At 42.1% G+C, this 72,089-nt stretch overlaps 2 protein-coding genes across 2 annotated transcripts; both read right to left on the bottom strand.

The window, feature by feature from the left end:
- Positions 1 to 32,127: 32,127 nt before the first annotated feature.
- Positions 32,128 to 62,100, bottom strand: MOGAT1 (monoacylglycerol O-acyltransferase 1). Its single transcript, XM_052635889.1, has 6 exons — positions 62,007 to 62,100; positions 48,872 to 49,050; positions 48,094 to 48,298; positions 41,187 to 41,361; positions 40,438 to 40,637; positions 32,128 to 32,282 (listed from the first exon to the last, which is right to left on the bottom strand). The coding sequence occupies exons 1-6, from the start codon at positions 62,098 to 62,100 to the stop codon at positions 32,128 to 32,130; spliced, it is 1,008 nt and encodes a 335-aa protein (XP_052491849.1).
- A 1,821-nt stretch (positions 62,101 to 63,921) lies between these two features.
- Positions 63,922 to 65,580, bottom strand: LOC128043429 (glycerol kinase-like). The gene has a single exon (XM_052635774.1). The coding sequence runs from the start codon at positions 65,578 to 65,580 to the stop codon at positions 63,922 to 63,924; it is 1,659 nt and encodes a 552-aa protein (XP_052491734.1).
- Positions 65,581 to 72,089: the final 6,509 nt, after the last annotated feature.

Raw genomic sequence — 72,089 nt, 5'->3', positions numbered from 1 at the left:
CCTTTTCAATTTCTATTCAGAAAGACCCACTGATTTTGCATTTGTAGCAAGCCAATAAATCCAACTTTCTTTCAGATAGCAGTATGGCCATCTGTGTTTCTTTCTTTCTATGCCATCCAATATTAGGTTACGTGCGTGCTAAAGTCACTTCTGTCATGTCCAACTCTCTATGACGCCATGGACTATAGCCCAGCGGGCTCCTCTGTCTATGGGATTCGCCAGGCAAGAATACTGGAGTGTGTTGCCATGCCCTCCTCCAGGGATTCTTCCCGACCCAAGAACTGAACCCTCATCTCATGTCTCCTGCATTGACAGGTAGGTCCTTTACCACCAGTGCCACCAGAGGAGCCCACAATATTAGGATACCTAATAGGAAATCAAAGACCGATTATTGTAAACATTGTCGGGTCTTATACCGGGGACTGAAAATCCATAGACCTTCACGGGCCAGGTCAGTAACACAGACCACAGGAGAGGCTGGAGCAGTGCCAAGAGGATGGTGGGAACTCTGCAAACTGGTGAGGTTGTACCTCTTCTTCTAAAGCAGACATTGATTCTCAGCTCCAGGAACTGTGGATTCCTGGAAATGCTAGTCCACTGTTGAACCGTTTTCTGATTTTTAAAGAATATTTCTTTCTTTGGCCATGTCAGATCTTAGTTGCATCATGTGAGATCTTCACTGCAGCATGCAGGATCTTTCATTCCAGTGCATAGGCTTCTCTCTCTAGGGAAGTCCCCATCTTCTGATTCTTTTAGAAAAGTTATAAATCTATATTTTAATGTGAACATCCTGATGTTCAAAAGAGCTAAATAAAACAGAGCTACAGGCTAAGTAAGGCCTGTGGATTGCTAGCCTGTGACTTCGGGTTTAGAATACTTTAGACATTGCGTTGGGTAGTGGTGCTAACAAAGGAGCATGCAATCTAGAAATGAAACAGACATGCAGCTATAAAGGCACTAGATAGAATGCTATAATTGAGGGCTTCCCTGGTGGTCCAGTGGTTGAGAGTCTGCCTGACGAGGCAGGAGACATGTTTTTGATACGTGGACCAGGAAGATCCCACATGCCGCGGAACAACTAGGTGCCACAACTACTGAACCTGCGATCTGGATCCTGGGCTCCACAACAAGAGAAACCACCTCAGTGAGAAGCCCGAGTGCGGCAAAGAGCAGCGGCCCCCGCTCGCTGCAACTAGAGAAAGCCTGCCCATGGCCAAAAATAAAAAGTAAATAAAATTTTCTTTAAAAAAAAAAAGCCTATAACTGAAAGGTTCAAGGTTGACAAGGGGCACAGAGAAAGTAGGAATCATTCTAAAGACTGATTCTGTCTCATTTTGCCCTTGCAATATGTGTCAGACTATTTATTAGGAACTTGAATGTGTGCAAGTCATGTCTCAAGTCTATAAGGTTAGTGCAAGAATCCAGGGCCCCGGTAAAGTAAGACTGTTTCCTATTACAAGAACATTCATCTTAGTAACTGGCTGTTGACCTCCCTTCCTCGCCCCTCAGCCAGCCCAAGAGAGTAAATTTGACTAAAGTCACATGGTGGTTCTCCGTCAGCAGTGATTTTGCTTCCCAGGGAACGCTTGGCAATCAGTGTCTGGGGATGCTTTTAGTTGCAACAACTGGTGGAAGAGGGAAGATGCTACTGGCAACTAGTGGTTAGTGGCCAGGGATGGTGGATTTTAGTTAGACATCCTACAATGCACAGGACAGCCGCAATGACAAAGAATTATCTGGCCTAAAATGTCAAAAGTGCCAAGCATCAGGTTTACAATCATACGTCCTGCAGGAAATATTCAACATTTCATTTTTATTTACTTTTTGATATACTGTGAACAAAACATTGTCATCTGCCGTATCAGTAAACAAAGGATATTGCAACTATCACACCATCGGCTTCTGCAGCTGACCCCAGTGGTACACCCTGAGGGGATTCAGGATGGAGAAAAGCAGATACTGACCCTAGATAGTACACATCATAGGAATGATTTCAATGAGCCCAGACTCTGACATCTTCTCATAGAAAAGCACTAAATTCATTAACTTGAGATGTTCGTTTTTCTTTAATTAATAGTAATCTTTTGATGTTCCCACCTACAGGTTTTTTAGCAAAAACTCTTCTATAACCTGGCCTCTCCCTTGACCTCTTCAGAGCTATCCTTTGAAGCTACCAGAAAGGCTGCCTCCCAGGCTCAAGTCCTCAGCAAGTCCACCACGTAAAACATAATTTTCCATTCATCCCACCTGGACAAATGGAGATAATAGCATGGAAATATACACGCTGCTATACGTAAAGTAGATAGCCAGGGGGAATTTACTCTATGACTCAGGGAATTCAAATCAGGGCTCTGTGAGAACCTAGAGGGATGGGATAGGGAAGGAGGTTCACGAGGGAGGGCACATACATATACCTATGGCTGATTCATGTTGATGTATGTCAGAAACCAACACAATACCATAAAGAGATTATCCTCCAATTAAAAATAAATAAGTAAACCATAATTCTCAACTTCCAGTTTGTGCTTTTTTTTTTTTTTTCAGTCAACAATATCATGACTGAGAACTTTTTCTCTCTCTCTACTTCTTCCAACAATGCCCAGCCTAGTTGGGTCTTCTCTGTTATGCAGAGAGATTCAGCTTTGCTCTTGTTTCTACTCCTAAACTGGCACACATAAAACCAATTCATTGCTCAGCTAGACAAATAGCCTCCTGTTAATACGATCAGGCGCTACAAAATTGTGTTTACTATTGTTAACATGATTGCTGCTTAATCATTTCCTTAGGATCCCATGGTCCTAACCCAAGTGGCTTATCAAAATATTACTTTCCAATAAATCAAGGGTTTTCCCAAGAGGAATTCTGGTAAACTGAATTTTCCTTACCTTTTTACTAGTTGTTTTAACTGACTGTTGTGAACTTTGAAGTGATATTTAACAGAAAATCTAGCTCATCATTGTGGAACTTTGTCATAAATTGTGTGAAATTCTGATCTTACTAAAGTATAGGGATTTAATACATAAAATATATTGTAAGAATTTAAACAACTCACACGACTGGATATCAGATTAAAGCTGACAAATGTGCTATTTTTTCCTGTTTCCCAAAACAATGCAGAGTGTTGTGAAGCTGGCCTAGTTTTTCTCACTGCTCTTTGTCAATTTTTGACTAAATGAATGTTGTGTTAAAGGAGATGTGGGGAGAAAGGAAAAACTGTGTGTGTGTGTGTGTGTGTGTGTTAGTTTGAGGAAAGGAAGTGAGACCAGTTACCTCTGGCCTCACAAGATCGAGAACATAAGGAAACCTCCTCCTGGATATACTTTTTGCAATACTAAAACAAAATATTCATGTGTTACAAGTCAGGTGAAGAGTCCAGAAAGTGACTTGATCTAAGTTCAGAGAACTGCCATGAGCGGCTACAGTTCCCATCTGACTGCTCATCCCAGTTCTAACATTTTGGTTCAACCATCTCTCCTTTTTCTGCCATGGCTCTCAATCAGTGAACATATGATGTTAAAGTAAAGGTAAGGTTCTTCCTCCTCACCTATGAGAATAGAAACAAACATAAACTCTTGTGCTCGTGGTGTTAAACATGCTGAAATAGGGCACATTGCTCTTATTTTACACAAGAACTGAAATTATCTCATTTACTTGTTCAAGGAAATAAATACTTGTTCTTGCAAGAGACAGCTATGAGTCAATTAAAAGAGCTTACTTATCTAGACTAATATCTTGTTCATCAAGATCAACTTCTGCATTGCAATTGGGGAGAAAGCTATCAAAAGATGTCAGTTGTGTTTCCTACTAGAGAACCTATCCTTTGTGCCTTACGGATAGAGAAGAGAAATACTTTCCTGTGTATGGTCTGGAAGAAGAGTGTTATATTACCAAATAAATAAAAAGGAAAACATGCCATATAAAAAAGTAACAGATAATCCTGGAAATAAACCATTTATGAGACTTCAGAACTTAGCAAAATAGGAGAGGAGAAACATGTCAGGGGAAACATGCATCACTAGCAGAAGGAGAGGGCTTCCCTGATGGGTCAGACAGTAAAGAATCCGCCTGCAGCGCTGGAGACCCGGGTTTGATTCTTGGGTTGCAAAGAGCCCCTGAAGAAGGGAATGGCAACCCACTCCAGTATTCTTGCCTGGAGAGTCCCATGGACAGAGGAGCCTGGCAAGCTACAGTCCTTGGGGTTACAAAGAGTTGGACATGACTAAGGAACTCACACACACACACACACACACACACACAGCAAAAGGACAAGGTGGCGATGGAAGATGATGTGGTTAGATAGCTTCTTCTTCTCAATGGACGTGATTTTGAGCAAACTCCCAGAGATGGCGAAGGACAGGAAAGGACGGACAGCATGCTGCAGTCCATGGGGTTGCATAGAGTCGGATACGACTTAGCGATTGAACAGCAACAATGAAGTACAATAACTCTTGAGAGAAGAGAGATCTTTGATACCTGGAGGAGCCATAGTAGTAAAGGAAAAACCCAGTGTCTATATTTTGAGGGCTTGGATGGTGGAGATGTCTGCCCCATGACACAAATTATTTTTGTGTAAACATAAAGTAATCCTTAAGCCAAGTGATACACGGTTGGGGCATTATTTTTACTTTGAGCAAATTCATAGAGAGAAGTCAATTGAAGTGGTTTGAAGGTGATAGAAAATGCCAGGTAGACTTTATCTGAGAGCAAATATAACACTCTTTCTTAGAACGTTCCTTGAAGAAGTATTCCAGTGAAATGAAGGAACAAACAAAGAAAGCATAGGATTAAAACAAATAATAATAGTGCCCAACTAAGTGGTGAAGGGTGGCTTTAGAAGGAGAGCTGTGCCAATTAGTCATGATTGGAACAGAAGGATGGAATGAGGGTCATGGAAGGAGGTGCTTGTGGGGGAAAGGGAGGGGAGTCTTCAACGGAATATCTAATCGGTAAAAAAAGTTTAGGGGGAATTGTGATTGTGATTAAGGAAAACAGTGCAGGAGTCGGGGGAAGGGGGTGGAATGAATTGAGAGATTGGGATTGACATACATACACTGCTGCTGCTAAGTCGCTTCATAAAATAGATAACTAATGAGAACCTACTGCATAGCATAGGGAACTCTACTCAATATTCTGCAGTGACCTAAATGGGAAGAATACCCAAAAAAGAGGGGATGGATATATGCATGCATGTGGCTGATTCACCTTGCTGTATAGCAGAAACTAACACAACATTGCAAAGTAACTATACTCTGATATACCAGTAAATCTATATATAGCTATAGATATATACCTGTATATCTATATATAGCTATAGGTGTATACCAGTATATCTATATAGAGCTAGAAGTATATACCAGTAATCTATACATAGATATAGGTATATACCAGTATATTTATATATAGATATATGCCAGTATATCTATATATATGTGCATAAAATCTCTCTGGAAAAGCAAAAAGCACTGCTTGCAAGTAGAGGAACTGAGTGAGTTTGTGGCTGAAAGTAGAGATCAAGTTTTCACTGCGTATCCTTTAGTATTTAAAAACTTCAAATTTTAGAAATACACCACGTGCACATGATATAAAGTAAAATAAATATGTAAATTCAATAAAATTTCCCATGTTTAGATTTTAGTTTATATTTTTAATTAGGATCCCATAAAGAATGTTTTGCTAAAACATGCATTTCTGGATACAAAAACAACAAACAATGGAACCAAAATTTTTTTCTTTTTTTCTTTACTTTTTATTTTGAGATAATTTTAGACTTACAGCAAAGTTACCCCCCAAATGATGGAATTTCCATATATCCTTCACCCAGCTTCCTCTTACATTAATATTTTGTACATAAATATAGTACCAATACCAGGAAATCAACATTGGTACAATATCACTAACTAAACTAAATAGAACTTGCAGTCAAAGTACTGATGTTAACCTTGCTGCCCATACAACCATAAAAACATTTAGAAATTTCTTGCTGACTGTAAACAAAAAATAAGGTCTAGAAGTAAAAAACTAGCAAGTTTCTAAAATACTCTTTTTTTTTTCCATTGTAGTACCCATAGAAATGTTTTTGATGGTCTAGATGGAGGAAAGGATCAAGACACTTTTCTTGTTTCTCCACTTTGCTAACTTCCAGGTTCTGATTCCTGTTCTCTGCTCAGCAAAGCGCTTCCATAATTTAAACTTGGGTTAATTTTCCGCTGATCCCAAGCAAAGAGGGGATGTGGGCTTACAAATCACTGTCCCTCCCCTGACCTTTGATTCTGTCATTTTCTGATTTGCCCTCCATCCAGCCACACAGCTTTCTCAGGAGCCTCAGACGGATGCTTCTGCAACCCCCAAGACCTGCGCTGTTTCCCAATTCCCACATACCCTTTCATGTTAGACTTGCCTGGCCTTAGTCTCAAAAATGCTGGTACTAGATGAATATGCTGCTCCAAGAAGAATTCATCTGCAATATGAGAGTCCTATAGGCAGCATGATATGCTGGGATGGTGTCGATGGGAGAGGGGCTGGGAGCTAAGGAAACCTGAATGTCTCTAGAACTGTCACTACTAGGTTTAGTGACCTTGGTCAAGTCACTCAGATGCTTTAGTTTTTCATATTTCTATAAAATAAGAGGATGAAGCTAGATGTATATTTCTTAATATTTTTGGCATGAAAGAGATCTTTGAACATCTGATTAAATAGCTATAGAGATCCATACTCCCAGAAAAGTGTACATTGTGCCGAAATTTTTTTTGTGTAGCTGAAAGAGACAAAAACATAAAATTATAGGAGATCACAGTCTTTCCTCTTTGTTTCAGGTCCTGAAGAAGATACTATTTCTGTTCTACTTTCCTCAGGGCCTTTGTTATACTGCTCAGGGTACTGTGTAGAAAGGAGAATAGGAGGTAAGAAGAGAAGCTGGATTGATTTACCTAAGGGTTAGGGCACTAATGTAGAAAGTGAGTAAGAATAGATCTAGGGTAGATAATGTGTACTTTATCAAAATTAAAAACCTTCATGCTTCCAAGGACATCATCAAGAAAGTGAAAAACAACCCACAGGATGGGAGAAATATTTGCGAATCATGTATCCAGCAAGGGACTTATAGCCAGGATGTGTGAAGAACTCTTACAATTCAACAGTAAAATGACAAGTAATCCAGTTTAAAAATGGGCAAGGACTTCACTGGTGGTCCAGTGGTCAAGAATTCGTCGGCCAATGCAGGGGACACGGGTTTGATCCCTGGTCCAGGAAGATTCCCACATGTCATAGAGCAATTAAGCCTGTGTGCCACAGCTACTGAAGCCCAAGTGTCTAGAACCTGTGCTCCACAACGAGAGAAGCAACTGCAGTGAGTAGCCCACACGACACTATGGAAGAGGAGCCCCTGCTCTCCCTCAACAGAGAAGAGCCTGCACACAGCAATGAAGACCCAGCACAGCCAAAATTAAGTATAAATAAATTTAAAAGTGGGGGGACAAAGGACTTGAATACACATAGCACCAATGAAGGTATACAAATTGCCAATAAAATGGGCAGATGCTCAATATCACTAATCTCAATAGTCATTGAGGAAATGCAAGTCAAAACCACAAGGAGATACTACTTGGCACCCACTAGACTGGCTATAGTAGAAACAAAGATGGACACTACCAAGTGTTGGTGAGAATGTGAACAAATTGGAAGCCTCATGCTTTTCTGGTAAAAGTGGAAAACAATTTGGAAATTCCTCAAGAAGTTAAACATAGAATTCTCATATGACCAGAAATTCTACTCTTAGGCTTATATCCAAGAGAACTGAAAACACATTTCACAAAAAAAAAAAAGAAAAACTGTACATGAATATTCACAGCAACATTGTTCATAATAAGCAAAATGTGGGGAAAGAAACAGATGTCCATCAATTCATGAACAGATATGCAACAAGTGGCATATCTACACAATGGAATGTTATTCAGCCATACAAAGCAATGAGGTATTGATACATACTGTAACATCGATGAACCTTGAAAACATTATGCTAAATGAAAGAAGCCAGGCCAAAAAGAGGTCACATACTACACAGTTCCATTTGTGTAAATTCTGGACACATCCACAGGCAGCAGAGTAGTGGTTGCCCGGGGATGGAGGAAAGAGTAAGTGGAAGTGACAGCTAGTGGGTACCAGTTTCTTTACAGGGTGATACAAATGTTCTGAAACTAGAGGTGATGATTCCAGAAACTTGTGAAAACACTAAAACCCACTGATTCATAAGATGATAGATCTGGGGGCGGATAAACAGAGAGAATGAAGAAGGGAGCCAGTTTGGGTGGGAATTTGAGGAAGGAATGAAGAAAGAGGAAAGTTCAAGGTACCTGCCTTATAGGAAAGATGGATGGGTAAAGAGGATTTTTGATATATATTGGGATATATCTCCACCTCCCAGAAACTTTAGAAATTACAGTTTTTTGAAGAATATTGAAACTGAATTTGTGGGTTTGGGGGATGGGTTATTGAATTTAAACTGGTTCTATCTAATCTATTTATTACGGTTCTACATAATCCATTTATTTTTGGTGTACACATTCATTCAGTCAACAAATGTTTATGGAGCAACCACTGAGTGCCAGGCACACTGGTGAAAAAGACAAGAGGAGATGCTGCCCTTCTGGAGCTTATGGGTTAGTGGCATGTGTGTGTGTGAGTGTGTGAGTGTGAGTGTGTGTGTGTGTGTGTGTGTGTGTGTGTGTGTGTGTGTAGAGCAGAAGCAGAAAGAGAAGCTCAAGCACAGACTTGGTGAAACAAGTAAAAATATGATTAATTTCAAGCAGTCATAAGTGCTTACTCTTATTTTTTCCACTAAGTGGTATGTTACTCTGTAGAATCTAAGTAATACTCCACTGAGTAACACTCCACAGTGTGCAACCACCTTAGTCTACCTATCCAGCTTCCCAGGTGGTTCAGTGGTAAAGAATCTGCCTGCCGACGCAGGAGGAACAAGACGTGGGGTCGATCCCTGGGTTGGGAAGATCACCTGGAGCAGGAAATGGTAACCCACTCCAGTATTCTTGCCTGGAAAACCCCATGGACAGAGGAGCCTGAAGGGCTACAGTCCACGGGGTCACAAGAGTCGAGTCCAAGAGTCAGGCGTGACTGAGCGACTAAGTACAGTGATAAGCGCTTTTACTGAAAAGAAGGTAAATAAAATGAATAAAGAGTGACAGAACTCCGAGGGCTACATTTTAGGGGTTCCTGGAGCCCTTAAGCTCACAGGTTTAGAGAGCCCAGATTCAGATTCTCTGGACAACTTAATCTCAAAGCACTGCTTTTATTTTTTAAAAAAATTTTTGTAATACGTGAAAGAGTATTACATATGAGAGTACATGTGCTGATCACTCCAAATTCAATACAATGTCAGTGATTTGGAACCTGCCAATGTGAAATTTGTGCTGATGGAAGAAGAGCTTAGCTGAGACTTAGTTTATATTATCAATAAAGAGTTTGTAAAATATTGATAACAATATTAAAGGGAAACCTCTTAGCTAACTTCCTCTGTTAACTCCGGCATTTTCTCATAGTCCACTGTGACCAAGGCATTGAGACAGACAGGTAGGCCCACACCTGGCGGATGCTAAAACCGGAAGGAATCTTGGAGATGATCTAATAATGACTTGAATTCCTCCAATGTCCAGAGGAGGAAAGTGATATTCAGAGGCTCAAGTAACTTAGTGAAATTTCCAGTTTATACTAGTCACAGAGCTGGGATCACAGTTCAGGTGCCCTAATTCTGAGTCCAGTCAGAAGCATTCATTTAAAAACAATTGATATGCTAATGAAAGATTGTCTGTTTATACTAAATCAAGGACCTAAAGTTCTCTCTAAAACAATATACGGCTTCTTTGTTCTGCCTCTACTCATTAACAATAATGAAACAGTATTTTGTTTCATGATTTTTTTCATTTATTCAAGTTCTCTGTGAAACAAAACATTGCTTCTTAATTGTTTTATCAGTTAACAATAATGACTGATTTTTTTTCATTAATTTGGCACCATTAGGAACAGGAATATCATTCAGTTGTAGCCCTTGACCTCGAAAAGCTAAACATCTAGAGGAGAAAGTAAGACACGTTCACAAATAATTAGGATGTCAGCTAGCTCTTGATGACTCTGTCTGATGCTACCAAGTGTCAGGAAATTCCAGAGGAGCAGTCTTGTCTGCTTGGGAGAAAGGAAATCACGAAAATACATTCTGACTTTGCAAAGCTTCAGAAAGAACTTCTGGAGTTCATGGAAAGCGTTCAAGTCTCCGGGCAACACAAAGCACATAAAACTACAAGGGGAAATCAGCAATTTCCTTAAAAGTACCCAAATAAACTGTCTTTATTTAACCAAGGGACACACTTCTTTGAATTGATTGCTGAAACTTTTAGAATGCTTAACCAATACTCTGGGCAAATATCTATAACTGCTTCCAAGATGACCTCAGTTGTGAATGCACTTAGAATAAGATAAACATACTTAGAAAATTCAGTTCTTTCTAAACGTTAGCTGTCATATTTTAAACTGGCCACCATAACCATTTAAGAGCCTTTTCAAATGACAATGTTACATGTGCTTAATGAGACTTGATAGTTTTCAATGGAATAAATGTCTTTTTAAAAAACACCCTCAGGTTGGTTTGTGTATAATTTAGATATAGGAAAATTCACACTTTTTAGGTATATAGCACCAAGGGTTTCCACAAATGGGATGGTTTTCTTGTGATTCCCACAGCTGGCAGTTAGCACAGTGAAGACCTCCAGAACTGAATGGCTCTCCAACAAGCTAGGAATCAATAATAACATAAAGCAAACATCTCTACATGTACTGTGTGCTCAGGCAGTGGGGTATGCCCTTTATATGCATAATCTCAGCTCCTTCTCCCACTTCTATGTGAAATATTCTTTAACAAGTCTCTACAGATGAGAAAACCGAAGCTTGGAGAAGTTGAGTTTTTGGGCCAAAGTTACCTATTCAGGAGGTGGCAGGCTACCAAGCAGGGAGAAATTTCTGCTTGTCACTGAGTCGTTTTGAGATTTGGGGAAATTCCTTTGGCCTTTTAGGGCTTTTCTCATTTGCATAAGAAGGTCCTACTAGTCTTCTGGTCCCCTGGATGTCATCGCTTCCTTATCACAGAGAGCCCCACCATCTTTATCACAGACAGCCCCACCATCTTGCATCGCAAGCGGAAGTAAAACATCTGACCAGCAGCAGCCTCAGGGTTGACAGTCTCAGAAAGCAACCTCAGAAGTTAAAGAAACGAGTAATAAAGCCACACACGCTTGGACGGAGCCCAGTCTGCACCCAAGCAAACCTTCTGGTTTCCTCGTCATCAGCAGTTGGCACGGGGCGCGGAGTGCTGTCTAGGGGAGGTCAGGAGGTCAGAGAAACAAATGGTGAGGAAGCCCATTCGGCCTCAGCCCAGCAGAACAATGGGGCCCCTGTCCTCGGCCCTGGCTCCTCTGGTCTTGTCACATCTTCACAGACCACGAATAAAGGGACTGGAGTTGGCTGAGCTACCCTCATTCTTTCAGTTTTCAGTTCTGTGGTTGCAAACCATCCTCCGGCACATCACCCCAGTAGCTGCCTGCTCCCACGTCCCTCTCTCAGCTAGGGAAGTTCGTCACTGCCCAGTCGCCTCTGAGGGAAGGGGGAACAGGAGACTGGAGAGCTGGAGGCAATGTGTGCCTCTTCCCTCGGCTTCAGTAGTGAGTCAGGAGACCTACTTTTGAATACTGACTCTGCCACCCAATGGCTGTGCACTGGGGCACTCCAGTATCTATTGTGTATTTTAATTGTTGTTTTTAAAAGGGGGGCCGAAGTCAGGAAGTAAACTGTATTTCCTCTGTAAAAGCTTGTTTCTCTTTGGGGTGTTGATGCTGAAGGGTCTGGTGAACAGTATTGTTTCTTCTTGATCATTCTACATCTTTGGCTTCTCTGTGCCTCATACTTCCGTGCAGCTTCTTGTTTCTGACCTTGCCAGGAGACTTGAGTTCTCCCACCAGGGACTGAACCCAGGCGCCCTGCAGTGGAAGCGGACAGTCCTAACCACTGGACTGCCAAGACTTTCCCTAGAGCAGACTTTATCCATGTAGAACAACACAGCATCAAGCCATCTTGTTGTTCAGTCACTAAGTCTTGTCCAGCTTGTGGCCACCCCATGGACTGCAGCATGCCAGGTTCCTCTCTCCTCCACTATCTCCCAGAGTTTGCTCCAACTCATGTCCATTGAGTCAGTGATGCCATCCAACCATCTCATCCTCTGTCACTCCCTTCTCCTTTTGCCTCCAATCTTTCCCAGAATTAGAGACTTTTCCAATGAGTCAGTTCTTCGCACAAAAAAGCCTTGGCGTACTTAGTTGCTCAGTCATGTCTGACTTTTTGCGACCCGTGGACTGTAGCCCGCCAGGCTCTTCTGTCCATGGAATCCTTCAGGCAAGAATACTGGAGTGGGTGGCCATATCCTCCTCCAGGGAATCTTGCTGACCCAGGAACTGAACCCTCCTCTCTTGCATTGCATGTGGATTCTTTACCAGCCGAGCTATTGGGGAAGCCTTGAGTGAGTCCCAAAGCATGGCTTCCTGGCACGTTTTGCTTGATGGCATTCAGAGTAAAGATGCTATTTGCACGCTGCATTGAGGGTAAGCAAAGCAGCCAGAGGGAATCCTCACTTCCCCAGGGGCTCCAGTGTCCTGAAGACTCCCGCTACCCAGTCCCCTTGAAGCAACCTCCAGGGATAAGGGGGTCCTTAGTTCATCACGGCTACAACATCTGTGCCCCAAGGTCCACTTCTTTTTTCATAGTTTTCTTAAAAAATATTTATTTGTATGCACCAGGTCTTAGTTGCACCTTGTGGAATCTTGTTCCCTGACCAGGGATCAAACCTGGGCCTCCAGCATTGGGAGCACAGTCTTAGCCACTGGACCACCAGGGAAGTCCCCAGTGTCCACTTCATGAAGAGCTGTTTTGAACTTTCATACAAATGGACAAATGTGATGAATGATCACGTTGATGTGAGTGAATCCTTTTGCCTTCCTTCAATAGTTGCCACAGGGGACATTGCTGAGATTACATTATTTATAAAAATACTACAAGGACATATTTGAACCAATGGTGAAAGTAGATTTGCTTTTGGTCACACAAAAGGGGGAGATTTGAGTTACACAGTTCCTGGTATTGGTTTGTTGATGCCAGAGCTTTGGACCGGAGTCTTTGGAAATTCCCTGGCCTTTCCTTTGTGGTTGCAAGATGGCCACAGAGAGCTGGAAAATGACATTAACACCCTGTTCGAAGCCAGTCTACAGAGTCTCTTTCCCAGTGCTCCAGCTCCTCATCAAGAAGGACAAAACTTTCCAGAGGCCCTAAGCAGTTTCCCTTATATGTCATTAACCAGAACTGGGACACGTGGGCAACCTCTGCTGAGAGTAAGACTGAGAAAGCAAATATCCAACCTGTTTACTAGGATGCTAGTCAGGATGAAGAGGTTTTGAAAAGTCAGTTAGTAATGTCCGGCTTGTCATGCAGAGCATTTCTGGTTGTAACTTAAAAGGAAAAGCCAGTCTTCATTTCCCAATATTATCCAAGCAAACTGACTGCCTATTATTAAAATGCATAAACAGAATAAATTTTTTAATAACAGAGCATCTGTATTTCTACAACATCTGCCAATCCTGTCAATATTTGGCAGCTTGGTCCATAATGATTTGCTCAGATTTCTTAAAATTGGAATTCCCACTCTCCCTCCTGAATGTTCCAGGGTTCTTTCAAATGCCTTCATATTGTAAGGTCATGAGGTTCCTGAAAAACTGCTTCTAGCCCCTGCTCCATCTTGCTGTTGTTTTTCCTAATTGCTTCACACAGAGACTTCTGGTACATTTATAGCTCAACATCTTATTGGGAATCAGTCTTCAAGAAATGAGATATTAATGTTTTTAATATTTTAAAGTATATATAAAAATATTTTTAAATAATATTAAAAGTAATAAAATGTTTATTAGTTTATTAAAAACATATTTTAATGTTACATATGTGGTTTCATAAATCAAATACAGTAAAAAGTGGGAGTCTCCTGCCCCACCTTCGTCAACCTCAATTCCTACTTCCAGTCAGTAATTTTCTACTCATTTAGCTTTCTTTGTGTGTTTATACCTATATCCTAAATGACATCCTTAAATTGATATTTTTGTTTATTTTTTAATGTTAGACTCCATCTGTTGACTCTTTCCTACAAAATAGGAGAGAATTTGACTTCTTCATTCAGGCCTGCTTGTGTGCGCTAAGTGGCTTCAGTCGTGTTCAACTCTTTGTGACACTGTGGACCATAGCCCGCCAGGCTCCTCTGACCATGGGATTCTCCTGGCAAGAATACTGGAGTGGGTTGCCATGTTCTCCTCCAGGGAATCTTCCCGACCCAGGGATTGAGCCCTCATCTCTTGCATCTCCTGCATTGGCAGGCGGGTTCTTTACCCTCATTCACTCCTGCACCTATTTTTCTCTTCTTCCTATCATCAGTATGTGGTTATGTCACTTTCTTTTCTTTTAATGCTTTTTGACTTTAACATTTTGCCCTTGTTTTATTGTTGCGAAATTTTCTCTTATCTAATGATATAAATTATTGTAAGCTTGCTCTCGTTGGCTCCATCTCTCATGTTCTTCATTTGTTATATTTGCTCCTTTTGAAGGCTTCCTTGAAACATCTGTTGATTTTTGGATATCCGTTGCTGCCACTAAAAAGCTGACCAGCAGCTCTGTGTAAATAGAATTTATTCAGTGATTAGCATCATTATATTGTGGCAGATGGGGACCCACAAGGACTGGAATCTGTAGGTCTTCTCTCTTGGGTTGGGTGACTTCCCCAAAGAGGAATTCTCCAGTTTCCTGTTGGGGGTGATAGAAAACCAGCTTCCCAGGATTACAGGAACCCGGTGTGGGAAGAGCGCTGTAGGAATTACTGCTCAGTATGAAGATTGTCGCTCAGTCTGCTTCAAAGGCATCTCCCCACCCCATCTCCTCCACTGAGCTTGGTGCCCAAAGCTGAGTTTCTCTGGAATAGAGCTTCTGTGCTCTATTCAGGTCAGCGACGCACAAGCTGCAGGAGCCAGGATGGCGAGTCTGAGTCTGCTTCTTCAAGAGACGACTGCTCTCTGCTTTCGGTCTCCTCCACACCTGACTTTCTGTTGCTTGTTTTTGTTTTGTTTTTGGCCGCACAGCTCACCTTTTTGGATCTTAGTTCTCCTGACCAGGAATTGAACCTGGGCCCAGGCAGTGAAAGCACTGAGTCCTAAACACTGGACCGCCAGGGAATTCCGCACACCTGACTTTGGACAGGTGGTGCCTTCCATACCTTGGGCTTTCCGAGGTTCTGCAATGGGCATCAGGTGGTCTCCTACTGGGCATTCCCCCTCAACTCTCTCTGCCATTAAATTTCTGGTATTTTTGTTCTGCCTAGTCAGTTACCACTTTCCCATCTGTTTTCCATTTTGCAAAATAGTGTTAACTTCACTTTCTCCTCTTACTCCTCCCCTGTTCTGTTTAACTTCTTGACTTTTCACCATTTTTATGTTTTTCTTAATTCTCGTGTCAGTATGGTTGGGGCTTCCCTGGTGGCTCAGAGGGTAAAGCATCTGCCTACAATGAGGGAGATCTGCGTTCGATCCTTCGGTCGGGAAGATCCCCTGGAGAGGGAAATGACAACCCACTCCAGTACTCTTGCCTGGAAAATCCCATGGATGGAGAAGCCTGTTAGGCTACAGTCCATGGGGTCTCAAAGAGTTGGACACGACTGAGCGACTTCACTTTCTTTTTCTTTCAGTATGGTTTCATGAAAGAATAAAGATTAACACAAGCATTCAATTTATTACATTTAACTGAAAATAATGTTTCATTTTTCAGCTGGGCATATGCCCACTTAGCTATTTATGTATATATCTGTGTGTGTGTATGTAGGAGGGCTTCCCAGGTGGCCTAGTGGGAAAGAATCCGTCTGCAATGCAGGAGATGCAAGAGACATGGGTTCGATCTCAGGGCCAGGAAGATGCCCTAGAGGAGGAAATTGTAGCCCACTCCAGTATTCTTGCCTGGAGAATCCCATGGACAGAGGAACCTGGTGGGCTATAGTCCATGGGGCCGCAGAAAGCTGGACATGGCTGAGCGACTAAGCAGCAGCAGTGTGTATTTAGAGACAAGAAAAATATATGTCTATATCTTACATGAGAGGAAGACCATACCTTCCCGTTTCCCTTGTAGCCTGCTGTGCCAATATTATGAAAGTGGAAGTGACATGTGTACAGCTGAGTCTTGGCCTTAATGTACAACTCTGTGCTTATCTGCTCTGTTTTTCCCATGGGCTAGAATGTGGATGTAGCAGCAGCCAACCTCATCATGCAGACAAGGATGAAACCCTAGGGGATAGTGGTCAAACAAACTGAAGCAACTTGGGTGTTTGAATGAATAGACACAGCATCCTGGGCCATTTACCTCCAGGCTATTACGTGAGAAAGGAATTAATTTCATATTGAGGCTTCTGTAATTTGAGGTCTCTTTGCTATAGTCACGCAGCATTGTACTCTAATGCAATCCCATTGACTGGTTCACAAAGCAGATCCATGGATAAGCTGCATATCTATTGCCTGGGGTTTTTAAAAATATACAGAACTGGGCTTCCCTGGTGGCTCAGTGGTAAACAATCTGCCTGCCAATGCAGGAGACATGGATTCCATCCCTGGTCTGGGAGGATCCCACGTGCGATGAAGCAACTAAGCCCATGCCCCACAGCTATTGAGCCAGTGCTGTAGAGCCCAGCAAACACAGCTACTGACACCTGCATGCCCTTGAGACAGTTGTCCACAACAAAAGAAGCCACTGAAATGAGAACCCCGCACACCTCAACTAGAGAGTAACCCCACTCGCCACAACTAGAGAAAATCTGTGAGAGCAACAAAGACCCAGCAAAGCCAAAAATAAAAATAAATAAAAAATTTTAACAAAATGTAAAGGAAGCATCAGATTATTTAGATATGGGGTATATTATATTGGTATTGTTGTTTAGTTGCTAAGTCGTGTCCGACTCTTTCATGAACCCATGGACTGTAGCCTGCTGGGCTCCTCTGTCCATGGGATTTCCCAGGCAAAATTACTGGAGTAGGTTACCATTTCCTTCTCCAGGGAATCTTTCGGACCCAGGGATCAAACCTGCATCTCCTGCATTGGCAGGCAGATTCTTTGCCAGTGAGCTATCCAGGAAGCCCTAAGGGCTGAGTGAAGACTAAAAACCAACAGTACATATTATTATATTAGAATTACTTCATATTAAATTTATATGTACATATTTTAATATCGATATAGAAATACACACATGCAACATAATTATAAAATTATGAAGTTCAAAAGAGAATAGGAAATGAACATGTAACATTTTAGAAAATAATCATTAGATCAAGGTACCTAATACATCACTCTCCTGATTTAACTAGTATCTAGAGTAATTTTATGAAGTTTTACGAAGTTGATGCAAACAGACCTTTGAGCAATTAGGCAAAATCTTTGTTATGAAAAGAAGAAAGTGTCAGTTGCTCAGTTATGTCCGACTCTTTGCAACCCCATGGACTGTAGCCCACAGGCTCCTCTGCCCATGGAATTCTCCAAGAAAGAATAGTGTCTATAATTTATATAGTTCCAGACTGTTCTAGAGTTTTCTCATGTAGAGTCTGATCCAGTTCTGTAGTCACTGCAGGGCAATTTGAAACAAAATATGTAAAATATATAAGGTTTCCTGACTTAGGAAATCAGCAATACAGATTTTCTGAATTAAAGCTTTCTGGTAAACTTCACTCTGTTCCTGACAAAGAACATGGTTGGGAAGCAAGTGTTTTTGTTATCTCAGGAAAACTAACATTGGCTTGATAGATAGAGCATGACACCATTTTTCCAATAATCTATACTCACGGTACGGGGCCTATTTGCCATAGCACATGGTAAGCCTTCCAAAGCTGTTTATAACCTCCTCTCACACAGGGGACTGGGGTCCTGTTTTTGTACAACCCAGGAGCTAAGGATGATTTCCACACTTTTAAATGGTTGGAGAAAGCTCAAAAGAAGAAGATTTCAGGAATATTACATGAAATTCAAATTTCATTGCTCACAAATGAAGTTGTATTGGAACACAGTCACATCAATCCAAGTACATTTTATCTGTGGCTGTTTTTTGCATTGTATGGCTGAGCTGAGTATTGTGACCAAATGACCTGCAAAGCCTAACGTATTTACTGTCTCAGTCTTCAAGTTTTGCTGACCCCCTACTCCAGAGAGTAGAAAGTGAATACTCACTTTCCCAGAGATACTTGTAAGAGAGTGGGGGAGGGGGATCATGTGACCTAGTTCTGACCAATGAAATAGCCAGGAAAGTTTGCAAGAGGGACTGTAGAAAGATAGTGTAGATTCTAATGAAGCAAAAGAAAGAGTTGATACCTCTCCCCTTCTTCCTGACTTAAACATGGATGTGATGTCTGGAGCTGTGATGACATTTCTGTAACCATGATGAAACCAGCATGAGGTTGCCTGCCTTTTTATCTGTTATATTACTTTTTATGTTCAAAAATCTAACGCTTTCTTAGGTCTCTGGCATTGGAATTGGTTTGAAGCAGTCTATAGTTTTTCTAAACCCAGTTTCAACAATTGTCAACAGGGGAAAGAATAACTTAGATGGATGCTTCCCATGAGAAACTTTTCATTTCTTTATGAATTTGACTGTGGTCACATTACCAGTTGAGGGGAGTTCAACTTTAGCCCAAGTTAAATCTGCCAAGGTATTTGGAGTGGGAAGGATATAGAATGCTTGAGAAGCTGTGTTCCAAGATTAAATGTGTTCGTTTAACAGTGGCAAAGATGTAAAAGCATCAGTCACTGCTAATTCCTACTACTTCTGTAAAGAAGAGATAATTTTATTATTATAAGTGAATTGTAGTTTGATTGCTAAGTCATGTTCGACTCTTTACAACCCCATGGACTGCAGCTCACAAGGTTTCCCTATCTTTCACTATTTCCTGGAGTTTACTCAAATTCAGGTTCATTGAGTCGATGATACTATCTAACCATCACAGTATAAGTGAATACTCAGCTGGAATTTTATATTCTTATATTTAATTTTCATTTTTATTATTCCATAAGTCATTATTTAGATCATGAAATTTCTAGCAGAGTTATTCCATCCATAGCCCTTCTGGGAGCAACGTAAAAACAAATAAGTATATAAGATTTATTATGAAATATATATTTAAATTAAATAAAGTAAATATTTTAAAACTGAATAGAAATATATAAATATTTATGTATTTGACACATACAAGGCAGAACAAAACAAAATAAAAACTTTGAGCAAATGCTATGTAAAGATTAGGCATTTTCTGATGTTTCATACCTCTAACCATACTATATCTGGAGTTTCAAAAGTCCCAGGGTCTAGACAGCCATTCATTAAAAATATTTTAGAAATCCATAATAAGAGAAAATAATTTATCCTTGTGCTGAAGCTGAAGCTCCAATACTTTGGCCACCTGATGTGAAGAGTCGACTCATCGTAAAAGACCATATGCTGGGAAAGACTGAAAGCAAAAGAAGGGGATGACAGAGGATGAGATGGATTGAGCAAGCTCTGGGAGTTGGTGATGGACAGGGAAGCCTGGCACACTGCAGTTCATGGGGTCACAAAGAGTTGGACAGGACTGAGGGATTGAACTGAGAAAGAGACAGTGAAGCTCAGAAAAGATGGTCACAATCATAGAGTAACTATTTCCATGGGATCCAGATTTTTGGCAAATATTCAGTCATTAATTTTGAGGCCACTTGGACAAAAGAGGGAACTAAGGGGAATTCATGACAAAAATCTCCCTCAAATGTATGGTGATCTTCCAGAGCCTTGAGCCTGTCATTCACACTGAATTCCCAGTAGCTGGGAAATTGCAGAATATCATAGGCTATATAGCTAAGCTAGAATTATTCATTTTCCAAAGATTGGTTTATTTTTTCCTTTTTTAAAAATAGTTTTTATTGCAGTATAGTCGATTTACATGTTGTGTTAGTTTCAAGTGCGCAGCAAAGTGAATCAGTTATATACATATCTACTTTTACAGATAGTTTTCCCATATAGGCCATTACAGAGTACTGTGTAAATTTCCCTGTGCTATACAGTAGGTCTTGCCTGGAGAATCCCAGGGACGGGGGAGCCCGGTGAGCTGCGGTCTATGGGGTCGCACAGAGTTGGACACGGCTGAAGTGACTTGGCAGCAGCAGCAGCATACAGTAGGTCCTTCTTGGTTACCTATTTTATATATCCTAGTGTGTATATCTCAATCCCAATCTCCAAGTTTATCCCTCCTCCCCCATCCACCCCCACCTCAGTAACCATAGGCAAAGATTGGTTTAAAAGTTGCTCTCTGCAGCATTAAAAAACAAAAGGCCTCCCTACTGTCCCTCCGACAGGCCAAGGAAACCACTAGCTCTGCCTTCCAGCCGACCATGGCTAGCCGTCCGCTTGGCTTGGGGTTGAGGGGTTCTCACTGCTAAAACCAGGGAAGGCCCAGCAAACTATGACAAGCTGGCCACTCTCCCATGACTTCTCTGCCTGAGATTCCCCATTGTGCTCACCTAGATAGTCCTCAACCTTGCAAGCCCAGGTCGATTCCATCCCCTCCATGTCTCCTCCCAGATCCCCCGGCCACAATTCATCTCTCTACATGGCCAAAGCTCTGGGCTGGTGTTCATCCTGTGACCTCTGCTTCCCTCTCTCTCCTGTAAGATTGTTGTTGCTGCTGTCCAGTCATTAAGTCATGTCTGACTCTTTGTGACCCCAGGGACTACAGCACACCAGACTTCCCTGTCCTTCACTATCTCCCAGTTAGCTAACTCATGTCCATTGAGTCAGTGATGCTACCTAACCATCTCATCCTCTGTTGCCCCATTCTCCTTTTGCCCTCAATCCTTCCCAGCATCAGAGTCTTTTCCAATGAGTTGGCTCTTCGCATCAGGTAGCCAAAGTATTGGAGTTTCAGCTTCAGCATCAGTCCTTCCAGTGAATATTCAGGGTTGATTTCCTTTAGGATTTGCTTTGATCCTGATTTAAGACTGGTTTAATCTCCTCCCTATAAGATACTTTCTTATTATAGCCCCCAAGAGGGCAAAATATATGTGTTGGGCTTTAGTTCTTTATACTGAGTCAGTGGTTGACCAACATTGTCAAACTGACTGGGAAGATGTTCAGAACTGGGCCCCGAGCATCTTCCTCTATGCTGTACCCAGACTTCTTGCATTTGCTGGCAGCACACCTTGCAGCCAGGGCCTTGGCCCCTCCACGAAAATCTCAGAATTGCCAGGAGACGCAGGAAATTCCAACTGAATCTAGTAACCACAAACAAAGCTGAAAGTAATTCTTCAGCGGATTCTTGCCAAATAATTCTGGCAGAGAATAACCCTTATGGAACTCAGTAAATTAGCAGAAAACACATTACATTCCCCAGATAGAGGATCAGACTGAAGTCACTGTGTCCCTCTGTTTCCAGAGCCCAGGGCAAAGAGAAATCACAGACAGGATGGAAGAGAAATTTCTCCTTTGAAATAATGGCCCTGGGGCAGTTTCTAAGCCTATCAAGATGTGGAAAGGAAAATAATATCTGCAATAAAGTCAGGCCAAAAGAATGTGGTAATAGCTTCAGAGTATCTCAAAAGTTCAGTACCAATAGCTCCTCATGAAAACAGGTTTCTTGGGTCACAAATGACCACTCGGGTAAATGACCACTGCTTTGCATAAGCTCTGTCATCTAAACATTTAAACTCAGCAGTTGTAGTCAAATTACCCTGGTGGTTTGTATCATCACACTCTCAAAAATAACTGTGTGAATACATAGTTCTAATGCTCACATTGCCTAGGCAGATTTAAACAGCATTTTATTATTCTGTTTTCACTTGACTATTTGATCTTTGGTCTAGTTGCTAATATCATCTGTCTACTTGGCATAGTACTGAGGGAAAAAAAGGGTTTTTAGGGTCTGCTCTAACTTCCAGCTAAGATTTTCAACTGTCTAGATACCTAAGTAAGAGACAGTGGATTCATAACAGTAATCAGGTAAATAGCAAAGATCTTTATCCTGGTGGTCTGGTAGAGCTAATAAAATGTGAACTGCTAACGAAGGAGTCAGTCCTGACATCACCAGGAAAGGGTAAAGAGGAAGATAAACCTTCTTTTGGTGGGGCATCATTTCTGAAATAACATTGTTCCTGTTACCTGTTACTGAAAGTCTCCAGGACAAGGAGACGCCATGAAATGGAATGTGAACAGTCCTTTAACGTGAAATGTATTATCATAAGACATCCTCCTCCTCCATGCAGTCCTCCTCACGTTCTTATTGACTCTTCCTTATTTTCATGGTCCTTGACTTGACCTCTGACAAAAAGGCAGTTTCTTGGTTGCTCCTTGCAAGTTAACTCTTTCTCTTCTCTTTCTTCTCCCTGGATTATGGACAAAATAGAAGCCATAAGCCATAAAGCTGAAAAAAACTGAATGACAGAGGAAGATAGAAAAGGGGAGGCATGTGGGTTGATGTCTGATCAAGCTCTTTCCCTGGCCGGATGGTCACCCCTCCCTCTGGAGCTGCAGTGCTATTCAGCTGCAGGTCTGCTCTTGTCCTGAAACAACAGTGTGTTGCTTCCTCCAGGAACACTGGAGTGCCCCTATGCCATAGCTCCTGTGTTTACTCATAATAATAACTTCACTAAGTTCTATCAACCATATATTATTTGAAGTCAACTCCATTTTGAATAGTACAGCTAGTTCCCAGATGAATCACGTTTGCTCTTATTCTGAGTGATTTAAAATTTCCTTTATCTGAGTATTATTTCAACAGCAGTAATGAAAAAAATATATATATATGCATCAACGTCTGTATCTGTATCTATCTATCTATATAAGCCTTTCTGCAAGTTTCACTAAATGTAATATGACTTACATTCCATATGTATGGATACAATGTTATTTTAAAGTTAAGTGAATTTGAAATTACAAATTATGTGATCCTATTCTTAGAGAATTGGTCCATCTAAGATCAGAGCATTCCTTTATTTCAGCATGACGTGTAAAATGCAATGTCAAACTTAAGATCAAGTCTCCTTCCCATTTTGAATTTGTAAAGATGTTGGTGAGCTGGAAAAGGCAAAGAAGGAGAAGTCAAACAGGAGACACTTCTTAAATTTGGAACCCATGGCAAAATTTTTAAAGTTACTTAGGAAAACACATATACATATGATAGATATACACATTGATAAATACACATGTGATACATACACATATACACATGTGATAAATAAAGTGAATTTTAAAATACAGTTTGGAAGGGGGAAGAAATAAACTAGGAGTTTGGGATTAACATATATACACTACTACTTGTAAAACAGATAACCAACAAGAACTTCCTACATAGCACAGGGAACTATACTCAATATTTTGTAATAACCTACAATGGAAAAGAATCTGAGAAAGAATATATATATGTGTTCATACATATATATGTATGTGCATGTGTGTGTCACATATAACTGAATCACTTTGTTGTGCACCTGGAACTAATACAACACTGTAAATCCACTATACTTCAATTTAAAAAATAATAAAATAAAATGCAATTTGAAGAAAGTGACGTTTCCCTGGCTAATGCTCTATGTAGTTTCCCACCTCGCAAATCAAGACTTTTCATTAAACAAGTATTCTTCATATAACATTTTAAACTTTGACAACAAATACTAGTCCACTGATAAGCCTTTCTTAGTCCTTTCGATGGTCAGCACATTATCCACCTCACAATTGGTCCCCAGGGTTGTTCTCAGCACCGAGAATGGCTCCATGCCCACTAGGTTAGGGGAGTGGCTTGGACATACAGATGGTTTTAGAATAGAATCACAGCCAGGCAGACCAATAAGGAAACTTCACCATCAAATCCCACCTTCTCATTTGTGGGTAAAGAGCACAAGGTCACTTACAGAGTCACACGGTCAGCTAGAGACAGAGACAGCACACACCCCAGGGCTCTTGAGCCCTATACCCAAAGAATGGGCTCTGGCCAGGGGCCCTGGTGTTATGCCCAAGCTCCACCACCCACCATCACGGTTGCCTGAGCAAAGCCCTTAGCTGCTCTGAGCCCCAGTTTCCTATCGGGTAAAAATAGTACCAATCCATAGGGCTATTTCAAGAGCTAAATGCCTTAATGCACGTAAAGTACTTAGCCCTGAATCTGGTCCATTGGAGGTGATCAATAAATATTGATTCTTATCTTTATATGATAATATTAATTAGTCTTCAGCTACAGTATTAATGAAATATTTGGAAAAATTAAAGCTGAAACTCCAGTACTTTGGCCACCTCATGTGAAGAGTTGACTCATTGGAAAAGACTCTGATGCTGGGAGGGATTGGGGGCAGGAGGAGAAGGGGACAACAGAGGATGAGATGGCTGGATGGCATCACTGACTCGATGGACGTGAGTCTGAGTGAACTCCGGGAATTGGTGATGGACAGGTAGGCCTGGCGTGCTGCGATTCATAGGGTCGCAAAGAGTCGGACACGACTGAGCGACTGAACTGAACTGAAAGCAGTATTTTACACTATAATAAAACAGCATGTCCTTTATCCAATAAAATACTTTGAGTACTGGAAACACCTGTTTTGATAGGGAACACCAGAAACATCACAGGCCTTATAAATTTTGTCATCCAAAGTGCTGGCATCAAAGAGGGGCCATTTTATTTCTGACACATTAATAAAAGGAATTTTTGAGCTTCTTCCTTTATTTTGTCAAATGTCTGATGACTTGAGTTTACAAAACATCTTTATTGAGACATAATTCACACACCATAGAGTTCACCTACTTGGTGTGTAGAGTTTAGGGGTTTTCAGAATATTCAGAATTGTGCAACCATCACTACTATCCAATTTTAGAACATTTTCATCATTGAAAGAAGAAACCCAGCACCCACTGGTGGTGATTCACTTGATTGGGCATCTATAAACTGCTTGACTAGTTTTTGAATACTTCTGGATCTGAGAAATTTCACACTTATTCCTACCACACGAGCGAGACCAGAGCTGTTTCCTGACTTGTTTCCTCCTTTCTCACTGTCCTCTGCTCTTGCCACATCCTGCACACCTGCACTTTTCGGTTAGCCCTGCCCCTGCTTTCTGTTTGTCTCTTTTCTTTTTGCTTTTCCTTTGGCTCCCGTGAGCAGCACAGGCATCTTAGTTCCCCAAGAAAGTGTTAGACACTCAGTTCAGTTCAGTCACTCAGTTGTGTCCGACTCTTTGCGACCCCATGAATCTCAGCACACCAGGCCTCCCTGTCCATCACCAACTCCCGGAGTTCACTCAGACTCACATCCATCGAATCAGTGATGCCATCCAGCCATCTCATCCTCTGTCATCCCCTTCTCCTCCTGCCCCCAATCCCTCCCAGAGTCTTTTCCAATGAGTCAACACTTGACATGAGGTGGCCAATTGGAGTTTCAGCTTTAGCATCATTCCTTCCAAAGAACACCCAGGGCTGATCTCCTTTAGGATGGACTGGTTGGATCTCCTTGCAGTCCAATGGACTCTCAAGAGTCTTCTCCAACACCACAGTTCAAAAGCATCAATTCTTCGGCGCTCAGCTTTCTTCACAGTCCAATTCTCACATCATACATGACCACTGGAAAAACCATAGCCTTGACTAGACGGACCTTTGTTGGCAAAGCAATGTCTCTGCTTTTGAATATGCTATCTAAGTTGGTCATAACTTTCCTTCCAAGGAGTAAGTGTCTTTTAATTTCATGGTTGCAATCACCATCTGCAGTGATTTGGGAGCCCCCTAAAATTAAGTCTGACAATGTTTCCACTGTTTCCCCATCTATTTGCCATGAAGTGATGGGACCAGATGCCATGATTTTCGTTTTCTGAATGTTGAGCTTTAAACCAACTTTTTCACTCTCCTCTTTCACTTTCATCAAGAGGCTTTTTAATTCCTCTTCACTTTCTGCCATCAGGGTGGTGTCATCTGCATATCTGAGGTGATTGATATTTCTCCTGGCAAGCTTGATTCCAGCTTGTGTTTCTTCCAGCCCAGTGTTTCTCATGATGTACTCTACATATAAGTTAAATAAGCAGGGTGACAATATACAGCCTTGACGTACTCGTTTTCCTATTTGGAACCAGTCTGCTGTTCCATGTCCAGTTCCAACTGTTGCTTCCTGACCTGCATACAGGTTTCTCAAGAAGCAGGTCAGGTGGTCTGGTATTCCCATCTCTTTCAGAATTTTCCACTCAGTTGTGTCCAGTTCTTTGCCACCACCTGGTCTGTAGCCCACCAGGCTCCTCTGTCCACGGAGTTCTCCAGGCACGAATACTAGAGTGAGTTACCATGCCCTTCTTCAGGGGATCTTTCCCACCCAGGGATTGAACCCAGGTCTCCGGCATTGCAGGCAGACTCTTTACTATCTGAGCCCACCAGGGAAGCCCTCCAGAGACCAAATCCATGGCCCCTGCAGTAGAAGTGCGCCACCAGGGCAGTTCCTGTTTTGTTTTTTATCCCAAGTGAATCTGAAGGCCTGACTCTTCAGCAGGAGAATTTGCAATGCTCACTATTGTGTGACAGTTACCCTGCTTATATTCAATCTCAATTTCAAGTTAATTTAGCCTTGTCAAGGTGTGAACAAAGGAAAGCCACTCCGTCCATGTGAAACATCACACTCACACAACTACAACTTGGGCATGAAACACATTTATTGGTCAAAACTTTACAAACAACTTTTAAAAAGCACACAGCCACATGTCCAACATAGAAAACATAAAAATTTATCATCTCCTATAGGATTTAACATGTAATAAATTATTATTCTCTAGTATTGAATGATAGAGAGGAGGCAGTCTCAGAGACATTTCTCTGGTTTTTACTTAAAGACTTAAATTATTTCTTAAGAAACACCATGAGTAAAAGTCACTGCAATGCCGAAGAAATTTTGGTAGCACTCTGTGTTTTATAAACACCAGGAAAGTGAGACAATTGTTTGAACTCACCACATGTCTTGGGGGAACACAATCAAATGAGGAAAGTACAGGAAAAGTCAATAGGTAAATCTGCTTCTCCAACTAAATGTCATCATGAAGGCAGAACAATGGCCAGGGAGCAACCACAGATAGAGAGCCAGAGGAAACCTTGGAGACCATTCACTCCTGACTCTGTTTACATACGAGCTCAATGATCCCAAGTCACTTAGTCCCTTAGCGGAAGGCCAGAGACTAAAGGGTGTTTTGAGCGTGGAAGCCTGGAGAGCAGAAAGGAGTGCGATAGTTATTTTCTCTGGTTGCATCGATATGACTGCATCTCAGTAAATGAGGGCTTGAAATCCAGCCAGAAAGACCTGAAGCTCCAAGTTGGTCTGCAAATGGAACAAGGGAGAATCATGCAAACCCTTGGGAATACAAGGAAGGTCAGATTTATCTTTATTCTCAATAGAGCCTACGATAATTCTTAACCAGAATTTAAGAGCTATTAAAAAAAAAAAGCAGCCAGATGAGGCCAGAGCCAGAACGGACTCAGGGCTTGGAGCTGACCATGACCTGACAGAAGCCCTGTTTGCACCTCTGAGTAATGAGCTTGCTTTGGCCACAAAACAATCACAACGCGGCTGAGGGAAGATCTTTGCAGGGTCTGTCACTCACCCTGGGCCCGAGACACCTTGCCCCATCCTGCAGCTCCAATACAGGAGGCTCCAGGGCCCAAGCTCGCTGTTGGAAACTTGGACTTTGCCCAGACGCATCTCCAAAATAGCTCTTGCAAAAGGGAAAAATCAACAATGCGGTGTACCGGCCTCAAGAAAGAAAAATGTTCTCCATCCCAATAAGACCGAGCTTGCTGCCGAGTTGTTAATCCCTTGCCTTAAGTGTATTTTAAATCCTACTTTACTTTTTTGGACACTTTTGCTTTATAGGAGGATTCTTGGTTTACTAATCAACAGTCATGGGACGGTGGTACCTCCTGTTCAACCTAGAACGTGGAGTCAGTTCCAGTCTGCATTCAGCCTCACTGGGGTTCAACTGCTCCATCTGCAGCAGAAGAAACTGACAGACTCTGCAGTCCCTTCTGGCTCTAATACTTGGCTCCCAGGGCACCATCCATCAGACTTCCAGGTCGGTGCCTCAATCATTCATGCAGAAACAGCAGTAGTCTGCTCTCTTGGGGCCACGATCAAAACATACACAACACAGAGATTCCACCTAGGAAATCCTCACCTAGGAAAACCTATCTGTGGATTGAGATAACCTTCTTTTTCTCATATAATACATCAAGGCACTCAGCTGATGGCATTTGGGAAAGATTAATTAAAATAACAAAAATACAAGTCATGAGAGAAATCCCTTTGTTTTAAATATAAAGAATTGCTTCTGCATTTGCCATCCCAGAGAAACAGGAGCAACTACTTGGTTATATTGACGTTTGCCTTGTTTTCCTCCTTTAAAAAGATATACAAATTCTACTAGAAGGAACTCTCCTTAGCCGCACAAATAGACATTTTATCATTTAACAAACAAACGAACATGAGAACTAGCAACCTTGGGCTACTGGGGAAAAAACCAAGAGATCCCATTAACACTGTCTCTTGTTTCAGAGGAAAAGAAGACAGATAATCTGCCCCAAACGTGTTTTCTGATTTATCACAAATTTGGCAATCTGCACCAGTGAGGTAGTTTAGAAGCGATGCACAGTTACAGAAGTAAGGACACTGAACCTAGACTCCACCTCCTGTGTGTCCCATGACAGAAATAGAACTTCTACTGGAAGTAGGGATTTTACTCTTAACCCTACACACACAGTAAAGGGATCACTTATCATCAGTGATTAAGAGAGACTTTGTTTTCACAATCATGATGAAGGGTTTGTGTAAATCATGGAGCATCCCTCGCCCTGGTTCCTCTTGAGACAGAGCAAAACAGGCTGGCTTTCATCAGCACCAAAGCTGCAGCCTTCAATGAATGTAACAGACCTAGCTGGGTATAGACAATTTCAATACTTCTAGCTGCAGGACAAAGGAAATGACTCAGCCGGTACGTGGTGTGCACAGGAAACAGGAGAAAGAAATGTCCAGATCAAACAGCATAAATGCACATTTTCTTAAGGCACTAGGCCCTTCCGGTGTACTGGGGTTATTTTTGTTGTTGTTTTGCTATTTAAATTTTATGGGCAATTACACATTAGATCAGCACCTCTAAAACTGAAGAGATCTCCATCAAATCACACTAATGAATACAAAATATTGCTCACATTGTGTTGTAGCAAAAATTCCTATCAAAATATTCCCTTCCCATCTGCAGGACTATATGGGACTTAAAACTATGCTTTGAGATTAAGAAAGGACTTCTGGCCTGGCTGAACTAAGACCTCTGGAGACTATGAAAGGAAGAAATAAACTCCCTAATACACACCTAAAAATAAGATTTTATGTGGCCAAAATTAAATAGACTGATGTCTAGATTTTTTAAATAGCAAAATTCTAGATAAATTAATCAGAGCAGAACTCTTCCCATTTTTCAGGCCTTCTGCTTACTACAGATGGGCTTTAATTGCTCACTAGACAATCCAGTGGAGGCTGGTGGTCAGCCTGGTCCCTCACTACTGTGAGATTAAAATTCATAACATGGTGAAATTGCAAAAGACTGTGTCATGAGACTTTCATAAACTTTTCCAAAAGAATGAAGTCCATGGGTTTTATACTTAAAAGCCTTTGGTTATTATGGTTATTTGGGCCTCACAACTTTGCTCACAAAAACTCACTCCTGACCAGCTAGAGTGTTGTTGTTTAGTCGATAAGTCATATCCAACTCTTTGCAACCCCATAGACTGTAGCCCGCCAGGTCTTCTGTCCATGAGATTTCCCAAGCAAGAATACTGGAAAGGGTTGCCATTTCCTTCTCCAGGGGATCTTCCCGACCCAGGGATCGAACCTGAGTCTCCTGCTTGGCAGGCAGATTCTTTACCGCTGAGCCACCTGGGAGATAGCTAGAGGGTAGTTGTGTAGTTTCATGTTGTTTGGTATTGAGTAATACAAAAAAGAATTTATAGTCAAATTATCTGCATCCATTGAAACAGGATGTGTCCTGGGAATTCCCTGTCAGTCCAGTGGTTGAGACTCTATGCTTCTTCCACTGCTGAGGCCTGGGTTTGATCCCTGGTCAGGGGACTAAGATTCCACAAACCACGAAGTGCAGCCAAAAAAAAAAAAGAAAGAGAGGATAAAGCAGGATATGTCCTATTCCCGGCTTTGACAAAGAAACTGATCTAATTTTAAGACCATGGGTCAGTGGACTCCTGGTCAGCCCAACCATATGAAGCCAAAAGGATTCCAGCCTAAAAGGCTTCTATAGAACAATTGAGAAGGTTCCCTTTTCCCTGTATGAAATGGTCTTCTACTCAGGCCATTACCCGGAATGATTGTGTTTTGTTGCCCAGGACTTGCTGTTTTAAAAATTATGGGTTTTAACACATATTAACAATAAGTTAAAACAACTCAATAAAGTTGCCCCTAAATACTGAGAGAGCAGGAGGTATAGAAAGACATGTGGCAGCAGAGATCATTTGAAACCTAGATAGTCTTCTTACTTAATAAATAACGACTTAATACTTTTCGACTAATTCTCAGAATCTCCCTTCTGACTTGCTTCTTACGAACCAGCCCACAGTATCGTCAATTACCGGCCTAGGACAATCAGACATAAATTATCTCCTTCTGAAAGTGGGTCTTTTCTTAGAATAGGTTTCATCTTCTGGTATAACTTTAAAAATTCTTCACATTATGGCAAAGTTTGTTTGTGTGTTCACCTAGAAATACATCCATTAAACAAGCATTTATTTCATGTGTACTACGTGTCATAAATTGACTCAGGCCCACAGGAGATATCCATGAACAGAAAGGACAAGGTTCCCACTCTTGGACCTGACATTTTGTTAGGGAGAATCACCCAACTGGAATCAACTGTGAACTGGTCACATCTCACCAGAAAAGACACTTTCTTTCAGAGCTTGTCTTACTTAAAGAGTCCATAAGGGGAGAAAATTAAAACCCCTGTATTACCATGAAAATCTTTTGGAATTTCAATATCTTGTGTGTGTGTGTTAATCACTTAGTTGTGTCTGACTCTTTGCCACCCCATGGAGTGTAGCCCACAAGGCTCCTCTGTTCATGGGATTCTCCAGGCAAGAATACTGGAGTGGGTTGCCATTCCCTTTTCTAGGGGATCTGCCTGACCCAGGGATCAAACCTAGGTTTCCAGCATTGCAGGCAGATTCTTTATCATCTGAGACATTAGGGAAGCCCTTCAAAGTCTTAAAACCCATCAAAAGCATGTTTTCCAAAAGACCTCCTTATCTGTAGCAAATGAACATATTTCTAGGCAAATGACAATGATGAATATTTCTGAGCATGATGAGAAAAGAGAAGAAATGCTCTCATTCACATGGGTTTCCATATGGTGGATTCATCTTATTTCTAAAACGGCATAAGAATTCTGCAGTGTTATATAAAAACGCGTTGGTTGATATGACCTAAAGGATCAAATGATCTAAGTCTTAAAAGTAACATTATTCACTAACAAATGGTCTGTGCAAGCAGGAAAAAAAAATGATCTCCTCCAGCTCTATATGGGAAATTATTTTACACACTTGTCTCATAAATGTCTCAGCTGTGCTGAACAACAACTGTCACACTCAGTGAAAACACATTAAATTACTGTGATATTCAGTAAAAGAGTCTAATTATCTTTTAAAGCTGTCATTGTTTTTAAGCACATGAATAACTCTAAACCTTTTCTTAACTTGTAAAACAATTTTTACCCTCCTACTTAAAGACACTTAAAAGGCTTATCATCACCTCCACCCTTACCCTATAGTCACTCATTAGATTTTTAGTTACCGCAGATAAATATCAACATCTGTCACCATATATATTTTACAGTTGCAAATTTGATTTCATTGTCAAAGGAAAAAAATTTATTTAGAATATCTTTTCTTTCAACGGGATGTTCTCTCGCTCTCTTGCATGTCTTCTAAGATGACAGTTATCTAAAAAGGAGAGCTTCATTTTCTGGAATGCCATACTTCCCTTTGTGTTCTTCAAATAATTTTCTCAGCTCCTCCATGTAGGTCTGATGCAACTCCTCAATCTGCTCTGAGGTTGGGTTCAGGGTCTGACGAACAGGGATTGGGCGGCCAACTGCAAAAAACAAAGAATGCATTGTTAAGTAAGAAACCAAATCCACTCCACCACGGACTACCACCTCTAATGGACAGCTCTAGAAAGATCTTCCAATCAGAAGCTGTCAGGCCTGTCAGCTCCAATCCCTTCTTCATTTCACTGGCTGCCTGCAGTGGTCACACCATCTCTTCTGGTGACAAATGAAGAGCCTCCCTTCTCCGCACATGCTGGATTGTCAGTGCACTGGTGGTTTTGACTTGGAGTCAGATGAACTACTGTGCTGGCTGCAGCTGTGGGGTACAAGCACACGGCTGTGTGTGCACGTCACCAGCTCGCTCCCTCTGGTACAGCTGACAGCCAGACCACAGTGCTCTATTATCACTGCCTGGGGAGGTCTGGGCTCCCGAGCCTTCAGCCCTCTAATCTGGCTCTTTGTAATGCCATCCTAAAAAATGAATATGCATCTTCACTGCCGAGAATCTGGGCTAGAAAACACACCAAATCACAAGGGTTCCACTGTGTGTAACAGCAGAAAACAAAACCAACCAAAAAACTTCATAGAGAAAAGTATTAAATCACAGGCCATTCATTCAATGGAATTCCAGGCAACAATTTTTTTTGAAAGCTGAAATAATATTTTTGAAACTATGTATGGTGACAGATATTAAGTAGACTTACTGTGGTGATCCTTTTACAATATATACAAATATCATACTAACACTTGAAACTAATCTGTTATATGTAATTATATATCTCAATGTAAAAAATGAAATATATATGTGTGTTCACACACATATGCAAAAGTTTAAAATGCAGCAGGAAGGGGAAAGTTGCAAAATAATACAGCATAACCCTATTTATTGAAAATGTTCTATATCTAGGTGCATTATAAGCATTTAGTCTACTAAGAAAGTCCGCCAAGAGACACTGCTAGCCCTTACATGGAGGGAAGAAGGGAGAGCTGGGGGACTTATATTTCATTTGTATTGTGCCAGTTTTCTACAATGAGAACGCATTAGTATTACCTGTATAATTAAAAAATGGACTAATTTTTTTAAACCTAGCATTTATATAATAAATAACTTTTACCTCACTTGTCTCAGATTAAAGACTAGATACACATGGCTGTGCCACCCGCTCTTCAGTCCTCTCTGCTGTGCATTGCGCCCTCTGCTGGCCTGATGCTGCTACTAATGCCAAGAGCTGCAAACGTGCAGAACATCAATGGCTGAGCAGCAAACTGCTTATCACTTTTGGTCAGCTTCGGCATGAGATCAAGCGGGGCTGTAGTAACAGAATGGCACTCGTAGGACTTCCTTTGCCTACGTGGAGTCTCCTCATGCTACCTCCAAGGCTCAATCCATGTCAGTAACAAAGCGTGATTAGTTAAACAGAAACCAGAGAAAGAGGAAGTGATAAATAACTGCAGAAAGAAGTGTGATAATAGTATGGGAGGTTAGGGAGTACAAGGAAGGGAATGATACAGACACAAACACACACAGAGGTATCATAATGCATCATATATTAAGATCTATATTTACATACAAGGTTATATATAATCTATCCATCCTATGTGTGTGTGTATATATATATATATATCCTCACAGCAACATTAGTATTCTCAGATTGCTATATTTTTAGCTAGATATAGCCTCAAGAAGCTGATATAGAGTTTTCCTTGAAAGCTTGGATGTCAAACATATATAGTAGGCAGCAGTCCTTTGTGCTTCAATGTAAAAGTATCACCATCAGTTGTGGTTGCCTTTTTTTTCCCCCTACATGGTTTGTGAGATCTTAGCTCCCCAATCAGGAACTGAACCCAGATCCAGGGCAGTGAAAGCACCAAGTCCTAACCAGTGGGCCACTAGGGAATTCCCATGTCAGTTGTGGTTGAAATACAGACTAGGAGAGACTGAAAATTGATGGAAACAGGAGCTGATGTTGCACAAGAGGCACCAGGCTAGACCACATCCAGGGCTTACTCCCCAGCAGGTACACCCAGCTAGCAAGTAACTTCCTCTCTGACCTTAATTTTCACATGTATAGGATGAAAGTCATATAGTCAAAGCTATGGTTTTTCCAGCAGTCATGTATGGATATGAGAGGTGAACCATAAAGGCTGAGTGCCAAAGAACTGATGCTTTTGAATTGTGGTGCTGGAAGACTCTTGAGAGTCCCTTTGGATAGCAAAGAGATCAAACCAGTCAATCCTAAAGGAAATCAACCCTGAATATTCATTGGAAGGACTGATGCTGGAGCTGAAGCTCCAATACTTTGGCCACTTGATGTGAAGAACCGACTCACTGGAAAAGACCTTGATGCTGGGAAAGATTCAGGGCAGGAGGAGAAGGGGAGGGACAGAGGATGAGATGGTTGGATGGCATCACTGACTCAGTGGACATGAGTTTGAGCAAGCTCCAGGAGATAGTGAAGGACAGGGAAAACCGGCATGCTGCAGTCCATGGAGTTGCAAAGAGTCAGACGTGACCTGGTGACTGAACAACAATAGGATAAAAGAATAGGTGATCTTGAGGCTTCCTTCATGGCTCAGACAGTAAAGAATCTGCCTGCAGTGCAGGACGTCCAGGTTCAATCCCTGGGTCAGGAAGATCACCTGGAGAAGGGAATGGCTACCCACTCCAGTATTCTTGCCTGGAGAATGCCATGGACAGAGGAGCCTGGCAGGTTATAGTCCATAAGGAGGCAAAGAGTCAGACATGACTGGACAACGAAGCACACACACATTTCTAGCTCTTACCTTTGTTGTTGTTTGACCCCCACCCCCACCCCCCCAAAAATGAGAAATTTACAGGCATAGTGAGAAATCTACCTGTAAATCTACTAGCAGATTTGTGGTTTCATAGAAATGGTTTGTTTTCTTGTGAAATTATCATGGAGAGAGATTAAATGCAACTATTCTGGGTGGGAGGGGGGATTTATAGTGATACAGGGCCTACGTGGTCTAAGAAGAGGAAGTCTTTTATTTTGCTCCTAGATTACTCAGATTGTTGTTGTTCCGTCTCTAAGGTGTGTCAGACCCTTTTTGTGATTCCATGGGCTGTAGCCTACCAGGCTCCTCTGTCTATGGGATTTCCCAGGCAAAAATACTGGAGTGGGTTGCCATTTCCTTCTCCAGATCTTCCTAACCCAGGGATCAAACCCACATTTCTTACATTGGCAGGCAGATTCCTTACCACTGAGCCACCTTGGAAGCACTTACTTCAACTAGGACTTGTGAATTCTGAATTGCTGAGTCCTATTTCCTATAAGCTAACCTATAGTTCATTTCAATCCTGTTCTTTTCCTACTAATAGTTTTATTACATTTCAAAGAGCTCAAACATGCCCACATACATTGAATTTATCATCATAAGACTTTCCCCTTTAAACTGTACTTGTCTTTTTCTTATTTAACCTGTAGAGAAAATGAGATGCTAAACATTTCCAAACTTCACATACATACATACATACACAAAAACAAACAGAAATAGACATACACAGAAACCAAAGCGAATTAAGGTTTAAACCCAACACTTTTGCCCTTCATTACTAAACTAACCCAAAATTGGATTGGAGAGTAAGAAACCTTTCTAATTACTTTTTAGGGATAAAAACAGAGGTAACAAAAGAAAAACATGCAAATCTGAGAAGCACCTTCGGAGCCCTAGAAGATCATAATTCCCTCTTTCCAGAAAAAGGAGATTTTTACTACTAAGGAGAAGAAAGCTGTTTCAACATGAGACTGGGTTAGTTGCAGACTGCTGCATGACTCCCTCTTTATAACACAAAGGAAAAACCAGTTGCATTAGTTTATTCTGGAGGTAGAACTCACTGCCCTGGAAAAAATCAGCTAAAATCTACTTGTGGCAGAGTTGGGAATCAGCTCTCATTTGTGTTTTGTTGCTTTTTATAGCTAGCATGCTCCTTTGTTCCATTTTCCGATTCCATCCAATAGTTCAGGATTAGTTATGTCTTTATTGCCTTATGTAGCAGTCTTGCTCTAATTTCTGTGATACTGTGCTGTATTTCCCTAGATGAAGAATGAGCAGCTTCATGAGTTGTATTTTCAGCTGGAAAAGAGCTTGGAGATGTCCATTATTTTCTTCTCATTGAGGCAATGAGTAGATCTTTCACAATAAGGAGTCTTTGTTCTATTTTTCTGTGATTATGAAAATTCTGCCGAGTTTCTCTCTCTAATGGTCTCACATAGGAATTCCTTTTTCTTTAGATGCTACATAGCCATACACTAGAGAGACCAGGCAGAGATCTGGGCAAAGTAGGGTTGGGAAGAGTCAAAAACTGGGTTCAAGTACAACCTCTGGCTTATAATGGAGTCTCATGCCCAGTGCAGGCGTGTGTGTGTGTGTGTGTGTGCGTGACACACTCATTAACATTTACTGAGCACTTAATATGTTGTACGGGGCACCATACCAATCCCCTTATTACTATCTCTCAGGTGGCACAGTGGTAAAGAATCTACTTTTCAATGCAAGAGAAGCAAGAGATGCAGGTTTGATTTCTGGGTCAGAAAGATTCCCTGGAGGAGGAAATGGCAACCCACTCTAGTATTCTTGCTGGAAAATTTCATGGACAGAGGAGCCTGGTGGGCTACAGTCCGTGGGGTTGCAAAGAGTCAGACAGGACTGAGTGATTGAGCGCAACAACAATCCCCACTTTATAATTAAAAGTTAGATTAGGTTCCTCTTTCTTTCTTTCTATTGGGTTGACCAAAAAGTTTGTTCAGATTTTTCAGTACGATGTTATGGAAAACCTTAAAGAACTTTTTGGCCAACCCAATATTTCAGAAAAATCCCTTAGCTGTTTTATCCCTCAGGGTAGACTAACTAATTGAAACAAAATGGACTACTCTTCTCCTCAAGTGGGATCCAAACCAGTTTTATTTAAATAAGGTACATTCCCTTCCCTAACTTTTTTTATAAAAACAATTCAAACCTATAGAAAAAATACAATAAGCACTTGCATGCCCTTCCTCTAGACTCACCAATTTCAAACATTCTGCACACACATATATACACACTCAGTATGTATATAGGTATACACATGTATTATTATTTTTGTTTTTTGTAGAACCATTTGAGAATAAGTCATAGACATCATTGATTCGATCATGCTCATGCCATAAAGACAAAGACAAACTACTCATGCCATAAAGACAAAGAAAATTTTAAAAACTAATCCAGTTTAAAGTAGACTAATGAAATATGAAAATTAAATGCAATGTATGATCCTGTTTTGGGAAAAAATACTGCCTTTCACCAAAACCCACAACTAAAAAGGAAGTGACTGTGGCAACTGATGAAATTTGAATATGGAATGTACACAGTTAATAGCATTTAATTGATGTTAAATTCCTGTATCCTACTGATACTATGAAAGAGAATAATCTTGTTCTTAAGAGAGATACATAAAAGTAATGAGGAACAAATGGTCATGTTGTCTGCATTTACTTAAATAGTTCAGTGACAACAGTAACATAAAGTGTATTTGTGATATTATTAGAGAGAGAAAAAAACTGTAGCAAAAATGTTAACAAGTGGTGAGTCTACGAGAAAGGAACATAGGAGTTCATTTTACTACTCATGAGACTTTTCTGAGCATTTGAAATTTTTCAACGTGAAATTTTAAAACTTAAAACCAACACCTAAATATTTTACTTTCTTGCTCAAACAACTTTCCATCACATAACCGGTACAGGCTCTACAACTTGAACTTATTAGTAAATTGAGGGACTTTCCTGGCGGTCCAGTGGTTAAGACTTTGCCTTCCAGTGCAGGGGGTGAGAATTTGATCCCTGGTCAGGAAGCTAAGATCCCACAAATCTCACAAACAAAAACCAAAAACATAAAAACAGAAGCAATATTTTAACAAAGTCAATATAGACTTTCAAAATGATCCACATCAAAAAAATCTTAAAAAAATATCATGCATGTGTGCGTGCTCAGTCATGTCCAAATCTTTGTGGACTGTAGCCCACACCAGGCTCCTCTCCGCATGGGATTTTCCAAGCAAGAATACTGGAGTGGGTTGCCCGTTTCCTTCTCCAGGGGATCTTCCTGACCCAGAAATCGACCTCACATCTCCTGTCTTAGCCGGCTGGTTCTTTACCACTGAGCCACCTGGGAAATTTATTTAAAATTTTTGTTACTACGTACTTGTTTGATTTCTGAAAACTTGAAAATTACAATCAGACAGACCTAACTAAAGACTAATTTGTTGATTCACAAATGTGTCTTGAGCTCCTACCCTGAGAGCGCTGGGGACACGGCACAGAACAAAGAGCAAAATCCCCGTCACCTGGAGCTCTTTGAGGCAGAAACAAAGAAAAAGCAACATTCTTGCAAGGAACTGGGACTTTTTACAGCTGTTCTTGAAGTCTAAACTCACTTCCTTTTTCTCTCCCAGTTGATGGGACATTGAAATCAGCTTCTCTCTATTACTATGTAATAAAATACAACATATGTGAACAGTTTTTTCTACTTTGATAAACTGATAACTCAGATAAAATATGTAAATAACATACTTGTGACACATGTAGAGAAAATACATGGTAGTTTCTTTATAAATTATGTCCAATGAGAATGACCCTGAAAAATCATATCGTGTAACTTCCCTCATATCCCCCCAAAATACCAATGACCATACTTTGCATGTATGGGATCAAAACTAACATTTTGACAAAAAAATGGAACCACTTATCTTGAAAAATATAACTGCAAGCTTATCTCAGTATTCCTATTACATTGATAAATCAACTGTTAATATTCCATTTGAGTTAAAAACAGCATTTTAAAAAATGGCATGTGACTGCATGAGAAATGCAAAGCTGTTACAGACCGACAGCAGTGAACTCCCATTCCAAGGGAATAGATCTAAAAAAATGTTTGAATTTCATGTAATGGGCCACTCATGGTGAAATTATTACTTCCATTTCATATGTGTATATAGTCTGGCTAATTTGCTATTAGCAATTGACTCAGCGCTTTCTCCTTTTCCACCCTCCAAACCCCTTTTCAACCTCAGGAGCAATTATTTTCCTCCTCTGTTCTTCTATTAACATGGTTGTTACCTTCCTCCCCTATCTCAATGCTCCCCAAACCCAAACATGCCATTTTTAAAGCGCAAATCAGTCTGCGAGTGAGTGCTCAGTTGATTTAGTCATGTCTGAGTTGGTGATGGACATGGAGGCCTGGCGTGCTGCAGTTCATGGGGTCGCAAAGATTTGGACATGCCTGAGCAGCTGAACTGAACTGAACTGACCCTTTGCATCTCTCTAGACTGTAGCCTTGGAGAAGGCAATGGCACCCCACTCCAGTACTCTTGCCTGGAAAATCCCATGGACGGAGGAGCCTGGTAGGCTGCAGTCCATGGGGTCGCTAAGAGGCGGACATGACTGAGCGACTTCACTTTCACTTTCATGCATTGGAGAAGGAAATGGCAACCCACTCCAGTATTCTTGCCAGGAGAATCCCAGGGACAGGGGAGCCTGGTGGGCTGCTGTCTATGGGGTTGCACAGAGCTGGACACGACTGAAGCGACTTAGCAGCAGCAGCAGACTGTAGCCTGCCAGGCTCCTCTGAGACTCCAGGCAAGAATACTGGAATGGGTTGCCATGCACTCCTCACGGAGATCTTCCCAACTGAGGGATTGAACCCATATCTCCTACATTGCAGGCAGATTCTTCACCCACTCAGCCACCTGGGAGGCCCTATATTAGAATACCTATAAATATACCTAGTTGGGAAAAAAAATGCTTTGTGGTAGAAACTGATGCCTATGAACTAAACCTGATGAAGACATCTATTATAGACAAATTTTCACAAGAGACTCTGATGTATTCAAAGACTTGCTATGTTATCATCTTCTAGTACAGAGAAATAGATTCAGCATAGAGTATTAGGAACTCCATTTCTAAAATTGGATTCTATTTGGAGTGCAATAACAATATTTTTGAATGTAGTGGATTCCCATTCAAATGGAAAATATAATCATTTCATAAATAAAAGGCATACTGTAAAGGAAGGTCAAATAATATCTATAGGACTATTATTTTAGGAAGGGCTTACTCAAAGCTACTTCAGTAACAATAAACATTGCTCAAAGTAAGATAATCCTTTTGCTCAGTTTAACAAGCCTCCAGTATTTGATGTACATACCAACAGTGTGAAGGTGCTTCCTATAGGGGATTAGGCCAAAACTGTACTGAAAAATTCCTCTGGCGTAGAACAGTGGCAAAGCAAATCCCATCATCTTCTGTAGTTTCTCCTGCACATTTCGAAGCCATGATCCTTTGGGGTTGCTAACTTGACTAAATAGTTCATTTTCACCAAAAGAAAACACTGGCACCAAATAAGCACTGGAAATAACAAGGAGGAAGAATAAGCATTTTCAATGAAAAGGATTTAAATATTTCATTTAGCCCTGCTGACCTGCAACAGATTCCTCACAATTGTTTAATGTCCCCAAGCCTCCTTGGAGTGCTAAGTTTATATTCCATGGATTGAAACTGAATTACTCCTGAAGTCCTTTGGGGAGATACCTCAGCAGTCTTAGTGATTTGTGGGATTTTATTCTATAGAAAATCAAGGTTCCAGAAGTTTCTTTTTCATTTCTGGTTTTGGCCATGGCTCATTTGTTCATTTGGTTGGAAATCTATACTGTGCCTATGAAATTTTGTATTTTGCTTGTTTTGCTCTTATAGACAAGTTGAATGGCTGGATGCCATGACACTGAGTTATCTTAGAGGGACGGTTGTCTTCTATTTCCCATAAACATTCACATCTGTATTCATTGGAAGGTCAGTGATGAGGTCTGTCTTTAAGGGCCAGAAAAATTACTTCTTCGAATTCACTTAATAATGGGTTAGCTTCCCTGACACAGTTGCCTGAAATGAAAAGCCACTTACCCATGGGTCAAAGCAGTTTTCACAAATCCCTTCCGCTGGCGGATGAACAAAGTGAACTTCCCAGGATGGGCATCCAGTGATTCCTCTGCGCCCCCGAGCACAATGACTGAGATGTTTCCACCTCCCTCTTTGCTTAACACGTGGGACACACTTTTCTTGGAAACTGAGACTAGCCCTTAGTGAATAAAACAAAAGGCGTTAATTAATTGCCCTTTAACATTCTTACCTTAAGAATCTATAGCAACAGTTCCATCCTTTTTGGCATCAAGGACTGGTTTCATTGAGTTTCATGCAGTTTTTCCATGGGCCAGGGGGATGGGGGGTGGTTTGGGGATGATTCAAGTGCATTCAGACTGGTTCCAAATAGGAAAAGGAGTACGTCAAGGCTGTATATTGTCACCCTGCTTATTTAACTTATATGCAGAGTACATCATGAGAAATGCTGGGCTGGATGAAGCACAAGCTGGAATCAAGATTGCTGGGAGAAATATCAATAACCTCAGATATGCAGATGACACCACCCTTATGGCAGAAAGTGAAAAAGAACTAAAGAGCCTCTTGATGAAAGTGAAAGAGGAGAGTGAAAAAGTTGGCTTATAGCTCAACATTCAGAAAACTAAGATCATGGCATCTGGTCCCATCACCACATGGCAAATAGATGGGGAAAAAGTGGAAACAGTGGCTGACTTTTATTTGGGAGGGCTCCAAAATCACTGCAGATGGTGACTGCAGCCATGAAATTAAAAGATGCTTGCTCCTTGGAAGGAAAGTTATGACCAACCTAGACAGCATATTCGAAAGCAGAGACATTACTTTGTCAACAAAGTTCCATCTAGTCAAGGCTGCAGTTTTTCCAGAAGTCATGTACGGATGTGAGAGTTGGACTATAAAGAAAGCTGGGCGCCAAAGAATTAATTCTCTAGAACTGTGGTATTGGAGAAGACTCTTGAGAGTCCCTTGGACTGCAAGGAGATCCAACCAGTCCATCTTAAAGGAGATCCCTGAGTGTTCATTGGAAGGACTGATGTTGAAGCTGAAACTCCAATACTTTGGCCACCTGATGCAAAGAGTTGACTCATTTGAAAAGACCCTGATGCTGGGAAAGATTGAAGGCAGGAGGAGAAGGGGATAACAGAGGATGAGGTGATTGGATGGCATCACCAGCTCAGTGGACATGAGTTTGGGTAAACTCTGGGAGTTGGTGACGGACAGGGAGGCTTGGTGTGCTGTGGTTCATGGAGTTGCAAAGAGTCGGACAAGACTGAGTGACTGAACTGAACATTTATTGTGCACTTTATTTCTAGTATTATTACATCTGCTCTATTTCAGATCATCAGGCATTAGAACCTGGAAGCTGGGGACCCCTGATTTATGGCACTAACAAATATTAAACAAAATTTCCTACACTGCTGATATTTGGAGCACTGTGTGGGTTTATAATTTTTCCATAGCCAAATCTTTGGTAATAGATCCCATCACTAAGATCTAACATTTTGCCAGGTGATGGGTTAGATCTTTAAAATGTCACTTGATCATTACTAGGTCTACCAGTTGTTTGAGTAAGTTGTGTACTGCTCAGTTCTACAGACTCCACTCATATTGCACTTTAAGTAAAAGGCGTCTCCTGAAGTTGTTCAGTGCACAACCTGCACAGCTGTATGTGGCAGTCTTGATCATTACCCTGGCAGATCCTTGCTCAGAACCAAACAATATACCCTCCAAGAGGTTGCACTGATCTTCTGTACACCAATGATTTGTTTTCAGGTACTCTATATGGATTTTTATTTCTCAAGCATGGACTTATAATGTAAATGGTTTCAAAAAAATTCAGACATCTGACAAATAACCTGTATCAACTGCTAAATCTGTGCATGGTTCCAAAATATCTAGTTTGACTTTGGTAAATTGTTTAAGACATAAGTTACATAACTGTTCAGTCTTTATACGAGGCTTCCCATTTAAAAATAAGTTTAAAGACTCCTTTTCAGATTTTAATAGCACAATGTACTCTTGGAGGAAAATACTATGAACTCTTGGAGAAAAAGAATAAAGAAAACACAAACAACTCATGACCCATAATTCAGAGATAATCCCTTCTTAATGTCTTATTGTTTCCTTCCTTTCTTGATTTTATCCCCCCCCTTTTTTTTAGTCATAAAATAATGTGCTAGCTTTATCAAGACATAGCACTTCATCTCTTAAAGGAAATTACATGCTCATTTTACTGTGCATTTCTATTGCTGAGGGAATATAAAATAAGGACAGGATTCTGAAAAACCAGCTACTCTCTGCAGAGAAGAGGCAGAGGAGAGTGGGTTAGAGGGTAGAGAACCTGGGCACAGAGGGGTGTGAACTCTCGTTGAGTTCAGGGCATGGCCTTTCTGCTCTGCAAGCCCTGAATGGGCACAGAGGCATCACTTTCACTGAAAAGAGAGCCCCTTGGATTTTCAGACACCTGGCAGTCCTCTCTTGCCTCTGTCCACTTCTCAGTTTCCTCCTGAGGCTTCCCTTCTTCAGACCATGCTTAAAAGTTGGTATTTCTCAGGGCTGTTAGGGACTAAATGTTTATAGTCCTCCAAAATTCATATGTTGAAACTCTAACCCCTAATAGGATGGTATTAAGAGGTTGGGGCCTTTGGGAGATAATTAGTTCATAAGAATGGAGGCTTCCTGAATGGGATTAATGTCTTTTTAATATTTATTTATATATTCTAATTAATTTATTTCGCTGCTCAGGGTCTTAGTTGCAGCACTCAGGATCTTTAGTCGTGGTATGAGAACTCTTAGAGGCAGCATGCAGGATCTTGTTCCCTGACCAGGGATCGAACCCAGGCCCCCTGCATTGGGAGCGTGGAGTCTTAGCCACTGGACTGACAGGGAAGTCTCAGGATGAATGGTCTGATAGGAAGAGGACAAACCTAGTTTGTTCTCTCTTTCCACCACGTGAAGATACAACAAGATATCTATCTGCAAACCAGCACATGGGCCATCACCAGACATCAGATCGTCCCAGCCTTCAGACTGCGAGAAATAAATTTCTAGTGTTCAAACTATCCAATCTATGGTATTCTCTTATAGCAGATAATGTCTTTAACCTCATCTCTCCACAAGGATTCAACTACCACTCACGTGTGCTGAGTTCTCCCAAACCCATCCCCAGGGAGTTTTTCTCCTGAGGCTCCAGGCCTACACCTCCTGTTGCTCCAAGGACATCTCTACCTCAACAACTTAGAGACACCTCAAACTCCATGCTTCCCAACCCAGTGCATGAAATTCTTCCACAAAGTTGTTTCTCTCCCAATATTATTTATCAAAGCGATTGGGAGTGTCATCTATCCAGTCCCCCAAGTCAGAATGTGGGTTCCTTCCATATACAGCCCCCTCTTTTCAGCCACCATGTTCATCACTCATTCACTCATGCATTCATTCATTCAAAAACACTTACTGAACATTTGCTACAGGTAAGACACTGTGCCAGATGCTGATGAGACAGTGAAATACAATTGCTGCCCTCATGCGGCTGAATCAGTCACTAAATATTGTTGCACTGTGTGTGTGCTCAGTCACGTCCAACTCTTTGCAACCCCTTGGACTGTAGCCCACCCAGGCTCCTCCAGGCAAGAATCCTGGAGTGGGGTGCCATTTCCTCCTCCAGGGTATCTTCTCGAGCTAGAGATTGAACCTGCATCTCTTGAGTCTTCTGCATCAGCAAGTGAATTCTCTACCACTGAACCACCTGGAAACCCCAAGTTTTGTAGACTCTGTCAGCTATTTTTCATATCGATTCCTTGTTCTCTAGTTCCACTACCACAGCCACTGTGCCAGTTTAGCCCTTATCACCTGTCCCCTGATGACTGAAATAGGCCTTTTCATCTTCAGTCTCCAGGCTCATCTCTAACTTATTTCCAAGCTGCTGCCTGCATGACTTACTGTGCAAAATCCTACCTGATCCCTACTTTGCTCAAAATCCCTCACAAGTTCCTCATGGCTAACCTACAAGAAAAAAAATCTAAAGTGTATATATCATAGATAAGGCTGCTATGATCTGATCTCAACTGCATGCTAACCCTTAATGAGTAGACATAAAGAAACATGAACCTTGAAACACATCGTGTACTCTAGCCAACATCAGCTGAGTACAGATTTACCAAAATGCGCCAAGAGAAATGGCATGGACATGGAACATGCAAAGACTTATAGCCACAGAAATCTTGGTAAGAGTAAAATACCATCAGCAGAGGATTTCTGAAATGCAATGGGTTACTCAGGGCTTCCTAAGGTACAGAATCTCCGTGGTAAAGAAGCGACTTGCCAATGCTGGAGACATGGGTTCGATCCCTGGGTTGAGAAGATCCCCTGGAGAAGGAAATGGCAACCTACTCCAATATTTTTGCCTGGAGAGTCCCATGGACGGAGGAGCCTAGCATGCTGTAGTCTATAGAGTCGCAAAGAGTTGAACACAACTTAGCAACCAAACAACAACAATGGGTTCCTTACTAAGTGAGGTCTGGGGCACATGGCTGTCTGTCTTTCCCCACCCCAAGAGAGGCAGCCACCAAGGCAGGTGCAGAGTAGAGGGGCAGCTTTGGGCCGGGGCAGTTCTAGGAGGCCAGTTCTATGAAGGGATGCTGCTGCTGCTGCTAAGTCACTTCAGTTGTGTCCGACTCTGTGCGACCCCATAGACGGCAGCCCACAAGGCTCCTCTGTCTCTGGGATTCTCCAGGCAAGAATACTGGAGTGGGTTGCCATTTCCTCTTCCAGTGCATGAAAGTGAAAAGCAAAAGTGAAGTCACTCAGTCGTGCCCGACTCTTAGCGACCCCATGGACTGCAGCCCACCAGGCTCCTCCATCCATGGGATTTTCCAGGCAAGTGTACTGGAGTGGGGTGCCACTGCCTTCTCCGATGAAGGGATGAGAACTCCCTAAACTTAGAGACAAGGACAGTCCAAACTTCCCCTGGCTACAAGTTTGGATGTTTTTATTTAGCTTTAGGACATTTCAGGTGACAGCAACAGGAAAGATCTCATGATGTCATGAGCCAGTGACAGTTGACCAACTTCACCTCAAATGCCAGTTCTAGAAAACAACAGTGGCACCACGTGGACAAAGACCCTATCGTTGGTTATCTGTAGTTGACATGGCCTTCAGGAGGGTATACCTTCATCTCTCCGGCCACAAATTTGCCACACCTGCTTCCAATTATATTACCCAAACTCACCTGTGGCTATAGTTCGAATCAGCAAACAGTATAATGTAAATGGCTCTTGCCTACTGGCTCAGATGGTAAAGAATCTGCCTGCGAAGAGGGAGATCTGGGTTTGATCCCTGGGTTAGGATCCCTTGAAAAAGGGAAAGGCTATCCACTCCAGTATTCTTGCCGGGGAAATCCCATGGACAGAAGAGTCTGGCAGGCCACAGTCCATGGAGTCACAAAGAGTAGGACATGACTGAGTGACTAACACACACACATAATGTAAATATAGTTCTGGGATGTTTTGAAATTTAAAAAAAAAAAAGACTTTTCCTTTTAACTTTCTTCCTTTTATAAAACTCTAACCCAGCATCTACAAAAGAGGAAAGAGAAGGGATTCCCCCCCCCCCCCCCCCAGGCCACTTAGTTCTGGAGCTGGGGGTTAGTTCGCCCTCTAGTGGCCAGATGCAGGGACAGCCTAAACTGGACACTGAGCCCAAAGTTACATGTGTGAAGGTCCATAAACAGAACCTGGAAACCCAGGCAAGGATGTTTAGTGATTTCCCACAAGCTATCTAATGACAACAGAGAGTTGAGAAATTAATAAGAAGTAATCAAAACCTTAGGAGACCATGAGCAATTCTCTCTCTGAATATGCTCTGATCCTGAAATTACAATTTTCCCAAGAGATTATCCATTTTTCATTATGTCCAAGAAATGCAAAGACAATAATAATTAACCTACACAATGATCATAAACATAAAGCTCTTTGTAAGTTACTATAGCTCATGCTTAGTAAATTGGTCAAGTTGGAAAAACCAAATAAATTGAGCCTCTTAAGTTGAAATAAGAGCTATTAAGACAATCTTAGACTTCTGGACACACTCATATATCTTTACAGCATTTTTACTGAATTTTATTCTCAGAATTGGGAGAATTATGGTTTCTCTAATCTGAAAGTCTTCCACTAGTTCAGAGTAGCAGAGTAAAATTTCTGAGCCAAGTTGTGCTTAATTTGGGAGGAAAAAGACAGCAGATTCAGTGTGGCCATTATTCCAAGACACATTGGAGGACATTTTCAATTTCTAATATTCATAAAAGCAGACAAAGCACCTCTCCAAAGTACCATTTATTACTTATTTGCTCCAAGCCTGATTCTTTCTTTCTCATCTGGTTACACAAAATGCATTCATTAATTTATACTTTCATTGAATTCACATCTTTTGGACATTCCTAAATACCAGGTACTATGCTATATATTATGCTAGTTATTTGGTGACTTATGGGGAAAAAAATACAGTCTTGTGGCTCAGACAGTAGGGAATCTGCCTGCAGTACAGGAGACCCAGGTCCTATCCCTGGGTCGGGAAGATCCCCTGGAGAAGGAAATAAGGACATGGCAACCCCCTCCAGTATTCTTGCCTGGAGAATCCCATGGACAGAGGAGCCTGGCGGACTACAGTCCATGGGGTCGCAAAGAGTCGGGCACGACTAGGTGACTAGCACTTTCGCTTTCTTTCTGTCTTCCTCGTGTTTCCAGTCCGGTGGGGGAAAGCAAGAACCACCCAAACAGTATATGAAGTGTGAGACAGGGATAAAGACACAGAGTTAAGTTGTACTCTAAGAAACCCTAAACCTGGTTGGCTTGAGAGAGGACATTTTGTGTGGTCCTGCCACCCCAGAACACTGTGGAAACAGTGATCTCCCTTCACTTACCAATACTCAACGCATATTCCCGGAAGAGCGGACACCGGAACCAGTGCGGCAGCACGTGAAGATAGGAGGTAAGGCCAGGAAATAGCTCCTTGAAGGCGGAATAATTTGTACAAAAGTTTCCAAAGGCTCCAGCCACAAGCACTCCATGGGGGTGAAACCCAAATATGTAGTTGTGACTCGGATCCAAATCCTGGGTTTTGATGAGCTACAGTGCGTTTATGTTGACATAAAAAAACAAAATGTTGCCCGATTAGTTTCCAAGAAGAAACAAAAGGATGCAGTTCTATATTCAAGAGAAAATGGGAAACTTGACTCGTTTTAGTTTCCTGGGATAGTGTGCCTTAGTCTCTCAGTCATGTCGGACACTTTGAGACCTTACTGATTGTAGCCCACCAGGCTCCTCCGTCCATGCAAGAAGACTGGAGTGGTTTGCCATTCCCTTCCTCAAGGGATCTAGGGATGAACCCAAGTCTCTCCTGATCTAGGGATGAACCCAAATCTCTCCCATTGCAGACAGTTTCTTCGCCATCTGAGCCGCCAGGGAAGCCCTCCCGGGGGTCGGTGGGGAGCGCTGTATTCACATTTTTCAACTGTGTCCTGAGCCCTTCACACACAGCCTGCTACATTTTGTCAATTTAGCTTAGACTCCATTTAATAACTTGGGCTGAATTTCAGGCTCTCTTCCTCTAAAAAGGGAAAAGCTTGAAAAATGTGATAAAAACACATTTGCATTTTTTTCTCAGCGCAAAACCATAGTATGTAAAACAATTCTACTCACATGAATTGGAAAATAGTCCTTAAAGTACCTCCAAATGGCCCAGCTTCTGACCCATTCGGATCTTCTGCCTCCTTGCTCTGGGGTTTGCCAGTCAAAGTAAAACCATGTCAAGTAAGGGAGGTAGAGGAACCAGTAGTTGCGTATGATCAGGAACACGGTAATTCCGAGGCATACCCCTGCTGTAAGAAAGGGGAAGACCTCAGAAACTGGGGTCTGTTAGAATCTGCCCACTGTACATACAATCACTGGTTCAAGGTGTTGTTGTTGTTGTCGTCGCTAAGTTGCTAAGTTGTATCTGAATCTTTGCGATCCCATGGGCTGCAGCATGCCAGACTCCTCTGTCCTCCACTATCTCCCAGAGTTTGTTCAAATTCATGTCCATTGAGTCAGTAATGCTATCTAACCATCTCATCCTCTGTTGCCCCCTTCTCTTCTTGCCCTCAATCTTTCCCAGCATCAGGGTCTTTTCCAATGAGTCGGTTCTTCGCATTAGGTGGCCCAAGGTAGGAGGATCTAATATTTTCAAAGTATGTTTAACTGAGCCTCAGTTCAACTGAGACAGTGTAACAAGACAGCAATGTATAGTATGACTTAACATTTCTTGGATGTATAGTATATGGCAACTTCTATATTGTGGGCTTCACCAAAATATTTTTAAGTTTAATCTTCATATAGCCACAACATCATAGAAGCAGCCGGAACATTCCTAATGTCGTTTTTTTTCCCTTTTTTCCTGGGCTTCAATTTCTTTGTTTTTTTAAAGTCTAGAAAGTAATTTTTCACAAAACGGTATAATTTAGAAATGAGATACATTTTTTACCTTTTTATTTTCGCATATAGTTGATGAACAATGTTGTATTAGTTTCAGGTGTACAGCAAAGTGATACAGTCATACTTATACGTGTCTGCATGCTTGCACGTGCTTGCTAAGCTGCTTCAGTCGTGTCCTATGGACCACAGCCCACCAGGCTTCTCTGTCCATGCAATTCTCCAGATAAGAATACTGGAGTGGGTTGCCACTTCCTCCTTCAGGGGATCCTCCCAACCCAGGGATTGAACCCTCATCTCTTACGTCTCCCACACTGGCAGGCAGGTTCTTTGCCACTAGCACCACCTAGGAAGCCCAATACTTGTGTCTATTCTTTTTCAAATGCTTTTCCTTTTTAGGGTATTACATAACATTGAGCTAATGTACTTTTTATAGTAGGGAAAATTGCAACTTAAGGAGGTTAAGTGAATTGCTCAAGACACACGAATTGTAAGTGGCTGACCCATCTAAATTCAAGGTCCATTATCAAAGCCCATGACCCTACCCCACCACCCCACTGCACCCCCAATGTGGAGGAACTGTCGTTGACAAGACGGATGCAGAAAAGTTCCTACTACAAGTGTTCACCTTGATTGAGTGGTTATTCATCATATGCCCATGTAAAGGGCACATTCCACTGAGAAACTTCATTTTCAGGAACTCTATTGCCAGAGATAGAAATAAAAGAGAAGAAACTCTGTCCCTTAGCTCATCTACCACTTCTTGCAACATTTCACGGCAAAGCAATTCTAATTATTTGTGCACCTAATGATGTAGACTCAAATAGATGAAGCAGGAACTGATAAAACTTGACCTGGGCAATAGTGACAAGAATATTTGCCTTTAAATAATACATTAAGCTAAGCTACACATTTTCTTTTTATGTCGATGCTGTGCATGCCTGCAAAGTCGCTTCAGCCATGTCTGATTCTTTGTGACCCCATGGACTGTAGCCCACCAGGCTCCTGTCCATGAAATTATCCAGGCAAGAATACTGGAGTGGGTTGCCATGCCCTCCTCCAGGGGATCTTCCAGACCCAGGGATCGAACCTGGCTCTCTTATGTCTCCTGCGTTGGCAGGTGGATTTTCTTTACCACTAGCGCCACCTGGGAAGCCCACATGTCTATGCTATGTGTCAGATTTTTTAAAAAATTATAAAAAGAAAAAGATATCAATGGGGAAGAGCACAGAGACGTAAAGCCTGGCACAGAGTAAATGCTCAAAAAATGCCAGCCATTACTACTACTCTAAGGAGTAGCATTGCCTCTTTCTCCTTTATTATGTGCTGAGTCACTAATCTTGTGCTGACTTTATCTCCCAGCTCCTATCCATTCTCAACTTTGTTCCAGTGGTTGAGGCACCACACTTGCCCTGCCACAGTGTGACCAAAAAAATTTAGTAAACAAAAGGAGAACAATAAGAATAATAAAAGAACAATGATGGTGAGAGCAGCTGTTTTGCCCCTTTCCTATTCACCCAGTTATGTCCCCTTCTAACCTTAAAAGAACCTAATTATAGGAATGAGATCACTAAGCCACTGAAACTAACTCCAGACTTAGGCTCTCCTGAATGCACACCATGCTTTGCCTCACCTGTTGATCCTTTCCCTAGATAAAAAGAAGCGCAAATGAAGAATTACACAATTAACAAAATAACTAGCTCTCTACCCCCAAGCAATACTGCAGGCAGATCATACAGGCAAGATACTATCTGAAGAGTCAGCCAGGCTGTCCTCAAGGAGAATGATGTAAAACTCAACCTCCTGCCTGGATGATTCACTGGGATGCTTCCCCTCCCACATTTTCCCCTTTAAGAGTCATCATGGCTGAGCACAATCTTCAGAGCTGGTCTCTGGACACGAATCCACCTTCTCCCAGGTGCTGGCTTTCTTTATTGAAGAACGTTTCCTTTCTTCTGACACTTGTCTCTTGAATTATTGGCTTACCAGCTGAACCTAGTTTTGGTAAAAAGTGGCATATAGGAAACTCCCAAATAAATGTTAGTTATCAGCCACCACTAACTGTTTGAGACCTTTATAAATACCAGTTTCATATGGCTCAACCCAGTTTTTTATTTCCCAGTGCTTATATTATCTTGATAAAAAATTTTAAAACAGGTAAATAACAGGAAAGGAATATGACAAAACATTTACAATAGGTATCTCTGGGTGAGAAAATGGACTTTCTCTAGTCTCTTCTAAAAGTTCTTCTATTTTCTAATAACTAGCATGAATTATCTTATAATCAAAACCTCTTTTAAAAAATTAAATAAAATGATTCCACTAAAGGGAACAAAAGTAAATGAAACTGCAGAATAAGTCTACTTATGTAAGAATATTTTCATCTTTAACATGATTTTATTAAATTAACATGAACAAATCTCATCAGAAAAACACTGAAAACTTGTGGAAGTTTATTTATTTGCATTAAATAGTGACCAGTGACCAATATTAAGAAATTATTAAAAATATTTAATTTGTATGGGTACCATTTCCACTTGTATCTAAGAAGTTTTCATTTACCCCCATAAAAACTATTTCTACACTTATTTTAGCCATTTAGCATAGTATAGAGAAAGAAGAGAATTCAGAGGCAAACAAATCCTTTAGCACATCACATTCTTTTCCTTTTTATTCCTGAGGCATTGTGTTTCAAAACATCAATCAGTGCCATCTGCTGAGTATAAGACTGCAATTTTAACATTCCTCTAATTTTTAAAATTCTTGCTTTAAAAAAACTTCACTTCCAGAGTTTCTTAGGATGAGGATGATGCTAAAACACAAATCTAAGAAACCCTTGAAGAATTTTGCACCCTAATATTCCTCATATGTGGGTCTGCTCTATATTGCCTTTTAAAAGTACCTACTTATAAGGATTCACACTTTTCTTGGTTAAAGATAAATTCATTATTGGAACTGTTTCTTTGCCCAGTGAAGTCAAATTATAACAAGGATTCAGTTGAAACCAGTCCCATTTTCATACTATTTCAGAAAGCTTTACAAGCTGAAGGACAAAAGAAACAAATAATTTGCATAGCTACAAACTAAAAACCACAAAGATAATCCATGATAGAAGAGGCAAATAGTGTTCATGTAAGTCCAAGAATCCAGTACAAATCACTAGAGTGAACATTAAAACGTGCTCCCTCAAAATCTTCCAAATTAAGGGAGATTAAAAAGATGTAATTTAATACATGTAGATTCCTTTGCTATAAAGGACATTAGTGGGGCAACTGGTGAAATATAAATAGGGCCTCTGGATTAGGTCATAGTTCAGTTCAGTTGCTCACTCATGTCTGACTCATTGAGACCCCAGGGACTGCAGCATGCCAGGCCTCCCTGTCCATCACCAACTCCTGGAGTTGACTCAAACTCATGCCCATTGAGTTGGTGATGCCATCTGACCATCTCATCCTCTGTCGTCTCCTTCTCTTCCCTCCTTCAATCTTTCCCAGCATCAGGGTCTTTTCAAATGAGTCAGTCAGGTCATAGTACAGCATCTTTGGATTTGGACACAATCACAGAAAACTAACCAATCTGATCACATGGATCACAGTCTTATCTAACTCAATGAAACTATGAGCCATGCTATGTAGGGCCACCCAAGACAGATGGGTCATGGTGGAGAGTTCTGACAAAATGTGGTCCACTCGAGAAGGGAATGGCAAACCGCTTCAGCATTCTTGCCTTGAGAACCATGAACAGTATGAAGAGGCAAAAAGATGTGACAGTGACAGATGAACTACCCAGGTTGGTGGGTGCCCAATATGCTACTAGAGAAGAGCGGAGAAATAACTCCAGAAAGAATGAAGAGGCTGAGCCAAAGCAGAAACAATGCAGAGTTCTGGAGGTAATAAAGTCTGATGCTGTAAAGAACAATATTGCACAGAACCTGGAATCTTAGGTCCATGAATCAAAGTAAATTAGCAGTGGTCAAACAGGAGATGGCAAGCGTGAACATTGACATTTTAGGAATCAGTGAGCTAAAATGGATCCAAATGGGTGAATTTAATTCAGATGACCATTATATCTACTACTGTGGGCAAGAATCCCTTAGAAGAAATGGAGTAGCCATCATAGTAAACAAAACAGTCTGCAGTACTTGGGTGCAATCTCAAAAATGACAGAATGATCTGAGTTCATATAAAGGCAAACCATTCAATATCACAGTAATCCAAGTCTATACTCCAACCACTAATGCCAAAGATGCTGAAGTTAAGTGGCTCTATGAAGACCTACAACTGCTACTGCTATTGCTAAGTCACTTCAGTGGTGTCTAACTCTGTGTGACCCCGTAGACAGCAGCCCACCAGGCTCCTCCGTCCTGGGGATTCTCCAGGCAAGAATACTGGAGTGGGTTGCCATTTCCTTCTCCAACGTATGCAAGTGAAAGTGAAAGCGAAGTTGCTCAGTCGTGTCCGGCTGTTTGCTATCCCATGGACTGCAGCCTACCAGGCTCCCCCGTCCATGGGATTTTCCAGGCAAGAGTACTGGAGTGGGGTGCCATTGCCTTCTCCAAGACCTACAACTAACTAACACCAAAAAAAGATGTCTTTTCATCATAGGGGACTGGAATGCAAAAGCAGGAAGTCAAGAAATACACCTGGAGTAACAGGCAAGTTTGGCCTTGGAGTACAAAATGAAGCAGGACAAAGGCTAACAGAATTTTGCCAAGAGAACACACTGGTCATAGCAAACACCCTCTTCCAACAGCACAAGAGAAGACTCTACACATGGACATCACCAGATGGTCAGTACCGAAATCAGACTGATTATATTCTTTGCAGCCAAAGATGAAGAAGCTCTATACAGTCAGCAGAAACAAGACCAGGAGCTGACTGTGGCTCAGATCATGAACTTCTTATTGCCAAATTCAGACTTAAATTGAAGAAAGCAGGGAAAACTACTAGACCATTCAGTTCAGTTCAGTCACCCAGACTCTTTGCAACCCCATGAATGACAGCACACCAGGCTTCCCTGTCCATCACCAACTGCCGGAGTCTACCCAAACCCATGTCCATTGAGTTGGTGATGTCATCCAACCATCTCATCCTCTGTCATCCCCTTCTCCTCCTGCCCCCAATCCCTCCCAGCATCAGGGTCTTTTCAAATGGGTTAGTTCTTTGCATTAGGTGGCCAAGGTATTGGAGTTTCAGCTTCAACATCAGTCCTTCCAATGAACACTCAGGACTGATTTCCTTAGGATGGACTGGTTGGATCTCCTTGCAGTCCAAGGGACTCTCAAGAGTCTTCTCCAACACCACAGTTCAAAAGCATCAATTCTTCAGCCCTCAGCTTTCTTTATAGTTTAACTCTCGCATCCATACATGACCACTGGAAAAAACCGTAGCCTTGACTAGACAGACCTTTGTTAACAAAGCAATGTCTCTGCTTTACAGTAGAAGTGACAAATAAATTCAAGGGACTAGACCTGATAGAGTGCCTGAAGAACTATAGATGGAGGTTCATGACATTGTACAGGAGGCAGTGATCAAGTCCACCCCCAAGAAAAAGAAATGCAGAAAGGCAAAATGGTTGTCTGAGGAGGCTTTACAAATAACTATGAAAAGAAGAGAAGTGAAAAGCAAAGGAGAAAAGGAAAGATATACCCATTTGAATGCAGAGTTCCAAAGAATAGCAGGAGGGATAAGAAAGCCTTCCTCAGTGATCAGTGCAAGAAATAGAGGAAAACAACAGAATGGGAAATACTAGAGATCTCTTCAAGAAAATCAGAGATATCAAGGGAATATTTCATGCAAAGATGGGCACAATAAAGGACAGAAATGGTTTGGACCTAACAGAAGCAGAAGATATTAAGAAGAGGTGACAAGAAGACACAGAAGAACTGTACAAAAAATATCTTCACGACCCAGATAATCACGATGGTGTGATCATTCACCTAGAGCCAGACATCCTGGAATGTGAAGTCAAGTGGACCTTAGGAAGCATCATTACAAACAAAGCTAGTGGAGTTGATGGAATTCCAGTTGAGCTATTTCAAATTCCAAAAGATGCTGCTGTGAAAGTGCTGCACTCAATATGCCAGCAAATTTGGAAAAGTCAGCTGTGGCCATGACTGGAAAAGGTCAGTTTTCATTCCAATCCCAAAGAAAGGCAATGCCAAAGAATGCTCAAACTACCACACAATTGCACTCATCTCACATGCTAGTAAAGTAATGCTCAAAATTCTCCAAGCCAGGCTTCAATAGTACGTGAACCGATAACTTCCAGATGTTCAAGCTGGATTTAGAAAAGGCAGAGGAACCAGAGATCAAATTGACAACATGTGTTGGCTCATCAAAAAAGCAAGAGACTTCCATAAAAACATCTATTTCTGCTTTACTGACTATGCCAAAGCCTTTGACTGTGTGGATCACAACAAACCATGGAAAATTCTTCAAGATATGGAAATACCAGACCACCTGACCTGCCTCCTGAGAAATCTATATACAGGTCAAGAACCAACAGTTGGAACTGGACATGGAACAACAGACTGATTCCAAATCGGGAAAGGAGTATGTCAAGGCTGCATAATGTCACCGTGCTTATTTAACTTATATGCACAGCACATCATGAGAAATGCTGGACTGGATGAAGCACAAGTGGGAATCAAGATTCCTGGGAGAAATATCAATAACCCCAGATATGCAAATGACATGACACTTATGGCAGAAACAAAGAAGAACTAAAGAGCCTCTTGATGAAAGTGAAAGAGGAGTGTGAAAAAGTTGGCTTAAAACTCATCATTAAGAAAACAAAGATCATGGCTTCTGGTCCCATCACTTCATGGCAAATAGGTGGGGAAACAGTGTCAGACTTTATTTTTAGGGGCTCCAAAATTACTGCAGATGGTGACTGCAGCCATGAAATTAAAAGATGCTTGCTCCTTTGAGAAAAGGTATGACCAACCTAGACAGCATATTAGAAAGCAGAGACATTACTTTGCCAACAAAGGTCCGTCTAGTCAAGGCTATGGTTTTTCCTGTGGTCATGTATGGATGTGAGAGTTGGCCTATAAAGAAAGCTGAGCACCAAAGAATTGATGCTTTCAAATTGTCGTGTTGGAGAAGACCCTTGAGAGTCTCCTGGACACAAGGTGATCCAACCAGTCCATCCTGAAGGAAATCAGTCCTGAATATTCATTGGAAGGACTGATGCTGAAGCTGAAACTCCTATACTTTGGCCACCTGATGTGAAGAACTGACTCACTGGAAAAGACCCTGATGCTGGGAAAGACTGAAGGCAGGAGGGGAAGGGAACAACAGAGGATGAGAAGGTTGGATGGCATCACTGACTCAATGGACGTAAGTTTGAGTAAACTCTGGGAGTTGACAATGGACAGGGAGGCCTGGTGTGCCGCAGTCCACGGGGTCTCAAACAGTCTGACACAAATGAGCGACTGAACTGTGGAGTAACAGAAATTAAAAACAAAAATAAACAAAAGGGATCTAATTAAACTTAGAAGCTGTTTCACAGCAAAGGAAACTATAAACAAAGGGAAAAGATAATCCTCAGAATGGGAGAAAATAATAGCAAATGAAAAAACTGACAAAGGATTAACCTTCAAAATATACAAGTAGCTCATGCAGCTCAATACCAGAAAAACAAACAACCTGATCAAAAAATGAGTAGAAGACTTAAACACACGTTTCTCCAAAGAAGACAGTTCAATTCAGTCACTCAGTCGTGTCCGACTCTTTGCGACCCCATGGACTGCAGCACACCAGGCCTCCCTGTCCAAAGACAGATAGCGTAATAAACATACGGAAAGATGTTCAACATCTCTCATTAGAAAAATGGAAATCAAAACTAGAAATCAAAAGTTCTGGGGATGTAATGTATAGCATAGTGACTATAGTTAATATTGTATATCTGAAAGTTGCTGAGAGTAAATTTTAAAGATCTCATCATAAGAGAAAAAAATTGTAACTGTGTGGTAATGGATGTTAACTAAACTTGTGGAAATCATTCTGCAACAGAGAAATCAAATCACTACTTTGTGTACCTAAAACTAATACAATGTTGTAAGATTGAAAGACAAGCACTTTACATTTATCTCAAGGAAAGAGTATTTGATTGCATGACTAAATGAAACAATTTGCTATTTTAAAAAATATATTTCAAGTGCTATTGTTAATAGTTTAAACTCATTTCCTGATGGTGGAAAGAAAAATGCATGCCAAGATCTTCATTTAGAGATTTTAAAAGAGATTTTATTAACTATAAAATTTCTGTCACCATTGAAAGGAGATATTACAACTCTTTAAAATAATTAAAATGGAAAGAAATAAGTGTTTATCCTTATCTTCCCTGTAAGAAAGGAATTGTAGGGTAAGCAATGGCCATGGATGATTAGGAAAAATTATTCCTAGTGTAAATTCTAGCTAATATGTGAAGAAAGAATGAGATAATATGAAAATTACCATTTTGTAGTCCCAAATAAAAGTTAAGTTAGTCAAGGATCATTAACAGAGACTAGGTGAAACGTCAATGGTCAATGGGGAACTTTTATCTGCAGCATGTCAATTACCAGCCCTCACATTACTTCTTACCTGGACTCACTGACCACTCTTAGACACTAATAATGGGACAACTGGACATTACATGGATCTGACATAACGCGACATGAGCACCCAGCAACACCTTGGAATAGGACTGGCAAAAACGTTTCACCTAAATCTCATCGAGGTTTTAGCTCCAACTTCTACTTTAGAAGAAATACAGAGACTGATGCTGAAGCTACAATACTTTGGCCACCTGATGTGAAGAGCTGATTCATTGGAAAAGATCCTGATGATGGGATTGAAGGCAGGAGGAGAAGGAGACGACAGAGGATGAAATGGTTGGATGCCATCACAGACTCAATAGACAGGGGTTTGAGCAAACTCCGGGAGATGGTTAAGGATAGGGAAGCCTGGCGGGCTGCAATCCATGGGGTTGCAAAGAGTTGGACACAACTGAGCGATTGAACAACAACAGAGAATTGAGGAACAAGTTAGCCCTCCAAAACAGCAGAGGAATCCTGAAGGTATCTTGCAGAACAGATAACCTGGCTTCTTTAGTGCTTCGCTGACAAAACAAATAGGGCAACACTGTTCTAAATTAAAAGACATTTAAAAATTAAATGCAACCCAGGGGGGTTTGTTTGGATTCTGATTCAAACAAATCACCCACCAAAGTGTATTTCTGGCTCAATTTCAGGAAAGCTGAATATTAAGTTGACTTAGATGATTTTAAGCAATCACTGTTAATTATGCCACATGTAAAACATAATTTTATAATATGTAGACTAAAGTACTTTGGATTAAAATACACGATTCACTTTAAAATAGTTTTGCAAAATAGATAAGACTAGTATAACATATTGTTAAAATAATTATAAATCCAAGTAATGGGTATATGGGAATTTACACACTTATTTCTAATTTTCTGTGTGTTTGAAATTTTTCATAATTTCCAAAATATACAATATAAAAGAATAGTACAGATGTCAAATGTGTGCAATAAATGTATTTAAATTGTCTGTCAAGACTTACAGACTTTGAGAAGGAGCTTATGGTTTGGTTACCTGCTTATGGGATGGGGATGGGTGAAGATGGAACCATAGGGCGAAAGCATAATTAGGGAGTTTGGGGTGGACATGTACACACTGCTATGTTTAAAATGGACAGGCAACAAGGTCCTACTGTATAGCACATGGAACTCTGCTCAGTGTTATGTGGCAGCCTGGATGGGGAGTTTGGGGGAGAATGGATACAAGTGTGTGTATGGATAAGTCCCTTCGCTGTTCACCTGAAACTCACAACACTGTTAATCAGCTACCCCAATACAAAACAAAAAGTTAAAAAAAAACAAACAGCCTGTCAAGGCACTGTAGTCTGATTCAAATTAGGAGTGGTGGGCCATGTCCAATCCACTCAGATGCGGTAAGTGGAGCTCTACCACTCACCTTGTGACCTTCAACAATTACTACACCTCCAAGCTCTATCTTCAGAAAATGAGCTCAGGGTAGCCCCTACCTCTAGGGTTGCTGTGGGGATTTACCTACATGAATAAATACAAATAGGAGACATGGGTGACATAGTGAAGATGTTCAAGCAGTATTTATGCCTTCCCTGGGCCTGGCACATGCTGGGTGCTCCCTCACTGAGCCTATGGACTGGGATGTGTCAGGGAGGAAGACATTTTCCCCTACCTTCCTAGGTTCTTCTGGCTGGTCTAAGAATTAAATTGACAGGAGACAGATTCATGGGAGAAAAATCAAACAAAATTTTAATAATATGGATGAAAGAGGCGGACCCAGGAAAACTTAAATAACTCGGCTGAAACCCTCAACTTAAATAACATTACCAGCTAAAGACAAAACAGGATGTTGAAGGTATGCAGGATCAGTTATGGGAGGTTACCAGGAAAAAAACAAGGGTAAGATTTTATGCAGGTATAAATCCCTCCCTTCTCCACTTCATAGGTTTCTAGAGATTTGGTCATCCTCTTTCCTACAGCAAGGGACACACGACTACAAATAGAGATTCCTCTTATAAATGTGAACATTACTTACAAAAGGGTAACTCCTGCTGGGTTTTCAGAGTTTTTTGTCTGCTGCTTTTTAGAAAATAACCAGCTTCAAATAATTAATAAACCAAAGAAATGTATTTTAGAGTGACAAATTCTGCTTACCTATGGATGGCAATACAGACCTTTCTCAAGTAGCCACAGACATACACAAATACAAGCATCGGCAAGGGCCATGGAAGGAAAAGACAGCGGGCTATCAGAGATGTGCTGACCGGTGAGTGAGGTCAGTCTCCAGGTTCAAGACATTAAACTGGACAGCAGAGTGGTTAAAGCAGGAACTCTGGGTAGAGTACCCGGGTTTGCCCCCAGCTCCTCCACCTCCTACTAACCCATGAACAATTCACTTGACCTCTTGGTTCCTTCATCTGTACAATGAGTGTAAGAAGGCACAGTCCTTACCTCACAGGGCTGTGGTGAAGATTACATGGTTAACAGTGTATGGTGCTTAGCACTGTAGAGGTAGGCAGCACGTGCCCATTGGTAGCTGGCAGAAGAGCACCTGGCACACACCGAGGCCTTGAGAAGTGTAGCTATTATCTCAATGGTACTTTGACCAAGAGCAAAACAAAATATAATGCTGTCTCAACAGTCTGGCCTAGGAGGACTTAATCAGCTAAGGCTTTCAATTTTCTCTTTTAGTAAACTCAAGCTGCACTTGGGAGAATTTATTTTAAAAAAAAGTCCCCATGTGCAGGTTCCATTCTGAAATAAATGAATTCAAAATTCTTACGGAGAGACCATGGGCATCCTATTTTTTAAAGAAATTTCTCCAGTCATTTTAATTGCAGCCTGGGTTGAGAACCATCGATCCAAGACACTCTAAATGTAAGACAGTTCACAACTGTAACTCTACAGTGCAATGAGTTATTACTGTTACTGCGGCCTCCAGTGTACAACCCATGGTCTTAGAGCATACAAATAACTAGACTTCTGAAGCGGCTGTGTGTGTTAGTCGCTCACCCGTGTCTGAGCGGTTTGGTTTCCAATAATTCCTGTGCTCTCATACCAGCCCCCTTTACCCTGACCCCCTCAACCCCTTTACAACAGCAGAACAGACATCCGGAGGAAAGGCGCACAGGTAAGCCCTCTGCCCCATCTAGTGACTGGCTCCTGTGCATTCCTACCTGGGCTTAATTTAAGAGCCGGCTAGGACAACATTCTCCGGGGTTGAATTATTTAGAGGCAGAGGCCACCCAGCTCAACTAGTATGTCGTGCATCTGCAGCAAGGTACCTTTCCGCATCCCGGAAACCTTTAACACGGAGAAGCTAACCCAGATATTTGTCCTTAGAGTGGAGAGAAGGAAGGGATCAGGTTTCAGATCCTTGGGCATTGAGTCCGTTTCCGAACCCGTAATTCAAGAAACGGGTTTGTCTACTTCGAGAGGCTTAAGTGCCATGTCTTCCAGCTTGCTTGGGTCGCGATGTATACATGTGTCAAAACCCATCGAGCCGTAAATCTGGGCCTTTTACTTGGGGTAAAGGTACGCCTCGATTTTTAAAACAGCACTGGGGAAAATTAAGTCGAAAATCATTCGTTCGCTACGAGCTTCACGTGAAAGGATCAAAGAGGGGAATCCCAAATTAGTTACCCACGCCCCGTGTGACCTGCCAGATTAGGCTTACAAAGGGTGTGGGGCTGGAGGGTCTAAGGACGTCCCTGGACTTTCCGACAACGACGGTCCGGAAAGGAGCAGACGGAGCCCCAAGCACCGCGCGGTTTCGCCCGGATCTTGCGCGGCCAGGCGTCCTTACCGAGCACCAGGAAGGACAGCACCCAATACATCACCACCGCTGTCTGCAGCCGCCGCGCCAGCGGGATGTTGAGCGGCGCAAACTCCACCTTCATGGTCCGGCGGTGGCGAGCGAAGGCCGTGGCGAGCGAAGGCTGTGCCGAGCGCGGTCGCCTAGGACCTCGTTGCTCCGCTGCGCCTGCAGGTTGTGAGGCCCTCGGGCGCAGAGGAGGCGGTGACCGCCCAGGACTGGGCGCGGACTGGTCTTGGTCTTGGGTGGGAGGGCGCGCCGGGGCTGAGGCTGGGGCTAACAAATCACGAGCGTCGGGGCTCGGGAGCAGCTGCGGCGCCCGGAGCGCATTGGCTGACTCGCCAGGGCGCCGAGGAGAGAGCGCAACGCTAGGCACAAAGGTCGGCAAGCGGGGTCAGCTGGCAACCTGTCCAAGCCCGGCAACTCGGGTTCCTGCAATTAGCCTAGAAACCCGGGGGTCTCCACCGAACCCTGACCGTTGTTCAGAGATCGATTACGGTGCGCCCGGCTTCAGCATCCGCCCTTAAACCCACCTCTTCCTCCTAAAGTGTCTGCAGCTGGCGAAGGGTTAGGCTCTCCCACCAGCTGGAGGTAGGAGCAAGAGTTGGCTTCTCTGAAGCTTGGTACCCATCTGTTTATTGGTCTGTGTCCCCCACACCACTCCCAAACTCTGGGGGACTCCTCAGCTTTGTGTCTCAGGTTCCTACACCTGTCCTGGAAACCTTTCGCTTACTCACTCAATGGACATTTATTGAATACCTACCACTTGCGGGAACCAATCTGGGCGCTGAGGATACACTAGCTCATTCATCAGTCCTGCTCCCAGTACAAATTGGGATTGGAGGGTGGGGCGGGGAGAGAAACAAGAAAAATTAACCACGCCATTGGCTGTGTAATTGCAAAGTGAAACCCTACTGTGAATGAATGAGAAGGTTCTAGGACTTAGACTGGAGGATCAGTCTCAGAAGAAGTGACCTTGACGTTAATTATAAAGGTGAATCTAACTCAAGCAAAGGGAAGCACATGTGCAAAGGTCCTTTGGCTGAAACTAAAGACCAATATAATGGGAACTCAGAGAACAAGGAGATTGTAGTGAAATGATGCAAAAACAGTGGCCAAGAATCAGACCCTTGCAGGCTGTCTTTAGGGTTCAAGTCTTTACCCTAAGATTTGCCACGGAAGGATTCCATTTATGATATGTTAAATAAATGGAGTGATTCTAAATTGTGCCTCGGGCTTCCCTTGTGGCTCAGTGGTAGAGAATCTGCCTGCCCATACAGGTGACACAGGTTGGATCCCTGGGTGGGGAAGATCCCCTGGAGAAGGAAAGGGCAACCCATTCCAGTATTCTTGCCTGGGGAATCCCATGGAGAGGAGCTTAGTAGGCTAAAGTCCATGGGGTTGCAAAAGAGTCAGACACAGCTTTGCAACTAAATAACAGATTGTGCCTCATTCTGTGAGCACACAGTTCTTTATAAATCTTACTGTAGAGTTGACCAACACCAAGTGGGAGGTAGCTGTCAAGTCATTGCTAGAGGGAGTTTGGAACAGGGCAAATCAACATAATTGACTACCAATCCCCCCACCATGCCCCTTTCTCCTTCAACATTTTAATAGAAAGTTGGTAAAAACAACAACACCTGAGTAGTTCAGGGGAGTGGTTTGTGACTTTTTGTATGCAAAACTTGCTGGGTTTGTTTTTTTTTTTTCCCCCTAATTGAGAAATCACTTTTTTTTTTTCTGCCCCATTTTCTTTATTTCAAGCCACAGGTCTACTTAAAGGGTCATGCAGCAAGTGGCTTATAAATAAAATCAGAGTCTATGAATAGTGTCAGCACATTAAGAGACAGAATCACTGAATTCTCTCCTTAGGTCAAGATCTTTGGGATCCAGGAGTTGGTATTATTTATGGCACACCTGAGAGGTACCTGGCTCCGATTAACATTACCATGCTACTCACTACAAAAAAGCCCAAGGGTAGACTACTGAAGATGCCAGTGTCACCATTTTCTGAAGACTTAGTAGCCCAATCCATGGACTTCATCACAGCTTTCTTCCATGTGGAATAACGAATTTCGCTCTCCTTGGCGTTGATCTGAGGTTCAAACCGCTCCATTGTGACAGCTGACAAATCCTCAGGCTCAAGACTCCACACGCCGACCCCTTCTGCAGCCCCTGCTGCCATGGCAGCTCCCAAGGCAGTTGTTTCCGGCATCGAGGGCTTCACTACCGGGATATACAGAATGTCGGCTTGCAGTTGCATCAAAATTTTGTTGTTGGTCATCCCTCCGTCCACCTGCAAGTGACTGAGTGGAATTCCACAGTCGCGGTTCATGGCGTCCAGAATTTCTCGGGTTTGGAAACAAACAGCTTCTAGTGCAGCAAAAGCAATATGGCATTTATTGGTGAACTGAGTGAGCCCACAGATGATCCCTCTGGCACTGGGCTCCCAATAAGGGGCATATAGGCCTGAAAAGGCTGGGACGAAATAGCAACCATAGGAGGTACCTACTTCTTTAGCAAGTTTTTCAATTTCCTCTGAGGTCTTTATAATTCCAAGATTGTCCCTTAGCCAGCGAACAACAGCACCGGCTATAGCTACCGAACCTTCTAGCGCGTAATATACTGGTTTGTCTCTGCCGAGCTTGTAAGCCACTGTGGTCAGAAGGCCATGTTCGGAAAATACACATTTATGGCCTGTATTGCATAGTAAGAAACAGCCTGTCCCATAGGTGTTTTTGGCTTGTCCATCCTGGAAGCACAGTTGTCCCACCAATGCAGCAGACTGGTCCCCCAGACACCCCGATATGGGCACACCTTCCAAAGACCCAGCTTTCATTAGGCCATAGATCTCAGAAGAACTCCGGATATTTGGAAGAATTTTCATTGGAACTGCAAAAAACTCACAGAGCTCTTTATCCCATTCCAAAGAGTGAATGTTGAAAAGCATCGTCCTGCTTGCATTTGTCACATCTGTGCAATGGACACCTCCATGGGCTCCTCCTGTCAAGCTCCAAATGAGCCATGAATCAATGGTCCCAAAAAGCGCTCTATCTTCCTCAACTGCCTTTTGAACTTTTCTCACGTTGTCAAGAAGCCACCGAAGTTTCACTGCACTGAAGTAAGTGCTCAGTGGAAGGCCCGTCTTGGTCTTGACAAAGTTGTTATTTACTGGAATGCTTTTACTAAGACTCTCAACGGTAGACTGGGTTCTCAGATCGAGCCACACCACAGCATTGTATAGAGGTTCTCCAGTTAATTTGTCCCAGACTACAGTGGTTTCCCTCTGGTTACTGACACCAATAGCTTTTATGTTGGAAATATCAATATTGAGCTGTCCAAGTTTCTCACACGTTTTCTCTATACACTCATACACGGACAGCAGGATTTCCTTAGGGTCTTGTTCCACCCATCCTTCTTTAGGAAACTCTTGTTTTATTTCCACTTGATGATGACTAAGTAGTTCGGCTGTTTTTGAATTGAAAACCAAAAAGCGCGTCGAGCTGGTGCCCTGGTCCACTGCTCCCACCAACGGCCCCAAAGCTGCTTTCTCCGTGGCTGCCATGAAACTAGCTTCTGTCGGCGGGCGGCCGAACGCGTCCCGTTTCCCAGGTGACGGCGGCTGGTGGGGGAGGGGAGGACGGCGAGCCCAGAGGGCCAAGAGGCGTGCAGCCTCAGAACGCATTATCTGCACCAAGCTTCTCGCCCCGCCCCTTCCACTTCTAGACTTCTTCCCTGGACCTCCCACCGCTGCTACTGGGAATGTTATGAGTATACACCATGTCACACATTCTGCAAAGCCCTTCACCAAACAGAGCGCATCGTAAAGCAACCCTGTGAAATTAGCTCATTTGTCAGTTAATGAAGGCCAGGGTCACAGTCAAGCAACTGGCAGAGTGACAATTCAGCTTTGTTTATAACGTAGAGAGGAGAGTCCTCCCTTCTTCAGTTGACCCAAAAGTGGAAAAAGTATTTATGCAGTACCTGCTTGGCACCAGGCATAGCCCTCGGTCCTGATAACCCAAAGGTGAATTAAGACAGGGTCGCTGAGACTGAGAATTCACACGCATTCATTCATTGACCATTTATGGAAAGGCATCCAGGTGCTAAACACTAGGTGGGGTATGGGGATGGGCTGCATAAGAGGGGGTGAATAGAAAGGTCTCTGACTTCATAGGGCTCAGAGTCTAGTGAGAGAAACAAAAGAAACCAAATGTGTGTTAGTGCCCTGAAAGACGCAAACAAGTTCTAGTGATGGAGGATGAACACCTAATTATTTTTTAAATTAATTTATTTATTTTAATTGAAGGCTAATTACTTTCCAATATTGTGGTGGTTTTAGCCATACATTGACATGAATCAGCCACCGGTGTGCATGTGTCTCCCATCCTGAACCCCCCTCCCACCTCCCTCCCCATCCCACCACCCTCCACATCCCATCCCTCAGGGTTGTCCCAGTGCACCGGCTTTGACGCCCTGTTTCATGCATTGAACTTGGACTGCTTCTTTCACATATGGTAATATGCATGTTTCAGTGCTATTTTCTCAGATCATCCCAGCTTTGCCTTCTCCCACAGAATCCAGAAGTCTGTTCTTTATATTCGTGTCTCTTTCGCTGTCTTGCATATAGTGTCGTGGTTACCATCTTTAACACCTAATTATTAATAGAAGAGATTGGAAGTAACAAGAGTGGAAGTAGGGAGACCCTAAGGAGGCTATTGTGAGAATAGAGGATGCTGGGTTGACCTACTGTGTTAGCAAATAGAGATGGATTTGACATAAGCTTGAGAGATATAAAGACTGATAGGTTAATTGGATTCACAATCTGTTGGTAGGCAAGACAAGCGGGATACCCAGAATTCGTATTCCTAGTCATTTGGAGTTCAGTCTCCTGAATTATGCTCTTTTCACTTTCCCAGAGCCCTCAGCAAGTAGAAAAGAACCGCCATATCCCACCACAACTCATTTGAGCAAAGTAGGGACCCATGAAGGTCTATCACCACTTTAATTAGCAAATAAATCATTCATTCACTTGTTTAACATTCAACACACTTATTTTGTACATATTGTGTACATATTGTGTCCCAGGATATTGGAGCTAAATGTTTATTGGAGTTAAATGGTGAGAAAGTTTTAATTCATCAAGCTATTCAGAACAACTTTTCTGGATGAGTTTTTTTTGATTTCTAGAAATAAAACTAATAGGAAAACATGAACCTTAGACATTATCTTTCTAAACTACACATTTTGTGGAATAGGGAGCTTAGGGCAGAGAGGCTGATTTGTCTGTGGCACCCTAGCTAGTTACCAGCAAGGAATAGACCAGATGTCTCTATGACTGCACTAAAACAGATGAGGAGAAGTGATGTCCTGTAGGATCATGGGTTTCAAGCTTTGACTTTAACAGGGTTTTTTTCTTTTAAATCTTCAAATAACTCCAATTTATAAAAGAAATCAAAGTGAATCTGCTCTTGTTGGAAATGAATGGGGACCCTGACTGCCACTTTGTCAGTATCTTACTCCTTCCCAAGGTAACTATGTTTTTAGCAAAATGAAACTAATATGATCAAATAGTTATAGAACTGAAACCATTTGGTGTCATTTTGAGGGGCTCCAAAGAGTTCTAGTACCACAGTCCTTTATGTCTCAGCACAGAAAGAATTCAGCGAGAGGCAAAGTGATGGATAAGATGGATATAGAGTAGGATGTTTGCAAGGCTTACAAGCAGGTAGGAGAGGAGGGGTGCCACACCCCCCAGAACTTACTGGGCTACAGTTTTATAATCAAAGGAGAGTGGGGAGGGGGAGAAGAACTTCTTTGTCTTTCTTGAGTAGACATCATGCTTCCATCATCAGTTCCTACTCCAGGCTGAGAAGGGGAGTATTGTTGTCCCTACCTGTCAAGCTAGGTTCACAAATTATTGTTTTTAATATATACAGAGAGTGTGTCCTAGCTTACTGAGCCCACTGGGCAGGATGTGGGTCTCATGCCACCATTGTGTTATTGTTTGGGGGCATATCTCGTGTTTCTCTTGCATGGTCTTGTTGTTAATCAGCTCTGCTTGATTTTGTACTTAAGCAAACCTGCTTTCTCTTTTCTTTCTTCTTTAATAATTGTATTTATTTATTTTTGGCTGTGCTAGGTCTCCATTGCTGTGAAGGCTTTTCCCTAGTTGCAGTGAGCGGGAGCTACTCTCTGGTCATGGTGTGCTGTCTTCTCATTTTTGTGGTTTCTCTTGTTGGGGAGTGCAGTCTTAGTTGCTCTGAGGCATGTGGGATCTTCCTGGACCAGGGATTCAACCCATGTCTCCTGCATTGGCCTTTGTATTCTTTCCTGCTGAGCCACCAAGGAAGCCCAAACCTACTTTCTTGAGTAATCATTAACTTAGAGGAGTCTCCCACACTCTTCCTGTTTTCCAGTACCCAAATGGGATTAACTATTTAATCACCTACTTTGTCCCATTCAGAATCTCCAAGGGACTGGCAAAATGGGTTGAAAACCACTTTGTGCATGTGTGTGTGTGTGCGTGTGTGTGTGTGTGTGTGGTGGCGGTGGGGTGATAGTAGTGGGTCATTTAATATTTGGAGAAATACACAGCTTAAACAGGGCTGCAGTTAAGTAACTGTATGTGATGTTTCAACTTGACTCAGTGCTGACCAGGTTCTGTCATTGTCGTGCATATGCGCTCAATCATGTCTGACTCTTTGAGACCTTATGGACTGTAGTCTGCCAGGCTTCTGTGTCCAGGGGATTCTCCAGGCAAGAATACTGGAGTGGGTTGCCATTTCCTTCTCCAGGGGATCTTCCTGACCCAGGGGTCTAACCTGCATCTCTTGCATCTCCTGCACTGGCAGGAGGATTCTTTACCATTGAACCAGCATCTCCCCAGCTACTGGGTTACATGCTTCATATGCTGTGTTTGCTTTAAGCCTCATAACGGCTCTCCAGGGTAATACTATTATCCCTTTTACCAGTAAAGAAAGTGAGGCTAGAGGTGAAACTAATTGTTCACCTAGTAGGTAGTAGAAGTGAGTTTCTGTTGTTTGAAAATGGGTTTGTCTGTTTCTAGAGCCTGAGCAAAGAACTGCCATACTAGGCTCCTCCTCAAACGATATCACAAGGAAGGAAGGGAATGTTGTTGAAACCAAGGAATAAGTCACTGAAGAGCAAGTGGAAGAATGCAGAGGGCCAAATTTGTCATAGTTTGGGTTAGGGTTAGTTATTCATTCAGTCAACAGTTATTTGCCAGTCATATTCTATGTGCTTGGCATTGGGTATATATGAGTGAATAAAACATGCATAACTTTTGAGAGGGTAACAGGCAGGAAGGCCAGGGGTCTCCAAATGGAGGAAATAGCCTGCAAGTGTCAGACATTTTATCTCTCTTAATCGGCAGGAGGAAACAAACTAGCGATATTTTTTTCCTTCTCTATACAAATTCAAAAGGAGGTTTCTCTTAAAATTCTGTGTTGTCATAATGATACCTGGTTTCACCTGAAGTTAACCAATGCCTTTTTCTTAGGGAAATGTTTACCTTAAGCTATGCTAATGTACTATGCGTTTACCCCAAATTCTGTCTTCAGTTGGTTCCGCCTTTTGGGCTCAGAACCTACTTGATAAACTAGTGTGTTATACTCCGATATTGTTCCTCTAATCTATGTAAGTGAAACTATTTGTATGGTGATCTGCCCTTCTTCAAGATTCAAGTTAATCATTTTATGGGCCAAGATGAACCATTTGGAGCCAAGATTATCCCAAAATACATCTTATGGGTGAGGGGCCTGGTGCCATTCTAAGTTCTGAGACATTCCTTTCTTTCATTAACAGACTGCTGGTGACTATATAACATCCAGCTGAAGACTAGCAGGGGGGTACTCTTTCTGCCCCCTTCTGATGCCTATGTCAGAAGCTTCCTCTATCTCCTTTATACTTTAATAAAACTTTGTTACACAAAAGCTCTGAGCAATCAAGCCTCGTCTCTGGCCCCGGATTGAATTCTTCTCCTCCGGGGGCCAAGAATCCCGGCGTCGTAATTCAACAACAACCTTTCATCTTGGAGGCTTGTCCGGGATCCTTCAGGACAAGGTAAGGATGCTTAGAGCTCTAGTTCTTTGTTCTCTTAGCGAACACGTTTTCTGCTGTGCTTTACTAATTCTACGGTGTGCTTGTGTGAATGAATGACATGCCCTGCGCGAAGCAAGTGAGGAGCCCTGCTCTGCGGTTCCATGGTGATCTCATACGGCTTATGGCAAAAACCTGTTGGGGGTTTCTACCGACCTGACAAGGCCAAGAGGCACCCAATGTCTGTTTTGGGAACCGACCAGAAATGGGCAAAGCATGTGGACTGAACTCTCCTTTCTCGGTCAAACCTTTCGGTCTCTTTGACCATTTCGTAACTCCTTGGAAATTAGAAGTACTAACCTAATCTATCAGATCATAGACTTTCAAGGGACTTGTGATCTATACTGTTACTGTGTACTGTGGCAAACTTGGATTGGTAGTCAAGAAAGTGCCTAGCCTCGCTAGGAATCGAAAGTTTGGAAGCTAGATGGAGCTTTAGCCCCAAGAACATCTCGGAGGTTAAAGGTTACTCAGATTGGGACTGCAGTGGGTTTTTTTCCTTTGGTAACGCTGGCTCTTAGTGGACCAGAGGAGGCTCTCATACTGGTGTGGTGATGCTTGAAGAGAACATCCCAGCGTTATGTTCATACCGGTCTTATTGTGTTCAGGAATATACTCAGGGTCGTGCACAGGTACTCAGGTGATGAATGTTTTCCCCAGCGGACTTAGCTTGGGAGGCATTCCGGAGGGTTACTCTGATTGCACCCCAGGTGGCATCAGAGGCAAGCAAGGTTAAAGGTGAAGAGCTGGATGTCAGGTAGAGATGCTATCAGGTCTACCCCTGGTACATCCCCACCCCGTCTCGGTGGTAGAACCGAGAGGGTCGAGACGGCTCCTGAGTCGGTAAGGGACAGACAAAGTCCGACCAGGAAGGAAAAGCTTTTGGTGTAAAGTCTGTCTACACCCCTATCTACAGCAGGGAGGGACACCTCCAGTAGAAAAATGGCGCTGATCGCTTTTTTCTCTCTTACAGATGGGAGCTAACGATTCCAGCCTCACTCCTTTGAACTGTATCCTGAAAAACTGGGATAGATTCGATCCCAAGGGCTTAAAGAAGGCACACCTGGTCTTCCTATGCGATACTGCGTGGCCACGGTAGGCAAACGATGGCCAGTTGGAGGGTCTCTTAAGTATGACACTGTTTTACAATTAGACCGGTTCTGTAAGGTACAAGGGAAAAGCGGTTACTTATGGAGATGAATGGCTTGGTAATGAATCAGTAGGGAAGAGGGAGGACGAGATAGTGGCCCTCCCCACTGGGAATCAGGTGGTCCCAATTATAGAACCAGACTGGGACTACAACACAGCTAAAGGAAGATGGGATCAGAGTCATTTTGTCAGATGTGTTCTTGAAGGACTCAGGCAGGCACGTTCTAGGCCTTTAAACTATAGCAAATTGGCAGACATAGAACAGGAGGAGAAGGAAGCTCCTGGTAAATTCCTAGATAGACTAAGAGAAGCTCTTCGCAGATTCACTGAGATTGATCCCAAAAGTGAAAAAGAAAAAGTGATCTTAAAAGATAGATTTATCACTCAGTCGGCTCCAGATATCCGCCATAAGCTACAAAAACGAGCGTTTGGACCAAATCAGTCTTTAGATACTCTGTTACAACTGGCTCAGATGGTCTATTACAGTAGGTAATATGAGGAAAAGAAAGAAAGGCAAAGAAAGACAAAAGAAAAAGGCGGAAGCCTTCGCAATGGCTATGAAAAACGCTCTTAAGCAGCCGGAGAAAAATGCCCAGAGGGACCCTGGTGAAAAGGGATGGGCTTGCTATTACTGTGGAAAGGAGGGGCACCTCAAGTGGGATTGCCCTCAGGCAGCTAAGCCACCCCCGGCTCCATGTCCGGTCTGCAAAGGACCACACTGGAAGAGAGACTGCCCCCAGAGGCGTAGGTCTCCGGGGTCGGACTCTCAAGACAATCAGGACTGAAGGTGCCCGGGGGTCCCCA

Source organism: Budorcas taxicolor, chromosome 2 (assembly GCF_023091745.1).
Source record: "Budorcas taxicolor isolate Tak-1 chromosome 2, Takin1.1, whole genome shotgun sequence".
NCBI classification, from domain to species: Eukaryota; Metazoa; Chordata; class Mammalia; order Artiodactyla; family Bovidae; genus Budorcas; species Budorcas taxicolor.
Note: the sequence above shows the minus strand (reverse complement) of the source record. Positions and strands in the feature narration are given on the sequence as shown.

Excerpts from the sequence above, each read along its gene's own strand:
- MOGAT1 (XM_052635889.1), bottom strand. The coding sequence starts at position 62,100 with ATGAAGGTGGAGTTTGCGCCGCTCAACATCCCGCTGGCGCGGCGGCTG. Across the intron at positions 48,299-48,871 it reads AGGACTATTTTCCAATTCAT|CTCATCAAAACCCAGGATTT; the intron begins GTGAGTAGAATT and ends AACGCACTGTAG. Across the intron at positions 41,362-48,093 it reads GGAATATGCGTTGAGTATTG|GGCTAGTCTCAGTTTCCAAG; the intron begins GTAAGTGAAGGG and ends TTATTCACTAAG.
- LOC128043429 (XM_052635774.1), bottom strand. The coding sequence starts at position 65,580 with ATGGCAGCCACGGAGAAAGCAGCTTTGGGGCCGTTGGTGGGAGCAGTG.